General features: G+C 36.4%; 11 protein-coding genes across 20 annotated transcripts; 5 read left to right on the forward strand and 6 right to left on the reverse strand.

Moving 5' to 3' along the window:
* Nucleotides 1-18,669: 18,669 nt before the first annotated feature.
* Nucleotides 18,670-26,556, reverse strand: LOC6561692 (lethal(2) giant larvae protein). Of its 2 annotated transcripts, XM_001989402.3 has the most exons (9): nucleotides 26,306-26,555; nucleotides 25,128-25,259; nucleotides 22,187-22,965; nucleotides 20,945-22,133; nucleotides 20,783-20,888; nucleotides 20,082-20,724; nucleotides 19,565-20,010; nucleotides 19,095-19,203; nucleotides 18,670-19,030 (listed from the first exon to the last, which is right to left on the reverse strand). In XM_001989402.3, the coding sequence occupies exons 2-9, from the start codon at nucleotides 25,209-25,211 to the stop codon at nucleotides 18,898-18,900; spliced, it is 3,489 nt and encodes a 1,162-aa protein (XP_001989438.1). In that variant the 5' UTR covers nucleotides 25,212-25,259; nucleotides 26,306-26,555; the 3' UTR covers nucleotides 18,670-18,897. The 2 variants fall into 2 exon arrangements, with proteins under 2 accessions (XP_001989438.1, XP_043070376.1); XM_043214441.1 differs by lacking the exons at nucleotides 18,670-19,030; nucleotides 19,095-19,203 and adding an exon at nucleotides 19,237-19,377 and having other exon boundaries at nucleotides 26,306-26,556.
* Nucleotides 26,557-26,903: 347 nt separating this feature from the next.
* Nucleotides 26,904-33,639, forward strand: LOC116805339 (ATR-interacting protein mus304-like). Of its 6 annotated transcripts, none has more exons than XR_006246588.1 (5): nucleotides 26,908-27,491; nucleotides 27,542-28,073; nucleotides 28,152-29,065; nucleotides 29,120-29,299; nucleotides 29,367-29,730. XR_006246588.1 is itself a non-coding variant. In XM_043214468.1 (4 exons), exons 1-3 carry the CDS (start codon nucleotides 26,979-26,981, stop codon nucleotides 31,524-31,526), a joined length of 591 nt encoding a protein of 196 aa, XP_043070403.1. In that variant the 5' UTR covers nucleotides 26,904-26,978; the 3' UTR covers nucleotides 31,527-31,563; nucleotides 31,625-31,661. The 6 variants fall into 6 exon arrangements, 1 of the variants encoding a protein (XP_043070403.1); XR_006246590.1 differs by having other exon boundaries at nucleotides 26,910-27,491; nucleotides 27,542-27,658; nucleotides 27,720-29,065; nucleotides 29,367-29,775; XR_006246589.1 differs by lacking the exons at nucleotides 26,908-27,491; nucleotides 27,542-28,073; nucleotides 28,152-29,065; nucleotides 29,120-29,299; nucleotides 29,367-29,730 and adding exons at nucleotides 31,333-31,398; nucleotides 31,449-32,170; nucleotides 32,233-32,971; nucleotides 33,026-33,206; nucleotides 33,274-33,639.
* LOC122322428 (dedicator of cytokinesis protein 7-like) lies at nucleotides 30,045-31,321 on the reverse strand. Its single transcript, XM_043214471.1, has 5 exons — nucleotides 31,201-31,321; nucleotides 30,933-31,109; nucleotides 30,280-30,652; nucleotides 30,183-30,221; nucleotides 30,045-30,103 (listed from the first exon to the last, which is right to left on the reverse strand). Exons 1-5 carry the CDS (start codon nucleotides 31,241-31,243, stop codon nucleotides 30,082-30,084), a joined length of 654 nt encoding a protein of 217 aa, XP_043070406.1. The 5' UTR covers nucleotides 31,244-31,321; the 3' UTR covers nucleotides 30,045-30,081.
* Nucleotides 33,640-33,951: 312 nt separating the features above from the next.
* LOC122322427 (dedicator of cytokinesis protein 7-like) lies at nucleotides 33,952-35,219 on the reverse strand. Its single transcript, XM_043214470.1, has 5 exons — nucleotides 35,111-35,219; nucleotides 34,843-35,019; nucleotides 34,189-34,561; nucleotides 34,092-34,130; nucleotides 33,952-34,010 (listed from the first exon to the last, which is right to left on the reverse strand). Exons 1-5 carry the CDS (start codon nucleotides 35,151-35,153, stop codon nucleotides 33,989-33,991), a joined length of 654 nt encoding a protein of 217 aa, XP_043070405.1. The 5' UTR covers nucleotides 35,154-35,219; the 3' UTR covers nucleotides 33,952-33,988.
* A 23-nt stretch (nucleotides 35,220-35,242) lies between these two features.
* LOC122322426 (ATR-interacting protein mus304-like) lies at nucleotides 35,243-36,517 on the forward strand. 3 transcript variants are annotated; one of them, XR_006246592.1, is made up of 3 exons: nucleotides 35,243-35,308; nucleotides 35,359-35,475; nucleotides 35,537-35,573. XR_006246592.1 is itself a non-coding variant. In XM_043214469.1 (3 exons), the coding sequence occupies exons 1-3, from the start codon at nucleotides 35,298-35,300 to the stop codon at nucleotides 36,246-36,248; spliced, it is 834 nt and encodes a 277-aa protein (XP_043070404.1). In that variant the 5' UTR covers nucleotides 35,250-35,297; the 3' UTR covers nucleotides 36,249-36,489. The 3 variants fall into 3 exon arrangements, 1 of the variants encoding a protein (XP_043070404.1); XM_043214469.1 differs by adding an exon at nucleotides 36,145-36,489 and having other exon boundaries at nucleotides 35,250-35,303; nucleotides 35,359-36,082; XR_006246591.1 differs by having other exon boundaries at nucleotides 35,359-36,517.
* Nucleotides 36,518-37,861: 1,344 nt separating this feature from the next.
* Nucleotides 37,862-39,127, reverse strand: LOC122322452 (dedicator of cytokinesis protein 7-like). Its single transcript, XM_043214683.1, has 5 exons — nucleotides 39,019-39,127; nucleotides 38,751-38,927; nucleotides 38,097-38,469; nucleotides 38,000-38,038; nucleotides 37,862-37,920 (listed from the first exon to the last, which is right to left on the reverse strand). Exons 1-5 carry the CDS (start codon nucleotides 39,059-39,061, stop codon nucleotides 37,899-37,901), a joined length of 654 nt encoding a protein of 217 aa, XP_043070618.1. The 5' UTR covers nucleotides 39,062-39,127; the 3' UTR covers nucleotides 37,862-37,898.
* On the forward strand, nucleotides 39,116-41,369 carry LOC122322366 (ATR-interacting protein mus304-like). 2 transcript variants are annotated; one of them, XM_043214680.1, is made up of 4 exons: nucleotides 39,116-39,216; nucleotides 39,267-40,791; nucleotides 40,846-41,025; nucleotides 41,093-41,369. In XM_043214680.1, exons 1-3 carry the CDS (start codon nucleotides 39,124-39,126, stop codon nucleotides 40,980-40,982), a joined length of 1,755 nt encoding a protein of 584 aa, XP_043070615.1. In that variant the 5' UTR covers nucleotides 39,116-39,123; the 3' UTR covers nucleotides 40,983-41,025; nucleotides 41,093-41,369. The 2 variants fall into 2 exon arrangements, with proteins under 2 accessions (XP_043070615.1, XP_043070616.1); XM_043214681.1 differs by having other exon boundaries at nucleotides 39,158-39,211.
* A 400-nt stretch (nucleotides 41,370-41,769) lies between these two features.
* On the reverse strand, nucleotides 41,770-43,049 carry LOC122322451 (dedicator of cytokinesis protein 7-like). The gene is made up of 5 exons (XM_043214682.1): nucleotides 42,925-43,049; nucleotides 42,657-42,833; nucleotides 42,003-42,375; nucleotides 41,906-41,944; nucleotides 41,770-41,828 (listed from the first exon to the last, which is right to left on the reverse strand). The coding sequence occupies exons 1-5, from the start codon at nucleotides 42,965-42,967 to the stop codon at nucleotides 41,807-41,809; spliced, it is 654 nt and encodes a 217-aa protein (XP_043070617.1). The 5' UTR covers nucleotides 42,968-43,049; the 3' UTR covers nucleotides 41,770-41,806.
* LOC122322453 (ATR-interacting protein mus304-like) lies at nucleotides 43,022-43,441 on the forward strand. Its single transcript, XM_043214684.1, has 3 exons — nucleotides 43,022-43,122; nucleotides 43,173-43,289; nucleotides 43,351-43,441. Exons 1-3 carry the CDS (start codon nucleotides 43,030-43,032, stop codon nucleotides 43,408-43,410), a joined length of 270 nt encoding a protein of 89 aa, XP_043070619.1. The 5' UTR covers nucleotides 43,022-43,029; the 3' UTR covers nucleotides 43,411-43,441.
* Nucleotides 43,442-43,866: 425 nt separating this feature from the next.
* On the forward strand, nucleotides 43,867-45,362 carry LOC6561690 (ATR-interacting protein mus304-like). The gene is made up of 3 exons (XM_032736640.2): nucleotides 43,867-44,696; nucleotides 44,751-44,930; nucleotides 44,998-45,362. Exons 1-3 carry the CDS (start codon nucleotides 44,021-44,023, stop codon nucleotides 45,108-45,110), a joined length of 969 nt encoding a protein of 322 aa, XP_032592531.2. The 5' UTR covers nucleotides 43,867-44,020; the 3' UTR covers nucleotides 45,111-45,362.
* A 313-nt stretch (nucleotides 45,363-45,675) lies between these two features.
* On the reverse strand, nucleotides 45,676-53,048 carry LOC6561797 (dedicator of cytokinesis protein 7). The gene is made up of 14 exons (XM_001989399.3): nucleotides 53,001-53,048; nucleotides 52,795-52,879; nucleotides 52,563-52,732; nucleotides 50,943-52,510; nucleotides 50,016-50,882; nucleotides 49,369-49,961; nucleotides 48,110-49,306; nucleotides 47,313-48,044; nucleotides 47,074-47,205; nucleotides 46,833-47,013; nucleotides 46,565-46,741; nucleotides 45,911-46,283; nucleotides 45,814-45,852; nucleotides 45,676-45,734 (listed from the first exon to the last, which is right to left on the reverse strand). The coding sequence occupies exons 1-14, from the start codon at nucleotides 53,039-53,041 to the stop codon at nucleotides 45,713-45,715; spliced, it is 6,177 nt and encodes a 2,058-aa protein (XP_001989435.2). The 5' UTR covers nucleotides 53,042-53,048; the 3' UTR covers nucleotides 45,676-45,712.
* Between the last annotated feature and the right edge of the window lie 7,900 nt (nucleotides 53,049-60,948).

Below are 60,948 nucleotides of genomic sequence, written 5' to 3' on the forward strand. Positions count from 1 at the left end.
TATGCACTTCCGTAGAAATTTAAAACCTCGATCGCAACATATGAAAAATTAACCGCCAGGAACTGATCTGCCTCACTTTTAGTTCTTTATAATGTGGCAACTTCTCCCTAGCCCACAAAACGCCACCTTGTGGAAAATGTGGTCACATTAAATGTGGTCACCTTAAATTGTGGTCTCGCTAACCCTGCCAACCTGTTTCTTTTGGACAGCAATGTGGCCCTTTAATTTTACTATCGATATGTACCCAAATACAACAATGAACGCAACTGACAGAGAGTTTCGTGTGGCACATACCATATCGGAAATTGCAGAGGTGGAACGTTCAGCCATATTCCAAATTTGCTGTGATTAAAGTAATGGATAAATAAAGTAGGATAATAGGCGACTATTTTACGTTGTCATCAGTTTCAATGCTCACCTTAATCTCAATTCAACTGCGGGGTGACACCCTGTGTTATGAGAATGATATTAAAGTTTACTTGTAGAATGTGAATTGCTGATTTTTATTCAACATTTATTGCTTGAACAGTACAAAACCACTACGGAAGCGTGGAAAATAAATGTTGATATGAGAACCGGCAAATTACCCATATAGTGTTCGAAAGCCTACGTATATTAGTTATACTTTTAATTCTTTAATACTTTTATAAAATGCGTAACAAAATGTTTTATAACACAAAGCAAAGTTATTTTGTATTGTAATTTTTTGTCGATATGTGTAATTCTTGTAATTCTTGTCTGCTTGCTAGCGTCTGGCTTAAAGTTATAGTTTTATTAACAAATTTAATAGAAAAGTGATATGGAAATTCTTGTAACCTTTGACAAAACTTTCTAAAATCTCTGAATTCTTCAGCGTGTCTCGAAATGTCTTATTTATAACAAAAGTTTAGTATAAAATGTAAGTAGTATAATTAAATCCACTTTTGTATATAATGTGTGCAAATGTGTTAATATTGAATTGAACGTTCCTTTAAAGTTAGTTAGGGGCGATTTTATAGCATTCATTCAAATGTAAGTGCTTAAAATTGACTTTCTTCATGGGGTGTTGTTTAAGCCTTCCTAGTTTCTTGTTTTTGCCGCAGTGGTGGGACCTGGTCAATTAGAATTTAGGTGTAGGTCATTTTACTGGTGACGCTGCTGATTATTTTTGTGTTGGCGTGGCTATTCTTGTCGTTGTTTTTGTCATTTTGATGCATTCTCTTCTTGTTTTTGTCTATGAAAACGGAAATTTTGGTTTGGTTGTACTTGGCGCTGTTGAGCTTCCCATTGGCGGCTTTTATATTTGAGTATCTGGTTTGTTGTATTTGCTGCTGCTCATGATTCTGTTGTTGATGGTTTATGATTGAAGCTGTTACTGCTGCTGCTGCCGCTGTTCTTGCTGCTGCTGATGTTGTTTCTGCTGTTGCTGCTGCTGTGTGTTTCTTTTTGACTGGCGTACTGTGGTATTGATATTTACTATTTGATTCAAGCTGCTGCAACCTTTGTAATTTGAAACATGATGAATTGATATATTTTGCGCATGCATGGGGTACATGGGGTGTGCTTGCCCACATTTGAGACAGAGGAACGGGCGACGGCAATAGTAGACTATGGTCAAACGCCTTGCAGCGATGACAGTGTACCGGTTCCAATATGACCTCGATATTATGCTGTTAACCCGGGGATTTAACTAGCAATATCCTCTTATTGGTTAATGGATCCTGTGTGAGCTCGAACTTACCAGAAGTCACGCCTCAGCCCCAGATGTTCAAGTAAATACGCAAAGTCAAGTCCGTACACGAAGTCCAGTGAGTCCGAGTTATATAGTCAAGTTTGTTTAAGAAGTCCAGGAAGTCCAGTCAGTCCATTCAGTCCAGTCGCCCCATGATGTCAAAGAAGTTCGTGCATGTTATTTAAATACAAAAAAAAAAACACCAGACACACAATTCTGTACTTGTGTCAGAATTGTTTTTACATATTGTTAAACTGTCAACACTTTTCGCAATGGTTGCCGAGATTGTAGTAATGGATGGATAAATGAAGGCTAGCTGGCAACTGTTTTTTATAGTCGTCAGTTGCTGCCAGTGTTCCATTGGGAACAGTGCAGAAAAAAATGGCATGACCTGCCGTCGGCCACCTAAACACTTAACACAAAATTATCACAATTTAAACATTATTTATACGAACACACGTCAAATTCTATTCCACAAAGTAAAAAAAATATGATGGGGGGCTTATGCACTTCCATAGAAATTTAAAACCTCGATCGCAACATATGAAAAATTAACCGCCAGGAACTGATCTGCCTCACTTTTAGTTCTTTATAATGTGGCAACTTCTCCCTAGCCCACAAAACGCCACCTTGTGGAAAATGTGCTCACATTAAATGTGGTCACCTTAAATTGTGGTCTCGCTAACCCTGCCAACCTGTTTCTTTTGTACGGCAATGTGGCCCTTTAATTTTACTATCGATATGTACCCAAATACAACAATGAACGCAACTGACAGAGAGTTTCGTGTGGCACATACCATATCGGAAATTGCAGAGGTGGAACGTTCAGCCATATTCGAAAGCCTACGTATATTAGTTATACTTTTAATTCTTTAATAGTTTTATAAAATGCGTAACAAAATGTTTTATAGCACAAAGCAAAGTTATTTTGTATTGTAATTTTTTGTCGATATGTGTAATTCTTGTAATTCTTGTCTGCTTGCTAGCGTCTGGCTTAAAGTTATAGTTTTATTAAAAAATTTAATAGAAAAGTGATATGGAAATTCTTGTAACCTTTGACAAAACTTTCTAAAATCTCTGAATTCTTCAGCGTGTCTCGAAATGTCTTATTTATAACAAAAGTTTATTATAAAATGTAAGTAGTATAATTAAATACACTTTTGTATATAATGTGTGCAAATGTGTTAATATTGAATTGAACGTTCCTTTAAATTTAGTTAGGGGCGATTTTACAACATTCATTCAAATGTAAGTGCTTAAAATTGACTTTCTTCATGGGGTGTTGTTTAAGCCTTCCTAGTTTCTTGTTTTTGCCGCAGTGGTGGGACCTGGTCAATTAGAATTTAGGTGTAGGTCATTTTACTGGTGACGCTGCTGATTATTTTTGTGTTGGCGTGGCTATTCTTGTCGTTGTTTTTGTCATTTTGATGCGTTCTCCTCTTGTTTTTGTCTATGAAAACGGAAATTTTGGTTTGGTTGTACTTGGCGCTGTTGAGCTTCCCATTGGCGGCTTTTATATTTGAGTATCTGGTTTGTTGTATTTGCTGCTGCTCATGATTCTGTTGTTGATGGTTTATGATTGAAGCTGTTACTGCTGCTGCTGCCGCTGTTCTTGCTGCTGCTGATGTTGTTTCTGCTGTTGCTGCTGCTGTGTGTTTCTTTTTGACTGGCGTACTGTGGTATTGATATTTACTATTTGATTCAAGCTGCTGCAACCTTTGTAATTTGAAACATGATGAATTGATATATTATATGACCTCGATATTGTGCTGGTTACCCGGGGATTTAAGTAGCAATATCCTCTTATTGGTTAATGGATCCTGTGTGAGCTCGAACTTACCAGAAGTCACGCCTCAGTCCCAGATGTCCAAGTAAATACGCAAAGTCAAGTCCGTGTACGAAGTCCAGTCAGTCCGAGTTATATAGTCAAGTTTGTTTAAGAAGTCCAGGAAGTCCAGTTAGTCCATTCAGTCCAGTAGCCTCATGATGTCAAAGAAGTTCGGGCATGTTATTTAAATACAAAAAAAAAAAAAAACACCAGACACACAATTCTGTACTTTTGTCAGAATTGTTTTTACATATTGTTAAACTGTCAACACTTTTCGCAATGGTTGCCGAGATTGTAGTAATGAATGGATAAATGAGGGCTAGCTGGCAACTGTTTTTTATAGTCGTCAGTTGCTGCCAGTGTTCCATTGGGAACAGTGCAGAAAAAAAATGGCATGACCTGCCGTCGGCCACCTAAACACTTAACACAAAATCAGCACAATTTAAACATTATTTATACGAACACACGTCAAGTTCTATTCCACAAAGTAAAAAAAATATGATGGGGGGCTTATGCACTTCCATAGAAATTTAAAACCTCGATCGCAACATATGAAAAATTAACCGCCAGCCCACAAAACGCCACCTTGTGGAAAATGTGGTCACATTAAATGTGGTCACCTTAAATTGTGGTCTCGCTAACCCTGCCAACCAGTTTCTTTTGTACGGCAATGTGGCCCTTTAATTTTACTATCGATATGTACCCAAATACAACAATGAACGCAACTGACAGAGAGTTTCGTGTGGCACATACCATATCGGAAATTGCAGAGGTGGAACGTTCAGCCATATTCCAAATTTGCTGTGATTAAAGTAATGGATAAATAAAGTAGGATAATAGGCGATTATTTTACGTTGTCATCAGTTTCAATGCTCACCTCAATCTCAATTCAACTGCGGGGTGACACCCTGTTTTAAGAGAATGATATTAAAGTTTACTTGGAGAATGTGAATTGCTGATTTTTATTCAACATTTATTGCTTGAACAGTACAAAACCAATACGGAAGCGTGGAAAATAAATGTTGATATGAGTACCGGCAAATTACCCATATAGTGTTCGAAAGCTTACGTATATTAGTTATACTTTTAATTCTTTAATAGTTTTATAAAATGCGTAACAAAATGTTTTATAACATAAAGCAAAGTTATTTTGTATTGTAATTTTGTTGTAGTTGCTGCCAGTGTTCCATTGGGAACAGTGCAGAAAAAAAATAGCATGACCTGCCGTCGGCCACCTAAACACTTAACACAAAATTATCACAATTTAAACATTATTTATACGAACACACGTCAAATTCTATTCCACAAAGTAAAAAAAATATGATGGGGGGCTTATGCACTTCCATAGAAATTTAAAACCTCGATCGCAACATATGAAAAATTAACCGCCAGGAACTGATCTGCCTCACTTTTAGTTCTTTATAATGTGGCAACTTCTCCCTAGCCCACAAAACGCCACCTTGTGGAAAATGTGCTCACATTAAATGTGGTCACCTTAAATTGTGGTCTCGCTAACCCTGCCAACCTGTTTCTTTTGGACAGCAATGTGGCCCTTTAATTTTACTATCGATATGTACCCAAATACAACAATGAACGCAACTGACAGAGAGTTTCATGTGGCACATACCATATCGGAAATTGCAGAGGTGGAACGTTCAGCCATATTCCAAATTTGCTGTGATTAAAGTAATGGATAAATAAAGTAGGATAATAGGCGATTATTTTACGTTGTCATCAGTCTCAATGCTCATCTCAATCTCAATTCAACTGCGGGGTGACACCCTGTTTTAAGAGAATGATATTAAAGTTTACTTGTAGAATGTGAATTGCTGATTTTTATTCAACATTTATTGCTTGAACAGTACAAAACCACTACGGAAGCGTGGAAAATAAATGTTGATATGAGAACCGGCAAATTACCCATATAATGTTCGAAAGCCTACGTATATTAGTTATACTTTTAATTCTTTAATACTTTTATAAAATGCGTAACAAAATGTTTTATAACACAAAGCAAAGTTATTTTGTATTGTAATTTTTTGTCGATATGTGTAATTCTTGTAATTCTTGTCTGCTTGCTAGCGTCTGGCTTAAAGTTATAGTTTTATTAACAAATTTAATAGAAAAGTGATATGGAAATTCTTGTAACCTTTGACAAAACTTTCTAAAATCTCTGAATTCTTCAGCGTGTCTCGAAATGTCTTATTTATAACAAAAGTTTATTATAAAATGTAAGTAGTATAATTAAATACACTTTTGTATATAATGTGTGCAAATGTGTTAATATTGAATTGAACGTTCCTTTAAAGTTAGTTAGGGGCGATTTTATAGCATTCATTCAAATGTAAGTGCTTAAAATTGACTTTCTTCATGGGATGTTGTTTAAGCCTTCCTAGTTTCTTGTTTTTGCCGCAGTGGTGGGACCTGGTCAATTAGAATTTAGGTGCAGGTCATTTTACTGGTGACGCTGCTGATTATTTTTGTGTTGGCGTGGCTATTCTTGTCGTTGTTTTTGTCATTTTGATGCATTCTCCTCTTGTTTTTGTCTATGAAATCGGAAATTTTGGTTTGGTTGTACTTGGCGCTGTTGAGCTTCCCATTGGCGGCTTTTATATTTGAGTATCTGGTTTGTTGTATTTGCTGCTGCTCATGATTCTGTTGTTGATGGTTTATGATTTAAGCTGTTACTGCTGCTGCTGCCGCTGTTCTTGCTGCTGCTGATGTTGTTTCTGCTGTTGCTGCTGCTGTTTGTTTCTTTTTGACTGGCGTACTGTGGTATTGATATTTACTATTTGATTCAAGCTGCTGCAACCTTTGTAATTTGAAACATGATGAATTGATATATTATATGACCTCGATATTGTGCTGGTTACCCGGGGATTTAAGTAGCAATATCCTCTTATTGGTTAATGGATCCTGTGTGAGCTCGAACTTACCAGAAGTCACGCCTCAGTCCCAGATGTCCAAGTAAATACGCAAAGTCAAGTCCGTGTACGAAGTCCAGTCAGTCTGAGTTATATAGTCAAGTTTGTTTAAGAAGTCCAGGAAGTCCAGTTAGTCCATTCAGTCCAGTAGCCCCATGATGTCAAAGAAGTTCGGGCATGTTATTTAAATACAAAAAAAAAAAAAACACCAGACACACAATTCTGTACTTTTGTCAGAATTGTTTTTACATGTTGTTAAACTGTCAACACTTTTCGCAATGGTTGCCGAGATTGTAGTAATGAATGGATAAATGAGGGCTAGCTGGCAACTGTTTTTTATAGTCGTCAGTTGCTGCCAGTGTTCCATTGGGAACAGTGCAGAAAAAAAATAGCATGACCTGCCGTCGGCCACCTAAACACTTAACACAAAATTATCACAATTTAAACATTATTTATACGAACACACGTCAAATTCTATTCCACAAAGTAAAAAAAAAATATGGTGGAGGGTTTATGCACTTCCATAGAAATTTAAAACCTCGATCGCACCATATGAAAAATTAACCGTCAAGAACTGATCTGCCTCACTTTTAGTTCTTTATCATGTGCAACTTCTCCCTAGCCCAGAAAACGCCACCTTGTGGAAAATGTGGTCAGATTAAATGTGGTCACCTTAAATTGTGGTCTCGCTAACCCTGCCAACCTGTTTCTTTTGTACGGCAATGTGGCCCTTTAATTTTACTATCGATATGTACCCAAATACAACAATGAACGCAACTGACAGAGAGTTTCATGTGGCACATACCATATCGGAAATTGCAGAGGTGGAACGTTCAGCCATATTCCAAATTTGCTGTGATTAAAGTAATGGATAAATAAAGTAGGATAATAGGCGATTATTTTACGTTGTCATCAGTTTCAATGCTCACCTCAATCTCAATTCAACTGCGGGGTGACACCCTGTTTTAAGAGAATGATATTAAAGTTTACTTGTAGAATGTGAATTGCTGATTTTTATTCAACACTTATTGCTTGAACAGTACAAAACCAATACGGAAGCGTGGAAAATAAATGTTGATATGAGAACCGGCAAATTACCTATATAGTGTTCGAAAGCTTACGTATATTAGTTATACTTTTAATTCTTTAATACTTTTATAAAATGCGTAACAAAAGTTTTTATAACACAAAGCAAAGTTATTTTGTATTGTAATTTTGTTGTAGTTGCTGCCAGTGTTCCATTGGGAACAGTGCAGAAAAAAAAATAGCATGACCTGCCGTCGGCCACCTAAACACTTAACACAAAATTATCACAATTTAAACATTATTTATACGAACACACGTCAAATTCTATTCCACAAAGAGAAAAAAAAATATGGTGGAGGGTTTATGCACTTCCATAGAAATTTAAAACCTCGATCGCACCATATGAAAAATTAACCGTCAAGAACTGATCTGCCTCACTTTTAGTTCTTTATCATGTGCAACTTCTCCCTAGCCCAGAAAACGCCACCTTGTGGAAAATGTGGTCAGATTAAATGTGGTCACCTTAAATTGTGGTCTCGCTAACCCTGCCAACCTGTTTCTTTTGTACGGCAATGTGGCCCTTTAATTTTACTATCGATATGTACCCAAATACAACAATGAACGCAACTGACAGAGAGTTTCATGTGGCACATACCATATCGGAAATTGCAGAGGTGGAACGTTCAGCCATATTCCAAATTTGCTGTGATTAAAGTAATGGATAAATAAAGTAGGATAATAGGCGATTATTTTACGTTGTCATCAGTCTCAATGCTCATCTCAATCTCAATTCAACTGCGGGGTGACACCCTGTTTTAAGAGAATGATATTAAAGTTTACTTGTAGAATGTGAATTGCTGATTTTTATTCAACACTTATTGCTTGAACAGTACAAAACCAATACGGAAGCGTGGAAAATAAATGTTGATATGAGAACCGGCAAATTACCTATATAGTGTTCGAAAGCTTACGTATATTAGTTATACTTTTAATTCATTAATACTTTTATAAAATGCGTAACAAAAGTTTTTATAACACAAAGCAAAGTTATTTTGTATTGTAATTTTGTTGTAGTTGCTGCCAGTGTTCCATTGGGAACAGTGCAGAAAAAAAATAGCATGACCTGCCGTCGGCCACCTAAACACTTAACACAAAATTATCACAATTTAAACATTATTTATACGAACACACGTCAAATTCTATTCCACAAAGTAAAAAAAAAATATGGTGGAGGGTTTATGCACTTCCATAGAAATTTAAAACCTCGATCGCACCATATGAAAAATTAACCGTCAAGAACTGATCTGCCTCACTTTTAGTTCTTTATCATGTGCAACTTCTCCCTAGCCCAGAAAACGCCACCTTGTGGAAAATGTGGTCAGATTAAATGTGGTCACCTTAAATTGTGGTCTCGCTAACCCTGCCAACCTGTTTCTTTTGTACGGCAATGTGGCCCTTTAATTTTACTATCGATATGTACCCAAATACAACAATGAACGCAACTGACAGAGAGTTTCATGTGGCACATACCATATCGGAAATTGCAGAGGTGGAACGTTCAGCCATATTCCAAATTTGCTGTGATTAAAGTAATGGATAAATAAAGTAGGATAATAGGCGATTATTTTACGTTGTCATCAGTCTCAATGCTCATCTCAATCTCAATTCAACTGCGGGGTGACACCCTGTTTTAAGAGAATGATATTAAAGTTTACTTGTAGAATGTGAATTGCTGATTTTTATTCAACACTTATTGCTTGAACAGTACAAAACCAATACGGAAGCGTGGAAAATAAATGTTGATATGAGAACCGGCAAATTACCTATATAGTGTTCGAAAGCTTACGTATATTAGTTATACTTTTAATTCATTAATACTTTTATAAAATGCGTAACAAAAGTTTTTATAACACAAAGCAAAGTTATTTTGTATTGTAATTTTGTTGTAGTTGCTGCCAGTGTTTCATTGGGAACAGTGCAGAAAAAAAATAGCATGACCTGCCGTCGGCCACCTAAACACTTAACACAAAATTATCACAATTTAAACATTATTTATACGAACACACGTCAAATTCTATTCCACAAAGTAAAAAAAAAATATGGTGGAGGGTTTATGCACTTCCATAGAAATTTAAAACCTCGATCGCACCATATGAAAAATTAACCGTCAAGAACTGATCTGCCTCACTTTTAGTTCTTTATCATGTGCAACTTCTCCCTAGCCCAGAAAACGCCACCTTGTGGAAAATGTGGTCAGATTAAATGTGGTCACATTAAATTGTGGTCTCGCTAACCCTGCCAACCTGTTTCTTTTGTACGGCAATGTGGCCCTTTAATTTTACTATCGATATGTACCCAAATACAACAATGAACGCAACTGACAGAGAGTTTCATGTGGCACATACCATATCGGAAATTGCAGAGGTGGAACGTTCAGCCATATTCCAAATTTGCTGTGATTAAAGTAATGGATAAATAAAGTAGGATAATAGGCGATTATTTTACGTTGTCATCAGTCTCAATGCTCATCTCAATCTCAATTCAACTGCGGGGTGACACCCTGTTTTAAGAGAATGATATTAAAGTTTACTTGTAGAATGTGAATTGCTGATTTTTATTCAACATTTATTGCTTGAACAGTACAAAACCAATACGGAAGCGTGGAAAATAAATGTTGATATGAGAACCGGCAAAATTACCCATATAGTGTTCGAAAGCTTACGTATATTAGTTATACTTTTAATTCTTTAATACTTTTATAAAATGCGTAACAAAAGTTTTTATAACACAAAGCAAAGTTATTTTGTATTGTAATTTTGTTGTAGTTGCTGCCAGTGTTCCATTGGGAACAGTGCAGAAAAAAAATAGCATGACCTGCCGTCGGCCACCTAAACACTTAACACAAAATTATCACAATTTAAACATTATTTATACGAACACACGTCAAATTCTATTCCACAAAGTAAAAAAAAAATATGGTGGAGGGTTTATGCACTTCCATAGAAATTTAAAACCTCGATCGCACCATATGAAAAATTAACCGTCAAGAACTGATCTGCCTCACTTTTAGTTCTTTATCATGTGCAACTTCTCCCTAGCCCAGAAAACGCCACCTTGTGGAAAATGTGGTCAGATTAAATGTGGTCACCTTAAATTGTGGTCTCGCTAACCCTGCCAACCTGTTTCTTTTGTACGGCAATGTGGCCCTTTAATTTTACTATCGATATGTACCCAAATACAACAATGAACGCAACTGACAGAGAGTTTCGTGTGGCACATACCATATCGGAAATTGCAGAGGTGGAACGTTCAGCCATATTCCAAATTTGCTGTGATTAAAGTAATGGATAAATAAAGTAGGATAATAGGCGATTATTTTACGTTGTCATCAGTCTCAATGCTCATCTCAATCTCAATTCAACTGCGGGGTGACACCCTGTTTTAAGAGAATGATATTAAAGTTTACTTGTAGAATGTGAATTGCTGATTTTTATTCAACACTTATTGCTTGAACAGTACAAAACCAATACGGAAGCGTGGAAAATAAATGTTGATATGAGAACCGGCAAATTACCTATATAGTGTTCGAAAGCTTACGTATATTAGTTATACTTTTAATTCATTAATACTTTTATAAAATGCGTAACAAAAGTTTTTATAACACAAAGCAAAGTTATTTTGTATTGTAATTTTGTTGTAGTTGCTGCCAGTGTTCCATTGGGAACAGTGCAGAAAAAAAATAGCATGACCTGCCGTCGGCCACCTAAACACTTAACACAAAATTATCACAATTTAAACATTATTTATACGAACACACGTCAAATTCTATTCCACAAAGTAAAAAAAAAATATGGTGGAGGGTTTATGCACTTCCATAGAAATTTAAAACCTCGATCGCACCATATGAAAAATTAACCGTCAAGAACTGATCTGCCTCACTTTTAGTTCTTTATCATGTGCAACTTCTCCCTAGCCCAGAAAACGCCACCTTGTGGAAAATGTGGTCAGATTAAATGTGGTCACCTTAAATTGTGGTCTCGCTAACCCTGCCAACCTGTTTCTTTTGTACGGCAATGTGGCCCTTTAATTTTACTATCGATATGTACCCAAATACAACAATGAACGCAACTGACAGAGAGTTTCATGTGGCACATACCATATCGGAAATTGCAGAGGTGGAACGTTCAGCCATATTCCAAATTTGCTGTGATTAAAGTAATGGATAAATAAAGTAGGATAATAGGCGATTATTTTACGTTGTCATCAGTCTCAATGCTCATCTCAATCTCAATTCAACTGCGGGGTGACACCCTGTTTTAAGAGAATGATATTAAAGTTTACTTGTAGAATGTGAATTGCTGATTTTTATTCAACACTTATTGCTTGAACAGTACAAAACCAATACGGAAGCGTGGAAAATAAATGTTGATATGAGAACCGGCAAATTACCTATATAGTGTTCGAAAGCTTACGTATATTAGTTATACTTTTAATTCATTAATACTTTTATAAAATGCGTAACAAAAGTTTTTATAACACAAAGCAAAGTTATTTTGTATTGTAATTTTGTTGTAGTTGCTGCCAGTGTTCCATTGGGAACAGTGCAGAAAAAAAATAGCATGACCTGCCGTCGGCCACCTAAACACTTAACACAAAATTATCACAATTTAAACATTATTTATACGAACACACGTCAAATTCTATTCCACAAAGTAAAAAAAAAATATGGTGGAGGGTTTATGCACTTCCATAGAAATTTAAAACCTCGATCGCACCATATGAAAAATTAACCGTCAAGAACTGATCTGCCTCACTTTTAGTTCTTTATCATGTGCAACTTCTCCCTAGCCCAGAAAACGCCACCTTGTGGAAAATGTGGTCAGATTAAATGTGGTCACATTAAATTGTGGTCTCGCTAACCCTGCCAACCTGTTTCTTTTGTACGGCAATGTGGCCCTTTAATTTTACTATCGATATGTACCCAAATACAACAATGAACGCAACTGACAGAGAGTTTCGTGTGGCACATACCATATCGGAAATTGCAGAGGTGGAACGTTCAGCCATATTCCAAATTTGCTGTGATTAAAGTAATGGATAAATAAAGTAGGATAATAGGCGATTATTTTACGTTGTCATCAGTTTCAATGCTCACCTCAATCTCAATTCAACTGCGGGGTGACACCCTGTTTTAAGAGAATGATATTAAAGTTTACTTGTAGAATGTGAATTGCTGATTTTTATTCAACACTTATTGCTTGAACAGTACAAAACCAATACGGAAGCGTGGAAAATAAATGTTGATATGAGAACCGGCAAATTACCTATATAGTGTTCGAAAGCTTACGTATATTAGTTATACTTTTAATTCATTAATACTTTTATAAAATGCGTAACAAAAGTTTTTATAACACAAAGCAAAGTTATTTTGTATTGTAATTTTGTTGTAGTTGCTGCCAGTGTTCCATTGGGAACAGTGCAGAAAAAAAATAGCATGACCTGCCGTCGGCCACCTAAACACTTAACACAAAATTATCACAATTTAAACATTATTTATACGAACACACGTCAAATTCTATTCCACAAAGTAAAAAAAAAATATGGTGGAGGGTTTATGCACTTCCATAGAAATTTAAAACCTCGATCGCACCATATGAAAAATTAACCGTCAAGAACTGATCTGCCTCACTTTTAGTTCTTTATCATGTGCAACTTCTCCCTAGCCCAGAAAACGCCACCTTGTGGAAAATGTGGTCAGATTAAATGTGGTCACCTTAAATTGTGGTCTCGCTAACCCTGCCAACCTGTTTCTTTTGTACGGCAATGTGGCCCTTTAATTTTACTATCGATATGTACCCAAATACAACAATGAACGCAACTGACAGAGAGTTTCATGTGGCACATACCATATCGGAAATTGCAGAGGTGGAACGTTCAGCCATATTCCAAATTTGCTGTGATTAAAGTAATGGATAAATAAAGTAGGATAATAGGCGATTATTTTACGTTGTCATCAGTCTCAATGCTCATCTCAATCTCAATTCAACTGCGGGGTGACACCCTGTTTTAAGAGAATGATATTAAAGTTTACTTGTAGAATGTGAATTGCTGATTTTTATTCAACACTTATTGCTTGAACAGTACAAAACCAATACGGAAGCGTGGAAAATAAATGTTGATATGAGAACCGGCAAATTACCTATATAGTGTTCGAAAGCTTACGTATATTAGTTATACTTTTAATTCATTAATACTTTTATAAAATGCGTAACAAAAGTTTTTATAACACAAAGCAAAGTTATTTTGTATTGTAATTTTGTTGTAGTTGCTGCCAGTGTTCCATTGGGAACAGTGCAGAAAAAAAATAGCATGACCTGCCGTCGGCCACCTAAACACTTAACACAAAATTATCACAATTTAAACATTATTTATACGAACACACGTCAAATTCTATTCCACAAAGTAAAAAAAAAATATGGTGGAGGGTTTATGCACTTCCATAGAAATTTAAAACCTCGATCGCACCATATGAAAAATTAACCGTCAAGAACTGATCTGCCTCACTTTTAGTTCTTTATCATGTGCAACTTCTCCCTAGCCCAGAAAACGCCACCTTGTGGAAAATGTGGTCAGATTAAATGTGGTCACATTAAATTGTGGTCTCGCTAACCCTGCCAACCTGTTTCTTTTGTACGGCAATGTGGCCCTTTAATTTTACTATCGATATGTACCCAAATACAACAATGAACGCAACTGACAGAGAGTTTCATGTGGCACATACCATATCGGAAATTGCAGAGGTGGAACGTTCAGCCATATTCCAAATTTGCTGTGATTAAAGTAATGGATAAATAAAGTAGGATAATAGGCGATTATTTTACGTTGTCATCAGTCTCAATGCTCATCTCAATCTCAATTCAACTGCGGGGTGACACCCTGTTTTAAGAGAATGATATTAAAGTTTACTTGTAGAATGTGAATTGCTGATTTTTATTCAACATTTATTGCTTGAACAGTACAAAACCAATACGGAAGCGTGGAAAATAAATGTTGATATGAGAACCGGCAAATTACCCATATAGTGTTCGAAAGCTTACGTATATTAGTTATACTTTTAATTCTTTAATACTTTTATAAAATGCGTAACAAAAGTTTTTATAACACAAAGCAAAGTTATTTTGTATTGTAATTTTGTTGTAGTTGCTGCCAGTGTTCCATTGGGAACAGTGCAGAAAAAAAAATAGCATGACCTGCCGTCGGCCACCTAAACACTTAACACAAAATTATCACAATTTAAACATTATTTATACGAACACACGTCAAATTCTATTCCACAAAGTAAAAAAAAAATATGGTGGAGGGTTTATGCACTTCCATAGAAATTTAAAACCTCGATCGCACCATATGAAAAATTAACCGTCAAGAACTGATCTGCCTCACTTTTAGTTCTTTATCATGTGCAACTTCTCCCTAGCCCAGAAAACGCCACCTTGTGGAAAATGTGGTCAGATTAAATGTGGTCACCTTAAATTGTGGTCTCGCTAACCCTGCCAACCTGTTTCTTTTGTACGGCAATGTGGCCCTTTAATTTTACTATCGATATGTACCCAAATACAACAATGAACGCAACTGACAGAGAGTTTCATGTGGCACATACCATATCGGAAATTGCAGAGGTGGAACGTTCAGCCATATTCCAAATTTGCTGTGATTAAAGTAATGGATAAATAAAGTAGGATAATAGGCGATTATTTTACGTTGTCATCAGTCTCAATGCTCATCTCAATCTCAATTCAACTGCGGGGTGACACCCTGTTTTAAGAGAATGATATTAAAGTTTACTTGTAGAATGTGAATTGCTGATTTTTATTCAACACTTATTGCTTGAACAGTACAAAACCAATACGGAAGCGTGGAAAATAAATGTTGATATGAGAACCGGCAAATTACCTATATAGTGTTCGAAAGCTTACGTATATTAGTTATACTTTTAATTCATTAATACTTTTATAAAATGCGTAACAAAAGTTTTTATAACACAAAGCAAAGTTATTTTGTATTGTAATTTTGTTGTAGTTGCTGCCAGTGTTCCATTGGGAACAGTGCAGAAAAAAAATAGCATGACCTGCCGTCGGCCACCTAAACACTTAACACAAAATTATCACAATTTAAACATTATTTATACGAACACACGTCAAATTCTATTCCACAAAGTAAAAAAAAAATATGGTGGAGGGTTTATGCACTTCCATAGAAATTTAAAACCTCGATCGCACCATATGAAAAATTAACCGTCAAGAACTGATCTGCCTCACTTTTAGTTCTTTATCATGTGCAACTTCTCCCTAGCCCAGAAAACGCCACCTTGTGGAAAATGTGGTCAGATTAAATGTGGTCACATTAAATTGTGGTCTCGCTAACCCTGCCAACCTGTTTCTTTTGTACGGCAATGTGGCCCTTTAATTTTACTATCGATATGTACCCAAATACAACAATGAACGCAACTGACAGAGAGTTTCATGTGGCACATACCATATCGGAAATTGCAGAGGTGGAACGTTCAGCCATATTCCAAATTTGCTGTGATTAAAGTAATGGATAAATAAAGTAGGATAATAGGCGATTATTTTACGTTGTCATCAGTCTCAATGCTCATCTCAATCTCAATTCAACTGCGGGGTGACACCCTGTTTTAAGAGAATGATATTAAAGTTTACTTGTAGAATGTGAATTGCTGATTTTTATTCAACATTTATTGCTTGAACAGTACAAAACCAATACGGAAGCGTGGAAAATAAATGTTGATATGAGAACCGGCAAAATTACCCATATAGTGTTCGAAAGCTTACGTATATTAGTTATACTTTTAATTCTTTAATACTTTTATAAAATGCGTAACAAAATGTTTTATAACACAAAGCAAAGTTATTTTGTATTGTAATTTTTTGTCGATATGTGTAATTCTTGTAATTCTTGTCTGCTTGCTAGCGTCTGGCTTAAAGTTATAGTTTTATAAAAAAAATTTAATAGAAAAGTGATATGGAAATTCTTGTAACCTTTGACAAAACTTTCTAAAATCTCTGAATTCTTCAGCGTGTCTCGAAATGTCTTATTTATAACAAAAGTTTAGTATAAAATGTAAGTAGTATAATTAAATACACTTTTGTATATAATGTGTGCATATGTGTTAATATTGAATTGAACGTTCCTTTAAAGTTAGTTAGGGGCGATTTTATAGCATTCATTCAAACGTAAGTGCTTAAAATTGACTTTCTTCATGGGGTGTTGTTTAAGCCTTCCTAGTTTCTTGTTTTTGCCGCAGTGGTGGGACCTGGTCAATTAGAATTTAGGTGTAGGTCATTTTACTGGTGACGCTGCTGATTATTTTTGTGTTGGCGTGGCTATTCTTGTCGTTGTTTTTGTCATTTTGATGCATTCTCCTCTTGTTTTTGTCTATGAAAACGGAAATTTTGGTTGTACTTGGCGCTGTTGAGCTTCCCATTGGCGGCTTTTATATTTGAGTATCTGGTTTGTTGTATTTGCTGCTGCTCATGATTCTGTTGTTGATGGTTTATGATTGAAGCTGTTACTGCTGCTGCTGCCGCTGTTCTTGCTGCTGCTGATGTTGTTTCTGCTGTTGCTGCTGCTGTTTGTTTCTTTTTGACTGGCGTACTGTGGTATTGATATTTACTATTTGATTCAAGCTGCTGCAACCTTTGTAATTTGAAACATGATGAATTGATATATTATATGACCTCGATATTGTGCTGGTTACCCGGGGATTTAAGTAGCAATATCCTCTTATTGGTTAATGGATCCTGTGTGAGCTCGAACTTACCAGAAGTCACGCCTCAGTCCCAGATGTCCAAGTAAATACGCAAAGTCAAGTCCGTGTACGAAGTCCAGTCAGTCCGAGTTATATAGTCAAGTTTGTTTAATTAGTCCATTCAGTCCAGTAGCCCCATGATGTCAAAGAAGTTCGGGCATGTTATTTAAATACAAAAAAAAAAAAAAAACACCAGACACACAATTCTGTACTTGTGTCAGAATTGTTTTTACATATTGTTAAACTGTCAACACTTTTCGCAATGGTTTCCGAGATTGTAGTAATGAATGGATAAATGAGGGCTAGCTGGCAACTGTTTTTTATAGTCGTCAGTTGCTGCCAGTCTTCCATTGGGAACAGTGCAGAAAAAAAATGGCATGACCTGCCGTCGGCCACCTAAACACTTAACACAAAATTAGCACAATTTAAACATTATTTATACGAACACACGTCAAGTTCTATTCCACAAAGTAAAAAAAATATGATGGAGGGCTTATGCACTTCCATAGAAAATTAAAACCTCGATCGCAACATATGAAATATTAAGCGCCAGGAACTGATCTGCCTCACTTTTAGTTCTTTATAATGTGGCAACTTCTCCCTAGACCACAAAACGCCACCTTGTGGAAAATGTGGTCACATTAAATGTGGTCACCTTAAATTGTGGTCTCGCTAACCCTGCAAACCTGTTTCTTTTGTACGGCAATGTGGCCCTTTAATTTTACTATCGATATGTACCCAAATACAACAATGAACGCAACTGACAGAGAGTTTCATGTGGCACATACCATATCGGAAATTGCAGAGGTGGAACGTTCAGCCATATTCCAAATTTGCTGTGATTAAAGTAATGGATAAATAAAGTAGGATAATAGGCGATTATTTTACGTTGTCATCAGTCTCAATGCTCATCTCAATCTCAATTTAACTCCGGGGTGACACCCTGTTTTAAGAGCATGATATTAAAGTTTACTTGTAGAATGTGAATTGCTGATTTTTATTCAACACTTATTGCTTGAACAGTACAAAACCAATACGGAAGCGTGGAAAATAAATGTCGATATGAGAACCGGCAAATTACCTATATAGTGTTCGAAAGCTTACTTATATTAGTTATACTTTTAATTCATTAATACTTTTATAAAATGCGTAACAAAAGTTTTTATAACACAAAGCAAAGTTATTTTGTATTGTAACTTTTTGTCGAAATGTTTACATGGAAATGTAATAATCTTACTCACTAAACTTTTCAGCTATTGTCAATACTATCAAACTAAAATGTAAAAATATTTTAAAATTCTTGTCTGCTTGCTAGCGTCTGGCTTAAAGTTATAGTTTTATTAAAAAAATGTAATAGAAAAGTGATATGGAAATTCTTGTAATCTTTGACAAAACTTTCAAAAATCGCTGAATTCTTCAGCGTGTCTAGAAATGTCTTATTTATAACAAAAGTTTAGTATACAATATAATAAGTATAATTAAATATACTTTTGTATATAATGTGTGCAAATGTGTTAATATTGAATTGAACGTTCCTTTAAAGTTAGGGGCGATTTTATAGCATTCATTCAAATGTAAGTGCCTAAAATTGACTTTCTTCATGGGTTGTTGTTTTAGTCTTCCTAGTTTCGTTTTCACCGTTGACGTTTTCGTGTGAAATGCTCGTTATTACCGATTTGATGACGACCGAGCTTGTGCTCGTTTCTGTGGTGTTACTAAAAATGAGAATTTAATTAATTAAATTAGGAACTTTTGTAGCAACCTTATAAATATACACACCTTTTTGACGCCAAATCCAATAAATTCGGTATATCAATATTAGGTATGTCTTTCATGTTGACGCTGGTAGTGGTTTGATTTTTTTGCGTGCTGAGCACTGATAAGCGACCTATCAAGGATTATAGGCAGAATGTTATTAGAATGTGTAAAATTAAAATGTAAAAAAAATTAAATTTCAATCAAATTCCATTATGCATGCAAGAGGTGGTCAAGTGTGGTGTGCCCCTAAAACTATGTTTATTAAATTTATGTTATAATGGTTTTGAATTTTACTGCCGTAAACCTAAAAACAAAGGTAAATAAAAAGATCAATTTTTTTGTGCAAAAATTAAGTACAAAAATAGCGTATTTAAGTGACTTTTACAGTGACAAATACATTGTATGAATCACCCATATTGTGGTGTAATATGGAGGTTTATCCGATGACTTGATGTACACAAAAAAATTAGACCAAAGCCATTTTTGCTTACCGACAGTTTCCTCTGTAGTGGTTGAACAAAGTGTTGTAGCAGTGGTGTTTAAGTGATCGCGCACAGAGTCGACAGTGATGTCGCCTATAGAACTTGTGATGGTCTCGTTGGCGCGATTAGGTGAACTACCGATATTTATGCCATTTGTGAGCGGGAGGCTATGTTCTGTCGGCATTGCGCGCTGCTTAGCAATTGACTGCTCAAGTATGCTTGAACTAGTATTATTTTCGACACTATCATGAATTGCATCGACTTCCTTATGGCTAATATCGTCATCATTGGCTGGCATGGTACACTCATTGTCTTCATTCCCGAGAGGTTCGACCTTAACAATGCCCATTGGTTGTACAACTGTCGAGGTGGCCAAAGCTATTCGTTGCAATTCTGAAGACGACATCATATATAATGCCTCTCCACTATTAGTAAAGCAAAGCGATGAAATCCCACTTAAAGAAGAAAAAAATTATAAGTCATATATGAGCACAAAAACCTAGTTTAAAACATATTTGACACTAACTTGATGTCTTCGCGCCTGACGGCAGCTGCATTTAATTGTCGCTTTAACTCTGGCACTGATAAAACCATGATGTCTCCCATATTGGTCAAACAAATTAATGCCATCTCATGGTACATTTCAACACCGGTCGCTGCCGTCCCTACGCCAGTATTAGCCACTCCATCAAGAGCTTCGTGTGTGCGTGTTAATTTTGTCGGGCTGTTAGCATTAAGACTTTGCAAAAGCTCGTGTGAGACGCGACAGCTAAATGATCCAAAATGTATGCGACGTATGCGGGCTCCTTCGTTAGCCGTAAGCTTGTATTTGTTGATTGGCTTTAATTGTGGAAGCGAAAAAACCTTAAATTGTTCCTCGGATGCAATAAGAACACGATGGGGCGGTGTACCGTTCTCGCCATAGCTGAACTGGTCAACAGGGCAGCCGTTTTGGTCAAAAATAGAAATGCCTACGACAGGAGCGCGATGCTTTAGCTGTATTTCCTTGGCCAGTTGCGCAGATATGCGACGCGGTGACTTAGGTGTTGCGTTACCACTGGCAGGTGGTCCTGTTGTAGCTGCAGTTTGTGCTGGTGGTAAATGTAAAAGGAACACCGAAACGGTGCTCGCGTTTGTAGCCGACCATAAAGTGGGTGAAGTAATATTAACTGCAATGCAAATAAATAGGACTAAATCAAAGACTTAAGAGAGTGTCATTATACACACCATTGGTTACATAGGTTTTAGCAAAGACTAAGCAACGCACCATAGACCCCATGCCATCGTCAGTGCAGCGCGCCTCTATTTGTCTCTCAACAGGACGAGCTTCCAACTATATAATTACACTTTGAATAAGATTTTTATAAAAATGTTCATCTTGGGACTTACAGTAGTTGACACCTGATTACTTGGATTGTTACGAGTGGACCTTCCTTTGCGCAGCTTACGGAAGGATTCCCGAAGCGATTTCTTAAACGATTTGCGCCGCGATAGCTGTTCGCCCGCGCCGGTTAAGTCGTTTGGATTTAAAGTGCAACGGTGGAAAACTGGCACAAAGTTTTTAAAATCAAATAACACTAAACCGTGCGCTGTACCACCGGAGACTAGGCCCCAGTTAGCTTCTAGTGCCAGACATGTGATGCTAGCTGGTGGAAGAACTTGTAGCACGCCACTAATTTTGACACCATTCTCACAAATTGACTCGGCGTCTTCTTCTAATAAATTGGGACGCACGTTAAGCTGGTCATGTCCTTTCCATACAAAGCCATCACGATCGCTAACCAAGTTCATAGAACTAAACTTCAGCATGCCACGCTCTATATCATCTCCTTCAAAATCGGCTATGACAATTTGACCAGCGGTGCCACCCACAATTAACTGGCCCGTTTTTGGACACAGTGCAATTTTTTTTACTGCTAATCTAGGGTCGTCTGAATAGGGATCAAATAATCCTGATTTACGAAATGGCGGTTCACTCTCGTCAAGTTGTTCATTGCTATCATTGGCTCCTGTATCATCCTGGTTCTCATGACCAAATATGTTTGCTGTTGTAAAATTATATATCGGCTTCAAGATCACCCCAGAACATTCCCAGAACTTAACGGAACCGTCTTCGTGGCCAGTTAAGAGTATCTCATACTCCTTCGTAGTTTCGTTTTCATCAGACTGTTTGATGTCCTCAGGTAACTCACCACCTGTTATTGGCCAGTCAATATTACTGTAGTCAATGTCCTGTTCATCGCCAGCACGTAAAATACGCCTATATACCGTCTGGGTGACTTGCGAAGCAAGGTAATTACACGTCACTGCAGATGCATGCACCGAGTGCAGATAAGGTGCCTTAACTGCTGAAACTATTGAATCAGTAAGATCGTAAGCGCACAGCTCTTCCTCAAGTAATACAACAAGCATCTGTAGAGCCTCGTTATCTTCCTTGTATGTGATAAAGAAATCAATGACTTTTGACGTAAAATCTAGGCAAACTTTTTGCCCATCGCTGCCATGCACCGAAACGCAGTTGTGATCACCATAGGCTGAACGCGGCATACCTCCAGAGAAAACGATTACATCATGGACTCTGAAATGAAAAAAGGTTACCAGCTGTTGGCTTCAAATAAACAAATACATTACCCTCGTTTCCCCTTATAAAGCCGGTTAATGCTCTTGCATGGATCTGGCCCATAAGGAACATAGTTGACATTTTTGGGAGGCTCCCCGCTCGCAATAATCCAACTAGCATAAGAGCCGTCTGCGTGATACCAATTAAATTCCGTGCCTGTAGCGTTAACATATAGCCCCACACTTTGACCATGACCGGGTGCAATATAGGCACGTTCAACAGCTGACGTATCTAAATCCCATAATACGCAGAGTCCGCGATTGTAAGCAATAAGTAGCTTGTTAAGTGCGTTTGGCAGCTGACGTATTGACTCAATAGCTCCTGGATTGAGTTTGTAGGTTGGTGGCACTTGTTCCAAAACAACATCGTGGTAAATAACAGGTTCACGTATAGTGAATGATTTCAAATCGAACTGATATATATTGCCACCTTCGGTGCCTATCCATACAAGATCTTTGTTTAGTGAACAGCAAAGCGACGAAACTTTTTTCAGTTTCCCATCAAACGGAAGTGTTTTGATTGGCACAAGCGTTGTACCCACAGGTTCCCATAAAATGAGTTGATTGGCTGCGGTCAACGAGAGGATACGTCCGGTACCATATACCCATTCAAGCAGTTGAACATTAAGTTCAGATGCTAAGTTATTTACTAAAGTATGCTGGGCATATAGTTCTACGCCTGGCTGCCCAAAAACTTTTATTGCTCCAGTTAGTGTACCAATGGCCATAAGATTAGAGACTGGATCATACGCCAGAGCTGAAGGTTTATGTGGGAAACCATGCTGTGCGGTCTGAAAGTGGACAACCATATTAACTGTTATAAAATATGTTAACATTTTCATGTAAATAAATCGATTTCTTATATTTTTGATTTTGTTTTGAGTAAACCACTTAAGAGACCTTCACAAGTTTAAATTTCGTTGTGTTATTTGTTTATAAAATTTAGGCCATATCATAGTGGTTGGTGACTAATGTTGATAAGATTGTAAGTTACTATACGATTAGATAAACTTTACAACATAATCAAAAATAGCGACTCTTTTGTTTTAAGACAGTTTCGCAGAGGTGAAGACTATCAAATCAATTGACATGACGTAGATGCCGATTTTTGACTTTATATTAAAAACCAACACTAATTGCAGCGTGGACCTTTTGGTTAATTAAATTAAGAATATAAAGATGAAAAATGAAAATATCTTACGCTAAGAGCAATATATGTACATAGTTTTATAAAAGATAAAACTATGTGTGGTTTCGACCCCATTACAAGTGCACCATTTTACACAATTACGATGACTGTATTCTGAAATCTTATCAATTCGATATACTACGCCTATCAGTAACTAAGCCCGACGCATTTTCCCGGTTATGTACAAAACATTCATATTTGTTTCGCCCAACCCGTTTGCTCATTTTGTACATAAAACAAACCCAACTTATCTTATCTACCTTGTAGCGGTTGTGTCGACTTGCGTCTATTTTTTGCCCAGGCTGCGCTATGTATACAAAATTATTATTTTAGGTTGATGACTATTTTTCATGCATTGTAGTAAAATATTTATGAAAAGTTATGAATATTGTTGCTAAATGTTATTACTGGTCAGAGCGCGATGATACGATTACGATTTTCCATTCTTAAAGAACTTAATTATTTTAAAACAATATGCGTAAGCAGCTATAACTAGGCGAATTTTAGGGGGACGTAAACATTTTTTCAAGATGATTCACACATTTACATATAAATATGAATTTAGCATTTTATGTTTATCTTTGATAAATATACACAATAATTATGTTGACGTGCTCAATGATTGAGACTTTCTTCAGTGCTTAAGCGAGACTCATATTGTTATAAATATATATCTAGTATACTGTCGTGAGGTAAAACTGCGACTTTTTTAAGCCACGCTCATGATGGAGCTTAGCAAAATATTTTTCTTATCGGTATTTAAAAAACCGTTAGTCTGTAACTTATAAATATGTATTGATATAAATTTTACATATTTATTTACACATAATACATAACACGTATGTTTGTACTGCTTAAATAGTGTTACAAAACAGAAACGACGCAAGGTGACGCACTATAGGTGATGTCATTGAATTAATTGTCGTAGTCGACTACAAGTGAATGATGGCGTTGGCATTGTACGGCACGTGCAATTGTCAGAATTTTCTTAAATTGCATGTTTGTACCATTTTCCTTAAACATAGCAAAAGTCTCAGGTTACCAACTGTTAAATAATTAAGGAAAAATATAGTAAATAAAAATTTCTGTAAGGTTGAACCATTTAAAAAGAAATAATCATGCTTTAGAAAATTGAATGTTTCTATACTTTTTATAAGCATATACAAAATGTCTTACAAAACTAGAGTACAGTCTGCTAAATATGAAGTACCAAGTGTATATAACAAACAAATAAAGAACAGAAGCATAATTAACAGAAAAATGCAGTAACAATTAAAGCACAACATTAATCTTATTTATATTTTGAAAATTACTCCTGAAAATTTTACATTGGTAATATACAATTTTTCAACATGATGATTTAACAAATGCATATGCACTTCATATTACATTTCTTAATTTTGTTTTCAATGTGTGAAAAAAGTGCACGGAATTATTAGGCTGTGAAGCGAATATGAAAAACAGACAACATAGGCACTCAAGCGTGACACGTGCACATAAAATTTGTGGGCGTTGTTACATGAGATTAAAAAGGAATTGAGAATATGCACCAATAAATGCAACGGCCGATGTAATAATATATACTAGTTACCTGCAAAAGAAATCAATAATGTTCGGAAACTAATAATTTACAAATTAGAACGTATAGTTTAACCAAAATATAAAGAACACATGGGCGAAATATTGAATTTTTTATATACCATTAAAAAGGGTATTATAATTTTGTCGTGATATTTTAATTCCCAAAAAGTATATATTACAAACCTTACGATACGCAAAGAGCTCCTTTTGTAGTCGCTGTCGTTCAGCTGTTGGCTGTTGACCCTTTCCACGTATAAACTTTAACATTGTTGTAATCGCTATAAACTTCAAAATATAGGAGTCTGAAAATAAATACTATTGAAACAATAAATAAATAATTAAAAATCAAGAATGCATTTAAAATTAACCAAAGCTTTGCATATTACATTAAATTGTGTAGCTAGCCAATCTATGTACATACATAATTATAAACTTACACGCCAAATAGCAAAAGAAAATGGTACTAGCGATCGTAACATGACCTCGACTTACCAAACTTGTTAAACAAGTTGTGTTCAGATTTAAAACGTACGCCGGGTGCTTTTTGTAGGCGTACAAGAGTTACTTTTAACTATTTCTCTGCATACCATTGAATGTACATGTATTTGGTTTTATTACTAAGATTCAAATCTACAATTTTGTAACTAAGTCATTTTAATTTCGTCGAAAATCTAAATAAGAAAATGATATTGAATTTGAGGACTACAAGAAACGAAATGAGATTTGTTTAATTATAAATACATTATGAATGCAAAAATATGTAGGCGGTTGATGAGTATATTTATGAGGCTTTACTTTTTAAAATCATTCAATAAAAAATGTTAATGAACTCGCTATGCAGCTCAGCGGATGAATGAACGAAAACTTCTTAATATTAAATATGCATAGAGATTATTTAGTCTGCGTGAAATGGAGGCATCACGCATATGAACACACACTACCTAGAAGCTTTGTTGTTATGATGCCATTTGTTAGGCGACGCCCGAATATTATTTTCATTTAACCGCTCTCTGAATTTTTAATTGATCATGAATACATAACTTCAAACACTTGAAAATTTAAGCACACAAACATTTAGAAAATTATATTACACAATATTTGCTGTTAAAGTCGTTTTATTAAAAAACAGAGGACGTATACAATATTCAAGAAAATTTTCAGAATGTCAGTGCGTGAGAGAACGCACACACACACTCACATTTGTGTGTATGTACATAAAAGTATCTATATGAGTAACTGTAGTATATGGTACGCTGCCTCTGCTGAGTCATAGATATGCAGGTACAAAATGTATGTCAACAATCTTTTTCAAAATCACATGTATTAACGTAAATAAAAATATGTATAAATACATTTCGTACTTTTCTTAATATTGCGCCTGTGTTATGGTCGTTAGCACTAATACATTTGCAGTTGCGCGGTGAGGGCCAAAGCAATGCGCTTTCATGTATTTTTTTCACACTTGGAGCCTGTGCGCTTGCGAACTGACTGAAAAAGTTTATGATTGCACTTTTACGCCAAGTAATCTGGAAGCGGGACGATCTGCTTAGCAATTATTTAAATAACTAGGGACGGGTCTGTCTTTTATTCCTGCGCTTAGAAAAACACTACGCGACGCGCTCATGCCGAATATTTTTTTCAACTGTATCGGCATCGACAAGAAATACATAATATCGATGGCTTCCGCAAAGTAAAATATATGTCGATACTTGCGCAAGGAGATATCGATGAATTTATACAAAATATCGATGCCGGTAAGCCGTAATTGAATGGAATATTAGGTGACAACAATACTTTACATATCGCTCTTACTGTAAAATAATCATAGTCAAGTTAAACGAAATGATCATAATCATATTAACAGTGTTAAAATCGTCAAATAAAATGTATATTTGTGTACTTGTTCATTTTTGTGTACTTGTTCATTTATTAGTTCAATTTGCTTAGTATTGGTTCTATTTTGTTCACAGAGTGAACTTCTCTCATTCAAGAATAACATACAATACGCTTGTTTAAAAGAAAAGAAACATCAAAATGGCAAAGCGGTTGGGGCCAATGGATAAGTTGGGATCTGCGAAAAAGCCCAAATTAGACGTTAGTGTAAGCCGCGGGCAATTCAGCTCGACCACTTCTAATATTGTGGATTTCTGGGCAAATGACGACGACGATGCTGTGTTGTTAGCTACTCAAATAGCAGAGGAAAAGCAGCGGCAAACTAATGGCATGGAATTTACATTCAGTTCATTTGCGCCTCACACTCGTGGAATTACGAGCACACAACATATATTTCAAAATGATATGCTAAATATGAGAGTGGAAGAAATATTTGGTACTGATGAAACCTTTGTTTTTTTACCCGATGCTGGCCGAGAGCAACAAAAACCAACTTATGATGAATTTGATGCAACGAGAACTAGGCGACAAGTGGAACAGGAACGACAACTCAAATTTCTAATGGAACGTATCGATGTGCTTAAGAAGGAGAATGAAAAATTGCACAGACGCCTTATAGAAAGCAATAATCGAGCGGGCGGCAATGAAGGCGAGGTGAGTGGCATTGTACACGATTCAATTATTACTTATAAATATGTCTACAGGTCAGCCTACTCCGCAATGAACTCCGACAAGCACGTAAACTGCTTCAAGCTAGCAAGATCGAAAAGTTTGCAATAGCTGAAGAAGGGGAAAAGGACTGCAATAAGAAAGTAGCTGAAGTATTTAAACTAGTAACAGCCAAAGACGCAGAATTGAATTTCACAAATGTTGCGTTTTCAGATCTTAAAATTCGAAACGCAAACAGCAATGAAAGGAGTATATTTAAAAATAACGATGTAATCGTCACCGATACTGACGAATGTCGTAATTTGCTTCGCATAGAAGATTTATGTATTGTAAGCCCTTCCACGAATCAGTTTTTCACCAAACCACACTACGAGTACGCCAAAGATGCACATGCAAAGAAACAGCGCACTTTTTTTGAAATGGAGCTTGAGCAACTTCTATATTACGCAAAAGGGTTTTCCGAGCGCAGCACGGTTGAAACGACCACAGGTCGCATAATAGAATCAGTCTGCAGAGTCTTTACCGAGTTTTGGACCTATACCCAAAGCTTGGAGTTACCACAAAACTGTATGATGTATCCCTATCATCGTTTCGACCTACAATCAGATCACCGTACTTATATGCGATATTGATTAATTCAACCAGGCGCTTTATACAACCCAGAGCAAGCCATCCCATTACGTCGCTATGTTGGCACATTGGCACAGATTTGTCGAGAACAGAGCAGCATATCACATACATTGCTTCAAAAAAGTATGGTAAATACTGGGTATTGCAAATAGTAATCGAGGCGATAACTAAAATAAGTTACTCTTCCGAGGTATTCGAGCATTTTGGTGTCCTAGAGGCAACTGCAGCGCTCCTGCACAGCTTTCTGGTTCACATGAATCCTGTGGTGATGTCTACATCCGGACCTCAACTTGAATTGCTGTTTGATTTATTAAAACATTTGGTCTTTACTCGTCCAAGTCCCTGGGTTTTTCGCGAACTCAGTGCATGCATGTTATTATGCTCACGTTACGGTTGGCTTATGACAGGAATGTGTGTTAATAGTCCAAGTAATTACTTTATATCTGATCGCGTTCGTTCGGTTTACCGGTTTGGGTCAAAATCGTGTTTAATACAGGTCTACGCGGGACTCATCGAGCTATGTTTATGTAGCGAACTGCCTCTACAACCGAATCATTTTAAACTTTTGCTAGCGATATGCTCAAATCATGTGCGATTCGTATACAGCTGTTTCGCAGCCACTCCTCAATTCATACTGAGAATGCTTTCATTTCCATCCCTTACTGATGAGGAGAAAGAGGAAAATAAGAATATGCCCTCAAAAGTTGGCAGTTTACACTCTGGTGTAACGCTTACCAATTACAATTCCGCAAGTAGTGTTAATGCTTCCGCCATTAACTCAGCGAACATATCAAAGTTCTCCTTAATACCAGTGCAGGACCCGGTACCGCACGAAGTTGGTTGCGAATGCTATGTTAAGCTTTGTCTAAGCGTTGTGACGATCGTTTTTCAAATGATGTTCCAATGGGTGATCCAAGATAAAAAATCAGGTATGTGAATTGACAAGCCAATAAAGGCACTAAACAATAAAAAAAATTTCTTAGACATTTCACAAGTTGGGGAAATCTCACATATTGCCGTACATTTACTTACACTTATTTTTCGTGAATATTACGTCTCGTGCCTTTTTCGGGATTCGGAAGAAACAACAAAACATTATCTATTTCTACTATGCAATTGGTGGAAGGATCACGCGCGGATCTTGAGTTTCGAAGATTCACATTGTAAGTACCGCCGATGCTCACATAAAAATTCAGATAAAACAAAGCATTTAAATTTGTATATTTTTAGTACGATTTTTAAGACAACTGCAAGACATGCAGTTTATGTTAAGGCCTTTGCACAAAGAAGGAAATCCCAGCAATCCAAACAATGACTTGGCTGAATGGACAAGTATTGTGTGATGGGAATATACCATAATGTGTTTGATCAGCTGTCTTAATTAGTCCTGAATCTCTATTAGCTTGTGATTCAAATGACTTTTTTAATGACTTGAAAAGGATTGCTTATAATTTGGAATAAACATAATAATAATTTTGTCCATAAAAATGTAAATACTTATCTAGTAATTTTCTTATTGTTGTTTGTTAATATGTATAATTTACTTATAGTTTTTGGGGGGAAATACAATTGGGAAATATTTAAAGATGTATTTGTTTGTAGATAATTTATAAAAAATCAATAAATATGTATATAAAAGATAAATTTGTGTATATATGGTGTAAATAATCAGAGATGAAGCCACAAACTGTGATAAGATGGTAGTGAAAATTAGTGTTTATATATTTTATGACTTTCTATTGTATTGTGATTAAATTGCCTTTTGGAACATTGAACTTAATAATTGAACTTTTAAATTAATACATATTTAAAAGCAAAATTATGTGAATTTCAGCAGTATACACTATTACGATTCGAGAAATATATTCTTCATATTGTAAGCAAAGGATTTATGGAAATAAATACAAGTGTTCAAAACCGGTTTGTTTATTCTTCATATTTAAACTTACTTAAAATAATCCGACACGCTAGACATGTAAAAATGTGTAAACATATGTATGTATAAAAATGTTTTTTTTTTTTGTAAATCCGTGCTGTAAAAGTTACCATTTAAGCGGCGTTGTTTTATTTTGATAGGCATTGGCTCTGTAAAGAGGAATTTTTAATTAAATACATTTTAGTTTCTAATTTGGCAGAAACTTACCGTACAACACCTTGTGTTTGTACTGATGTAAGTGTGATAAGCGGTGTAAGACGTTCCACAAAACGCTCGTAGTTACGTTCCAGTTCACGTTGATAATCTTTTTGATCCGACATTATTAGATTCCTATTCTTCTTTAAAGCATCCGCACAACGTTTTGAAAATTCGCGGAAACACAACCGCAATTTATTTTGATGTTTCGTAGGTATGGTCGTGCCGTCCGATAAGTTTGAAAGAAATACGCTAGCCATTTCCATTGGACCTTGGTTAACGGTGGTACCAATGCAACCCTGTAATACCATTTGTAATATTTTTGGGTCAGCTGGCTCTTGATTTGTAGCCGCTGCCAATTCCAATGTTTTCTTCTGAATGTCTTCTGTTATTAACAAAATATGTAAAGATATTATTTTATATTATACTATTTAATGGTTAGTGTTTTATGGCCTTTTCGATATTTATCTCCCTCTCATAATTCTTGGTTTTCTTATCCTTTCTTGATAAATATATTGTATTAATTGTTTTGAGTTTATAGTAGTAGCAATTATTAACACATTTGATATGATTATTATTTGAGGTATACTCCTCTAGGAAAATACAATTTCGAAAAGGCGCATTTCTTGCTGAAACATGTAAATATAGACAAATAAATTACGAACCAATTGCTACTTCAATCGGCTCCAATTGAAATTGCGCTCTGCTGATTACTTGGATACGAGTTTTAACGTAAGGAAAGTAGTTGGCCGTTGTTAATATTGTTTTTCGTTTACATTGCTCATGTAATTCTCCATGAGCTTTTCCGCTTTTTGTAAAAGGTGTTGCAAAAATAAACCGCTCTAATGGAAAAAGATTAACGGGAAATTATTGACATTTTTTTTGGTTGTTTTATAGTTGGGCTTGTGGAGAAAAATATTTGGAATTACTTACTAATATTAAAATTTCGTTCAAAGTAAGTCTCTCTATGACGCATTTCATAGGTTTCAAAGAAAGGTTCGACATAGGTGATTTGTATATAAGCTTTTTCTGGCTCTAATGGAACGTATCGATGTGCTTAAGAAGGAGAATGAAAAATTGCACAGACGCCTTATAGAAAGCAATAATCGAGCGGGCGGCAATGAAGGCGAGGTGAGTGGCATTGTACACGATTCAATTATTACTTATAAATATGTCTACAGGTCAGCCTACTCCGCAATGAACTCCGACAAGCACGTAAACTGCTTCAAGCTAGCAAGATCGAAGTTTGCAATAGCTGAAGAAGGGGAAAAGGACTGCAATAAGAAAGTAGCTGAAGTATTTAAACTAGTAACAGCCAAAGACGCAGAATTGAATTTCACAAATGTTGCGTTTTCAGATCTTAAAATTCGAAACGCAAACAGCAATGAAAGGAGTATATTTAAAAATAACGATGTAATCGTCACCGATGCTGACGAATGTCGTAATTTGCTTCGCATAGAAGATTTATGTATTGTAAGCCCTTCCACGAATCAGTTTTTCACCAAACCACACTACGAGTACGCCAAAGATGCACATGCAAAGAAACAGCGCACTTTTTTTGAAATGGAGCTTGAGCAACTTCTATATTACGCAAAAGGGTTTTCCGAGCGCAGCACGGTTGAAACGACCACAGGTCGCATAATAGAATCAGTTTGCAGAGTCTTTACCGAGTTTTGGACCTATACCCAAAGCTTGGAGTTACCACAAAACTGTATGATGTATCCCTATCATCGTTTCGACCTACAATCAGATCACCGTACTTATATGCGATATTCATTAATTCAACCAGGCGCTTTATACAACCCAGAGCAAGCCATCCCATTACGTCGCTATGTTGGCACATTGGCACAGATTTGTCGAGAACAGAGCAGCATATCACATACATTGCTTCAAAAAAAGTATGGTAAATACTGGGTATTGCAAATAGTAATCGAGGCGATAACTAAAATAAGTTACTCTTCCGAGGTATTCGAGCATTTTGGTGTCCTAGAGGCAACTGCAGCGCTCCTGCACAGCTTTCTGGGTCACATGAATCCTGTGGTGATGTCTACATCCGGACCTCAACTTGAATTGCTGTTTGATTTATTAAAACATTTGGTCTTTACTCGTCCAAGTCCCTGGGTTTTTCGCGAACTCAGTGCATGCATGTTATTATGCTCACGTTACGGTTGGCTTATGACAGGAATGTGTGTTAATAGTCCAAGTAATTACTTTATATCTGATCGCGTTCGTTCGGTTTACCGGTTTGGGTCGAAATCGTGTTTAATACAGGTCTACGCGGGACTCATCGAGCTATGTTTATGTAGCGAACTGCCTCTACAACCGAATCATTTTAAACTTTTGCTAGCGATATGCTCAAATCATGTGCGATTCGTATACAGCTGTTTCGCAGCCACTCCTCAATTCATACTGAGAATGCTTTCATTTCCATCCCTTACTGATGAGGAGAAAGAGGAAAATAAGAATATGCCCTCAAAAGTTGGCAGTTTACACTCTGGTGTAACGCTTACCAATTACAATTCCGCAAGTAGTGTTAATGCTTCCGCCATTAACTCAGCGAACATATCAAAGTTCTCCTTAATACCAGTGCAGGACCCGGTACCGCACGAAGTTGGTTGCGAATGCTATGTTAAGCTTTGTCTAAGCGTTGTGACGATCGTTTTTCAAATGATGTTCCAATGGGTGATCCAAGATAAAAAATCAGGTATGTGAATTGACAAGCCAATAAAGGCACTAAACAATAAAAAAATTTTCTTAGACATTTCACAAGTTGGGGAAATCTCACATATTGCCGTACATTTACATTACACTTATTTTTCGTGAATATTACGTCTCGTGCCTTTTTCGGGATTCGGAACAAACAACAAAACATTATCTATTTCTACTATGCAATTGATGGAAGGATCACACGCGGATCTTGAGTTTCGAAGATTCACATTGTAAGTACTGCCGATGCTCACATAAAAATTCAGATAAAACAAAGCATTTAAATTTGTATATTTTTAGTACGATTTTTAAGACAACTGCAAGACATGCAGTTTATGTTAAGGCCTTTGCACAAAGAAGGAAATCCCAGCAATCCAAACAATGACTTGGCTGAATGGACAAGTATTGTGTGATGGGAATATACCATAATGTGTTTGATCAGCTGTCTTAATTAGTCCTGAATTTCTATTAGCTTGTGATTCAAATGACTTTTTTAATGACTTGAAAAGGATTGCTTATAATTTGGAATAAACATAATAATAATTTTGTCCATAAAAATGTAAATACTTATCTAGTAATTTTCTTATTGTTGTTTGTTAATATGTATAATTTACTTATAGTTTTTGGGGGGAAATACAATTGGGAAATATTTAAAGATGTATTTGTTTGTAGATAATTTATAAAAAATCAATAAATATGTATATAAAAGATAAATTTGTGTATATATGGTGTAAATAATCAGAGATGAAGCCACAAACTGTGATAAGATGGTAGTGAAAATTAGTGTTTATATATTTTATGACTTTCTATTGTATTGTGATTAAATTGCCTTTTGGAACATTGAACTTAATAATTGAACTTTTAAATTAATACATATTTAAAAGCAAAATTATGTGAATTTCAGCAGTATACACTATTACGATTCGAGAAATATATTCTTCATATTGTAAGCAAAGGATTTATGGAAATAAATACAAGTGTTCAAAACCGGTTTGTTTATTCTTCATATTTAAACTTACTTAAAATAATCCGACACGCTAGACATGTAAAAATGTGTAAACATATGTATGTATAAAAATGTTTTTTTTTTTTTTGTAAATCCGTGCTGTAAAAGTTACCATTTAAGCGGCGTTGTTTTATTTTGATAGGCATTGGCTCTGTAAAGAGGAATTTTTAATTAAATACATTTTAGTTTCTAATTTGGCAGAAACTTACCGTACAACACCTTGTGTTTGTACTGATGTAAGTGTGATAAGCGGTGTAAGACGTTCCACAAAACGCTCGTAGTTACGTTCCAGTTCACGTTGATAATCTTTTTGATCCGACATTATTAGATTCCTATTCTTCTTTAAAGCATCCGCACAACGTTTTGAAAATTCGCGGAAACACAACCGCAATTTATTTTGATGTTTCGTAGGTATGGTCGTGCCGTCCGATAAGTTTGAAAGAAATACGCTAGCCATTTCCATTGGACCTTGGTTAACGGTGGTACCAATGCAACCCTGTAATACCATTTGTAATATTTTTGGGTCAGCTGGCTCTTGATTTGTAGCCGCTGCCAATTCCAATGTTTTCTTCTGAATGTCTTCTGTTATTAACAAAATATGTAAAGATATTATTTTATATTATACTATTTAATGGTTAGTGTTTCTATGGCCTTTTCGATATTTATCTCCCTCTCATAATTCTTGGTTTTCTTATCCTTTCTAGATAAATATATTGTATTAATTGTTTTGAGTTTATAGTAGTAGCAATTATTAACACATTTGATATGATTATTATTTGAGGTATACTCCTCTAGGAAAATACAATTTCGAAAAGGCGCATTTCTTGCTGAAACATGTAAATATAGACAAATAAATTACGAACCAATTGCTACTTCAATCGGCTCCAATTGAAATTGCGCTCTGCTGATTACTTGGATACGAGTTTTAACGTAAGGAAAGTAGTTGGCCGTTGTTAATATTGTTTTTCGTTTACATTGCTCATGTAATTCTCCATGAGCTTTTCCGCTTTTTGTAAAAGGTGTTGCAAAAATAAACCGCTCTAATGGAAAAAGATTAACGGGAAATTATTGACATTTTTTTTGGTTGTTTTATAGTTGGGCTTGTCGAGAAAAATATTTGGAATTACTTACTAATATTAAAATTTCGTTCAAAGTAAGTCTCTCTATGACGCATTTCATAGGTTTCAAAGAAAGGTTCGACATAGGTGATTTGTATATAAGCTTTTTCTGGTTCTAATGGAACGTATCGATGTGCTTAAGAAGGAGAATGAAAAATTGCACAGACGCCTTATAGAAAGCAATAATCGAGCGGGCGGCAATGAAGGCGAGGTGAGTGGCATTGTACACGATTCAATTATTACTTATAAATATGTCTACAGGTCAGCCTACTCCGCAATGAACTCCGACAAGCACGTAAACTGCTTCAAGCTAGCAAGATCGAAAAGTTTGCAATAGCTGAAGAAGGGGAAAAGGACTGCAATAAGAAAGTAGCTGAAGTATTTAAACTAGTAACAGCCAAAGACGCAGAATTGAATTTCACAAATGTTGCGTTTTCAGATCTTAAAATTCGAAACGCAAACAGCAATGAAAGGAGTATATTTAAAAATAACGATGTAATCGTCACCGATGCTGACGAATGTCGTAATTTGCTTCGCATAGAAGATTTATGTATTGTAAGCCCTTCCACGAATCAGTTTTTCACCAAACCACACTACGAGTACGCCAAAGATGCACATGCAAAGAAACAGCGCACTTTTTTTGAAATGGAGCTTGAGCAACTTCTATATTACGCAAAAGGGTTTTCCGAGCGCAGCACGGTTGAAACGACCACAGGTCGCATAATAGAATCAGTCTGCAGAGTCTTTACCGAGTTTTGGACCTATACCCAAAGCTTGGAGTTACCACAAAACTGTATGATGTATCCCTATCATCGTTTCGACCTACAATCAGATCACCGTACTTATATGCGATATTCATTAATTCAACCAGGCGCTTTATACAACCCAGAGCAAGCCATCCCATTACGTCGCTATGTTGGCACATTGGCACAGATTTGTCGAGAACAGAGCAGCATATCACATACATTGCTTCAAAAAAAGTATGGTAAATACTGGGTATTGCAAATAGTAATCGAGGCGATAACTAAAATAAGTTACTCTTCCGAGGTATTCGAGCATTTTGGTGTCCTAGAGGCAACTGCAGCGCTCCTGCACAGCTTTCTGGGTCACATGAATCCTGTGGTGATGTCTACATCCGGACCTCAACTTGAATTGCTGTTTGATTTATTAAAACATTTGGTCTTTACTCGTCCAAGTCCCTGGGTTTTTCGCGAACTCAGTGCATGCATGTTATTATGCTCACGTTACGGTTGGCTTATGACAGGAATGTGTGTTAATAGTCCAAGTAATTACTTTATATCTGATCGCGTTCGTTCGGTTTACCGGTTTGGGTCGAAATCGTGTTTAATACAGGTCTACGCGGGACTCATCGAGCTATGTTTATGTAGCGAACTGCCTCTACAACCAAATCATTTTAAACTTTTGCTAGCGATATGCTCAAATCATGTGCGATTCGTATACAGCTGTTTCGCAGCCACTCCTCAATTCATACTGAGAATGCTTTCATTTCCATCCCTTACTGATGAGGAGAAAGAGGAAAATAAGAATATGCCCTCAAAAGTTGGCAGTTTACACTCTGGTGTAACGCTTACCAATTACAATTCCGCAAGTAGTGTTAATGCTTCCGCCATTAACTCAGCGAACATATCAAAGTTCTCCTTAATACCAGTGCAGGACCCGGTACCGCACGAAGTTGGTTGCGAATGCTATGTTAAGCTTTGTCTAAGCGTTGTGACGATCGTTTTTCAAATGATGTTCCAATGGGTGATCCAAGATAAAAAATCAGGTATGTGAATTGACAAGCCAATAAAGGCACTAAACAATAAAAAAAATTTCTTAGACATTTCACAAGTTGGGGAAATCTCACATATTGCCGTACATTTACTTACACTTATTTTTCGTGAATATTACGTCTCGTGCCTTTTTCGGGATTCGGAACAAACAACAAAACATTATCTATTTCTACTATGCAATTGATGGAAGGATCACACGCGGATCTTGAGTTTCGAAGATTCACATTGTAAGTACTGCCGATGCTCACATAAAAATTCAGATAAAACAAAGCATTTAAATTTGTATATTTTTAGTACGATTTTTAAGACAACTGCAAGACATGCAGTTTATGTTAAGGCCTTTGCACAAAGAAGGAAATCCCAGCAATCCAAACAATGACTTGGCTGAATGGACAAGTATTGTGTGATGGGAATATACCATAATGTGTTTGATCAGCTGTCTTAATTAGTCCTGAATCTCTATTAGCTTGTGATTCAAATGACTTTTTTAATGACTTGAAAAGGATTGCTTATAATTTGGAATAAACATAATAATAATTTTGTCCATAAAAATGTAAATACTTATCTAGTAATTTTCTTATTGTTGTTTGTTAATATGTATAATTTACTTATAGTTTTTGGGGGAAATACAATTGGGAAATATTTAAAGATGTATTTGTTTGTAGATAATTTATAAAAAATCAATAAATATGTATATAAAAGATAAATTTGTGTATATATGGTGTAAATAATCAGAGATGAAGCCACAAACTGTGATAAGATGGTAGTGAAAATTAGTGTTTATATATTTTATGACTTTCTATTGTATTGTGATTAAATTGCCTTTTGGAACATTGAACTTAATAATTTAACTTTTAAATTAATACATATTTAAAAGCAAAATTATGTGAATTTCAGCAGTATACACTATTACGATTCGAGAAATATATTCTTCATATTGTAAGCAAAGGATTTATGGAAATAAATACAAGTGTTCAAAACCGGTTTGTTTATTCTTCATATTTAAACTTACTTAAAATAATCCGACACGCTAGACATGTAAAAATGTGTAAACATATGTATGTATAAAAATGTTTTTTTTTTTTGTAAATCCGTGCTGTAAAAGTTACCATTTAAGCGGCGTTGTTTTATTTTGATAGGCATTGGCTCTGTAAAGAGGAATTTTTAATTAAATACATTTTAGTTTCTAATTTGGCAGAAACTTACCGTACAACACCTTGTGTTTGTACTGATGTAAGTGTGATAAGCGGTGTAAGACGTTCCACAAAACGCTCGTAGTTACGTTCCAGTTCACGTTGATAATCTTTTTGATCCGACATTATTAGATTCCTATTCTTCTTTAAAGCATCCGCACAACGTTTTGAAAATTCGCGGAAACACAACCGCAATTTATTTTGATGTTTCGTAGGTATGGTCGTGCCGTCCGATAAGTTTGAAAGAAATACGCTAGCCATTTCCATTGGAGCTTGGTTAACGGTGGTACCAATGCAACCCTGTAATACCATTTGTAATATTTTTGGGTCAGCTGGCTCTTGATTTGTAGCCGCTGCCAATTCCAATGTTTTCTTCTGAATGTCTTCTGTTATTAACAAAATATGTAAAGATATTATTTTATATTATACTATTTAATGGTTAGTGTTTCTATGGCCTTTTCGATATTTATCTCCCTCTCATAATTCTTGGTTTTCTTATCCTTTCTAGATAAATATATTGTATTAATTGTTTTGAGTTTATAGTAGTAGCAATTATTAACACATTTGATATGATTATTATTTGAGGTATACTCCTCTAGGAAAATACAATTTCGAAAAGGCGCATTTCTTGCTGAAACATGTAAATATAGACAAATAAATTACGAACCAATTGCTACTTCAATCGGCTCCAATTGAAATTGCGCTCTGCTGATTACTTGGATACGAGTTTTAACGTAAGGAAAGTAGTTGGCCGTTGTTAATATTGTTTTTCGTTTACATTGCTCATGTAATTCTCCATGAGCTCTTCCGCTTTTTGTAAAAGGTGTTGCAAAAATAAACCGCTCTAATGGAAAAAGATTAACGGGAAATTATTGACATTTTTTTTGGTTGTTTTATAGTTGGGCTTGTCGAGAAAAATATTTGGAATTACTTACTAATATTAAAATTTCGTTCAAAGTAAGTCTCTCTATGACGCATTTCATAGGTTTCAAAGAAAGGTTCGACATAGGTGATTTGTATATAAGCTTTTTCTGGCTCTAATGGAACGTATCGATGTGCTTAAGAAGGAGAATGAAAAATTGCACAGACGCCTTATAGAAAGCAATAATCGAGCGGGCGGCAATGAAGGCGAGGTGAGTGGCATTGTACACGATTCAATTATTACTTATAAATATGTCTACAGGTCAGCCTACTCCGCAATGAACTCCGACAAGCACGTAAACTGCTTCAAGCTAGCAAGATCGAAAAGTTTGCAATAGCTGAAGAAGGGGAAAAGGACTGCAATAAGAAAGTAGCTGAAGTATTTAAACTAGTAACAGCCAAAGACGCAGAATTGAATTTCACAAATGTTGCGTTTTCAGATCTTAAAATTCGAAACGCAAACAGCAATGAAAGGAGTATATTTAAAAATAACGATGTAATCGTCACCGATGCTGACGAATGTCGTAATTTGCTTCGCATAGAAGATTTATGTATTGTAAGCCCTTCCACGAATCAGTTTTTCACCAAACCACACTACGAGTACGCCAAAGATGCACATGCAAAGAAACAGCGCACTTTTTTTGAAATGGAGCTTGAGCAACTTCTATATTACGCAAAAGGGTTTTCCGAGCGCAGCACGGTTGAAACGACCACAGGTCGCATAATAGAATCAGTCTGCAGAGTCTTTACCGAGTTTTGGACCTATACCCAAAGCTTGGAGTTACCACAAAACTGTATGATGTATCCCTATCATCGTTTCGACCTACAATCAGATCACCGTACTTATATGCGATATTCATTAATTCAACCAGGCGCTTTATACAACCCAGAGCAAGCCATCCCATTACGTCGCTATTTTGGCACATTGGCACAGATTTATCGAGAACAGAGCAGCATATCACATACATTGCTTCAAAAAAAGTATGGTAAATACTGGGTATTGCAAATAGTAATCGAGGCGATAACTAAAATAAGTTACTCTTCCGAGGTATTCGAGCATTTTGGTGTCCTAGAGGCAACTGCAGCGCTCCTGCACAGCTTTCTGGGTCACATGAATCCTGTGGTGATGTCTACATCCGGACCTCAACTTGAATTGCTGTTTGATTTATTAAAACATTTGGTCTTTACTCGTCCAAGTCCCTGGGTTTTTCGCGAACTCAGTGCATGCATGTTATTATGCTCACGTTACGGTTGGCTTATGACAGGAATGTGTGTTAATAGTCCAAGTAATTACTTTATATCTGATCGCGTTCGTTCGGTTTACCGGTTTGGGTCGAAATCGTGTTTAATACAGGTCTACGCGGGACTCATCGAGCTATGTTTATGTAGCGAACTGCCTCTACAACCGAATCATTTTAAACTCTTGCTAGCGATATGCTCAAATCATGTGCGATTCGTATACAGCTGTTTCGCAGCCACTCCTCAATTCGTACTGAGAATGCTTTCATTTCCATCCCTTACTGATGAGGATAAAGAGGAAAATAAGAATATGCCCTCAAACGTTGGCAGTTTACACTCTGGTGTAACGCTTACCAATTACAATTCCGCAAGTAGTGTTAATGCTTCCGCCATTAACTCAGCGAACATATCAAAGTTCTCCTTAATACCAGTGCAGGACCCGGTACCGCACGAAGTTGGTTGCGAATGCTATGTTAAGCTTTGTCTAAGCGTTGTGACGATCGTTTTTCAAATGATGTTCCAATGGGTGATCCAAGATAAAAAATCAGGTATGTGAATTGACAAGCCAATAAAGGCACTAAACAATAAAAAAATTTTCTTAGACATTTCACAAGTTGGGGAAATCTCACATATTGCCGTACATTTACTTACACTTATTTTTCGTGAATATTACGTCTCGTGCCTTTTTCGGGATTCGGAACAAACAACAAAACATTATCTATTTCTACTATGCAATTGATGGAAGGATCACACGCGGATCTTGAGTTTCGAAGATTCACATTGTAAGTACCGCCGATGCTCACATAAAAATTCAGATAAAACAAAGCATTTAAATTTGTATATTTTTAGTACGATTTTTAAGACAACTGCAAGACATGCAGTTTATGTTAAGGCCTTTGCACAAAGAAGGAAATCCCAGCAATCCAAACAATGACTTGGCTGAATGGACAAGTATTGTGTGATGGGAATATACCATAATGTGTTTGATCAGCTGTCTTAATTAGTCCTGAATCTCTATTAGCTTGTGATTCAAATGACTTTTTTAATGACTTGAAAAGGATTGCTTATAATTTGGAATAAACATAATAATAATTTTGTCCATAAAAATGTAAATACTTATCTAGTAATTTTCTTATTGTTGTTTGTTAATATGTATAATTTACTTATAGTTTTTGGGGGAAATACAATTGGGAAATATTTAAAGATGTATTTGTTTGTAGATAATTTATAAAAAATCAATAAATATGTATATAAAAGATAAATTTGTGTATATATGGTGTAAATAATCAGAGATGAAGCCACAAACTGTGATAAGATGGTAGTGAAAATTAGTGTTTATATATTTTATGACTTTCTATTGTATTGTGATTAAATTGCCTTTTGGAACATTGAACTTAATAATTGAACTTTTAAATTAATACATATTTAAAAGCAAAATTATGTGAATTTCAGCAGTATACACTATTACGATTCGAGAAATATATTCTTCATATTGTAAGCAAAGGATTTATGGAAATAAATACAAGTGTTCAAAACCGGTTTGTTTATTCTTCATATTTAAACTTACTTAAAATAATCCGACACGCTAGACATGTAAAAATGTGTAAACATATGTATGTATAAAAATGTTTTTTTTTTGTAAATCCGTGCTGTAAAAGTTACCATTTAAGCGGCGTTGTTTTATTTTGATAGGCATTGGCTCTGTAAAGAGGAATTTTTAATTAAATACATTTTAGTTTCTAATTTGGCAGAAACTTACCGTACAACACCTTGTGTTTGTACTGATGTAAGTGTGATAAGCGGTGTAAGACGTTCCACAAAACGCTCGTAGTTACGTTCCAGTTCACGTTGATAATCTTTTTGATCCGACATTATTAGATTCCTATTCTTCTTTAAAGCAGCCGCACAACGTTTTGAAAATTCGCGGAAACACAACCGCAATTTATTTTGATGTTTCGTAGGTATGGTCGTGCCGTCCGATAAGTTTGAAAGAAATACGCTAGCCATTTCCATTGGACCTTGGTTAACGGTGGTACCAATGCAACCCTGTAATACCATTTGTAATATTTTTGGGTCAGCTGGCTCTTGATTTGTAGCCGCTGCCAATTCCAATGTTTTCTTCTGAATGTCTTCTGTTATTAACAAAATATGTAAAGATATTATTTTATATTATACTATTTAATGGTTAGTGTTTCTATGGCCTTTTCGATATTTATCTCCCTCTCATAATTCTTGGTTTTCTTATCCTTTCTAGATAAATATATTGTATTAATTGTTTTGAGTTTATAGTAGTAGCAATTATTAACACATTTGATATGATTATTATTTGAGGTATACTCCTCTAGGAAAATACAATTTCGAAAAGGCGCATTTCTTGCTGAAACATGTAAATATAGACAAATAAATTACGAACCAATTGCTACTTCAATCGGCTCCAATTGAAATTGCGCTCTGCTGATTACTTGGATACGAGTTTTAACGTAAGGAAAGTAGTTGGCCGTTGTTAATATTGTTTTTCGTTTACATTGCTCATGTAATTCTCCATGAGCTCTTCCGCTTTTTGTAAAAGGTGTTGCAAAAATAAACCGCTCTAATGGAAAAAGATTAACGGGAAATTATTGACATTTTTTTTGGTTGTTTTATAGTTGGGCTTGTCGAGAAAAATATTTGGAATTACTTACTAATATTAAAATTTCGTTCAAAGTAAGTCTCTCTATGACGCATTTCATAGGTTTCAAAGAAAGGTTCGACATAGGTGATTTGTATATAAGCTTTTTCTGGCTCTAATGGAACGTATCGATGTGCTTAAGAAGGAGAATGAAAAATTGCACAGACGCCTTATAGAAAGCAATAATCGAGCGGGCGGCAATGAAGGCGAGGTGAGTGGCATTGTACACGATTCAATTATTACTTATAAATATGTCTACAGGTCAGCCTACTCCGCAATGAACTCCGACAAGCACGTAAACTGCTTCAAGCTAGCAAGATCGAAAAGTTTGCAATAGCTGAAGAAGGGGAAAAGGACTGCAATAAGAAAGTAGCTGAAGTATTTAAACTAGTAACAGCCAAAGACGCAGAATTGAATTTCACAAATGTTGCGTTTTCAGATCTTAAAATTCGAAACGCAAACAGCAATGAAAGGAGTATATTTAAAAATAACGATGTAATCGTCACCGATGCTGACGAATGTCGTAATTTGCTTCGCATAGAAGATTTATGTATTGTAAGCCCTTCCACGAATCAGTTTTTCACCAAACCACACTACGAGTACGCCAAAGATGCACATGCAAAGAAACAGCGCACTTTTTTTGAAATGGAGCTTGAGCAACTTCTATATTACGCAAAAGGGTTTTCCGAGCGCAGCACGGTTGAAACGACCACAGGTCGCATAATAGAATCAGTCTGCAGAGTCTTTACCGAGTTTTGGACCTATACCCAAAGCTTGGGGTTACCACAAAACTGTATGATGTATCCCTATCATCGTTTCGACCTACAATCAGATCACCGTACTTATATGCGATATTCATTAATTCAACCAGGCGCTTTATACAACCCAGAGCAAGCCATCCCATTACGTCGCTATGTTGGCACATTGGCACAGATTTGTCGAGAACAGAGCAGCATATCACATACATTGCTTCAAAAAAGTATGGTAAATACTGGGTATTGCAAATAGTAATCGAGGCGATAACTAAAATAAGTTACTCTTCCGAGGTATTCGAGCATTTTGGTGTCCTAGAGGCAACTGCAGCGCTCCTGCACAGCTTTCTGGGTCACATGAATCCTGTGGTGATGTCTACATCCGGACCTCAACTTGAATTGCTGTTTGATTTATTAAAACATTTGGTCTTTACTCGTCCAAGTCCCTGGGTTTTTCGCGAACTCAGTGCATGCATGTTATTATGCTCACGTTACGGTTGGCTTATGACAGGAATGTGTGTTAATAGTCCAAGTAATTACTTTATATCTGATCGCGTTCGTTCGGTTTACCGGTTTGGGTCGAAATCGTGTTTAATACAGGTCTACGCGGGACTCATCGAGCTATGTTTATGTAGCGAACTGCCTCTACAACCGAATCATTTTAAACTCTTGCTAGCGATATGCTCAAATCATGTGCGATTCGTATACAGCTGTTTCGCAGCCACTCCTCAATTCGTACTGAGAATGCTTTCATTTCCATCCCTTACTGATGAGGATAAAGAGGAAAATAAGAATATGCCCTCAAACGTTGGCAGTTTACACTCTGGTGTAACGCTTACCAATTACAATTCCGCAAGTAGTGTTAATGCTTCCGCCATTAACTCAGCGAACATATCAAAGTTCTCCTTAATACCAGTGCAGGACCCGGTACCGCACGAAGTTGGTTGCGAATGCTATGTTAAGCTTTGTCTAAGCGTTGTGACGATCGTTTTTCAAATGATGTTCCAATGGGTGATCCAAGATAAAAAATCAGGTATGTGAATTGACAAGCCAATAAAGGCACTAAACAATAAAAAAATTTTCTTTGACATTTCACAAGTTGGGGAAATCTCACATATTGCCGTACATTTACTTACACTTATTTTTCGTGAATATTACGTCTCGTGCCTTTTTCGGGATTCGGAAGAAACAACAAAACATTATCTATTTCTACTATGCAATTGGTGGAAGGATCACGCGCGGATCTTGAGTTTCGAAGATTCACATTGTAAGTACCGCCGATGCTCACATAAAAATTCAGATAAAACAAAGCATTTAAATTTGTATATTTTTAGTACGATTTTTAAGACAACTGCAAGACATGCAGTTTATGTTAAGGCCTTTGCACAAAGAAGGAAATCCCAGCAATCCAAACAATGACTTGGCTGAATGGACAAGTATTGTGTGATGGGAATATACCATAATGTGTTTGATCAGCTGTCTTAATTAGTCCTGAATCTCTATTAGCTTGTGATTCAAATGACTTTTTTAATGACTTGAAAAGGATTGCTTATAATTTGGAATAAACATAATAATAATTTTGTCCATAAAAATGTAAATACTTATCTAGTAATTTTCTTATTGTTGTTTGTTAATATGTATAATTTACTTATAGTTTTTGGGGGGAAATACAATTGGGAAATATTTAAAGATGTATTTGTTTGTAGATAATTTATAAAAAATCAATAAATATGTATATAAAAGATAAATTTGTGTATATATGGTGTAAATAATCAGAGATGAAGCCACAAACTGTGATAAGATGGTAGTGAAAATTAGTGTTTATATATTTTATGACTTTCTATTGTATTGTGATTAAATTGCCTTTTGGAACATTGAACTTAATAATTTAACTTTTAAATTAATACATATTTAAAAGCAAAATTATGTGAATTTCAGCAGTATACACTATTACGATTCGAGAAATATATTCTTCATATTGTAAGCAAAGGATTTATGGAAATAAATACAAGTGTTCAAAACCGGTTTGTTTATTCTTCATATTTAAACTTACTTAAAATAATCCGACACGCTAGACATGTAAAAATGTGTAAACATATGTATGTATAAAAATGTTTTTTTTTTTTGTAAATCCGTGCTGTAAAAGTTACCATTTAAGCGGCGTTGTTTTATTTTGATAGGCATTGGCTCTGTAAAGAGGAATTTTTAATTAAATACATTTTAGTTTCTAATTTGGCAGAAACTTACCGTACAACACCTTGTGTTTGTACTGATGTAAGTGTGATAAGCGGTGTAAGACGTTCCACAAAACGCTCGTAGTTACGTTCCAGTTCACGTTGATAATCTTTTTGATCCGACATTATTAGATTCCTATTCTTCTTTAAAGCATCCGCACAACGTTTTGAAAATTCGCGGAAACACAACCGCAATTTATTTTGATGTTTCGTAGGTATGGTCGTGCCGTCCGATAAGTTTGAAAGAAATACGCTAGCCATTTCCATTGGACCTTGGTTAACGGTGGTACCAATGCAACCCTGTAATACCATTTGTAATATTTTTGGGTCAGCTGGCTCTTGATTTGTAGCCGCTGCCAATTCCAATGTTTTCTTCTGAATGTCTTCTGTTATTAACAAAATATGTAAAGATATTATTTTATATTATACTATTTAATGGTTAGTGTTTCTATGGCCTTTTCGATATTTATCTCCCTCTCATAATTCTTGGTTTTCTTATCCTTTCTAGATAAATATATTGTATTAATTGTTTTGAGTTTATAGTAGTAGCAATTATTAACACATTTGATATGATTATTATTTGAGGTATACTCCTCTAGGAAAATACAATTTCGAAAAGGCGCATTTCTTGCTGAAACATGTAAATATAGACAAATAAATTACGAACCAATTGCTACTTCAATCGGCTCCAATTGAAATTGCGCTCTGCTGATTACTTGGATACGAGTTTTAACGTAAGGAAAGTAGTTGGCCGTTGTTAATATTGTTTTTCGTTTACATTGCTCATGTAATTCTCCATGAGCTTTTCCGCTTTTTGTAAAAGGTGTTGCAAAAATAAACCGCTCTAATGGAAAAAGATTAACGGGAAATTATTGACATTTTTTTTGGTTGTTTTATAGTTGGGCTTGTCGAGAAAAATATTTGGAATTACTTACTAATATTAAAATTTCGTTCAAAGTAAGTCTCTCTATGACGCATTTCATAGGTTTCAAAGAAAGGTTCGACATAGGTGATTTGTATATAAGCTTTTTCTGGCTCTAATGTGTTTATGTCGAAATTATTAGAATCCTTAATTATGTGCACAGAATCAGGACCAAACCTATCCGCATAAAAGTTCTAAATGCAAATATACTATAAAATGAATATACAATTTTTGTTGTGACACTATGTAACTACCTGAAGTCGACTAAATATCTCTGGCAACTTTGTTAATGTGGGCTCTTTGTAAATGAATTCTTGTTGATCCAGGTCTCCAAACTTAGCGCCATAGAAACCAACTCGAAAATACGTTCCAAATACCCGCTTACCCTATAAAAAATATAATAACAAATGTTATGAGGCAAATTGTTTGAAATATCTTTACTGTATCTTCACAGTCTTGACATACCGGCGACATTTTTATAATTTTATATTACCTGTAGTTGCGCAATTCGATTGAATGCTTCCTGCAGTTTACCATGAACTTTGCCGAGCTTATGAAACTCGCGGTTTGCCTCGCAAATAGGAGTTAGTATTTTGTAGACTTCATTCATAGCTTCATACATGCCAGCAACTTGGAAGGAGTTAGAAGCTTCTTCGAGCAATGCCTTTAATCCCGTCTCAGTGAAGTGATTTCCTAAGCAAATGCCATCTTCCCCTGGACTAAGAACATCATCCGATACTGCAGACTCCATGAATGTGTTTGGTGAAATGCGCTGAAAACTAACCGCACCGACAGGCAAATGTGTTTGTGATTCGAGCATACTTAAATATTCTGAAACTAATGCAGCAGCATGTACATAGCACATGGCCGCTTCGGTGTGATTGGATCGTTCACGGTGCTTTTTAGCCATGTTTTCCAACCATGTTAACCTTAAATCTGGGTTGTTTTGGTATCCCTTGGCTATACGATTCATTAGGTCAAGCAACATTTCTGGGTCCTCCTGATATTCTTTCATTTTCACTGTGTCTGAGAGGATCATGTGTAGATTGAAAAGTAAATCTTGGACTTGTTCTGGGAAGGAAGTTTCCTGTAAATCTGCATCAGACTCGGCGTACACTAAAATGGTTTTTAACGCACGACGAAGTGACTGTTCGCTAAAAGACGCACTAGTGCCAACCAGAGAGCTTAATGACATGGTCACCTGCATTTTAACGCGTGCAAAATTCTAAAATGAGAGAGACCGCAAATAAAATTATCTATATATGTGTGAATAAGTAAGGTTATACTTACATTTCCAATTTCAAAATTTTGTCTCATTAGTAAGTACAGCGATGCAGCCGCTTGTGAACGAATGCCTGGTAATTGTGATGCGCAATGCTTTAATAGCAAGAGGCACAAATCTGCACAGATGTCTGTTTCTTCATCAAACAAAAGATTGGGAAATTTAAAGATCAGCGCACGTTGAGAAGCAAACAAATTTTGTAGTGCCAGTGTCGACTGATTATGGGATAAACTGTGCAATAAAACTTTTAGTACAGTCCCTAGTAGATTATGGTGTAGATTGGTGGCCACATGCACTATTATTTCCAATGAATCAAGTGTGATAAGCGCAATTTCTGTTGAAAGTGAGCCCTCAATGAAATGGCATAATTCAAGTTCTGGCTCATTTCTCGTAACTGTATCACTGTACTGTGATCGGTATGGCATCTGATCCTTACGCCAGCGAAGTTTCTCCGTTGAGTTTCGATCTTTGCGACGGTTTATGAGATCATAACGTGCCGAATTTGTTCCTCTAATGCATTCTTCTAATTTTTCTTTGACATCAGTTGGTCCTGTCTTACGGAAACTATGAGTCTTAGCCCGCTTTATTGTGGGCAACCGCTTTTGACCCGAATACTCAAACGCCTTTAGGCATGTATTCAATACCTGCAGCATTTGGTGCACGCGATGAGGACTCAAGCCGAGTAGCCAACGGTAAAGGATAGTGCGCTCCAAATTTTTCAGCACCCATAGGAAGCAAGCCAGCAAATGACGCGTATTCTCTGCGCTTAATGGTATCTTGTTTTTCGATTGTTCCGTCATATAGGAATATACACGACTACCCGAGATGGCAAATGCTACCTCTGGACTTATAGTCGCCGTGGTTATGGTCTGGTTAGGGCCCTGATAATCTTCAAGTTGACCCATCTGATGCAAACGGTCATGATCCTGAGCGTCTGATAAAAATTGATGTAACTGTGAAAAGGTATCCATGACTATTGAGAGCAGCGGTATATATAGTGAAGCTACTCGCGAACGTGCTTCCGTATCGTAGCGTGAGTCATGGGAAGCTAAAAGGTTGCGTATGCAGTTTATTGCTTTTCCATGCAGTTGCGGATTGGGCACTTCCATGCCAGTGGCTAAATCGCCTAGCACAAGACCAACCAGGAAGTGTTGTTGACGAAATTCTGTGCTAAGGTCAGCGTGCAAGGCGCGTTCAATGGAGCCCTGAGTAAATAAATTAATATTCGTTACTTCAATAATTAAAGTAAAACAGCTGTAATACGTACATATGAAGCTTGACTTGTGTTTGATGTGGTGCTAGGAGTTGGGCTGCAAGGTGCTGAGATAGTTGTGTAAGAAGTACCAAAGGGCAAATTTAACGCAACAAAATGTTCATGACTACATACGATTCGATTGAAATCTATTTTATAGTTCATTAAATCAGGTGAGGAAGCACTTTTTGATGTTATAACCTTTGAATACATTTTAATTAGGCCAAAGACAAATCCGCGATCCATAATGCTCAGTAGATCAAAAATAAAAAAACTTAAGCTTGCGTTGAGTGACTGAGCTAACCTGCAGTCTGTTGTATGGTACTCTATAATTTTGTTGGTTACAACAGTGACAAGCGTGACTATGTCTTCAATGAATTTTTGTGGAAACCGAATCTTCCGTGGTGCATTTAGGGTACCCGAATAGTCCAAGTGCTCTATCATCGATTTAATAATTAGCTCAAATAAAAACCAGGAGTTGCTCATGGCAAAATCTGCTACTTTGCCACTAGCCAGTGTATATTGCAAGGCGAGTTCTTCGTGTAAGTAGCGTAAGTGACTGAAGTTAACATTCAGACCGCCAGTTAGATGTTGTCCATTATCAAGTTCTAAAGGTAGATTTACTTAGTAGGTGAATATACTTTTTGTTTTTTTCATCTTACCAGTGGTTCCAGCGCTTGTAATATAACCTGACTGAATTTCATTGGTACTGCTACGACTTAGACAGCACTTAACTGCCAATGGATGTGGTATTTTGCATTGAAATTGCACGTAAGTGGAAAATAAACTTTGTCGTCCATAATGATATATATCGCTTAAAATGGATAAATGTGCTGACACCAAGCAAAGCACCTCAAACACAGTCGAACCCAACGACATTGTCTGGCTTCCTACTATATTTGTAGTTACCAATAACTCGATTAGCTTGTCCAACACAAGAGGTAGATGCCTAACCAATGATTCACGATTGGCATTCTCTATATCCAGCAGACATCTTTTTAACTCTGCTTCCATATTACACTCGCCTATGTGGGAGGGTATGTTGTGGGTATCTAAGTACTCACAAGTTAGAAAAAAACGATCAAGGTGTGCATCCAAAGTGTGAACTGAAGTCACAGCATCTACATTGATAGAAAATACGGCACGGTGATTGTCCAACCACTTAATCCCAGGAAGATGAACGTTCGGTGGTATGAACGAGTAGTTCTCCGGTGGCGATTCCAACATAACAGGCAGATTGAATTCACCAACTTTAAGTTTGCCATCCTCTAGAAGTGGTAACCAGGTGTAGCCGATGGGAGTTTCAACCGAAACCTGCATTTCGTGCGGCTTTTTTTGGCACGATACGTGATAGATGGTAAATAATAAATGATGGTGCTGTTTGATGGAAGCAGGCAGAGCAATCTTAATCTCATCATAGAATGATGGACACTTGTTATGGTAATTGACGGATGTAAATGCTTCCGATGCATATTCTGGACACGAAGATTTACCAAAAATGGCATTAACTGCATCCTTAGGGGTCTCTCCTGCAATATTTATTCAAAAATTTATATTAAATTCTATATCGCTTTCAATGATTGGCTTACCTGCCATCAACTGCACACGAATGGCAATGTTACGTGCCGAACCAGCGCGTGACGAAAAATTCAACTCTTTGGGAGACACATAAAGTAAATTGCGATAGCTGTAGTGGGAGCTATAAATGGGCTGCGATGGAAACTCCAATATTTCTTTGACAGGACGTGTTTTCTCTCCATTATACGGCGCGATTCTGGTCAACTCTGGTGTTAACGAGTTCATAACATCTTCAGCACACGGCGATATCTCCAATTTTATAGATCCCGGAATGCATTTATATTTTTTCATAACTGTACTTGGACGCTTAAGTTCAGGCAAAAATTTATATAAATCTTCGTCTTTCATTTTGTCCGCCTCTTGTTTAAAGAAACTTGGCACAGTTAAAGTTATAGGACGAAAACTTTCAACAACGTTGGCAAAGTCATCCGGTGACCAAGAGCGTCGTTTTTCCCTGCGCTCCAGAGAGCCCCGTCTTGTCAGTGTTCCGCTCATATCATTTGCTTTTTTGCGTAGTTGATCAAAGCTGCTGGTCGAAGACTTGCGATCTAAGCTATTTGAACTTGCGGCAGACCCCAAGGTGGCACTACCAATACTGCCCGATGAATCTCTCTCGCCAGCGCTGCCGTCTTTATTATCAAAATTATCGCCATTGAAAACATTTGTTAAATGTATAGCTGTCCAAGCGAAAGGCATGCGATATTTTCCCAAACGTTCACAATAATCCATTGCATTTGACTTAACTTTCTCTCTATACTTGTCTTTGTCGTCTTTCAGGTATGGTTCGACAGAGTTATTGATGTCGCCTTGAAGTACTTTTTCCAGTCGTATAACTAGGAACAAATCATTACTTGGATAGGAAATTTCAAATATAGCCGAACGACTTTGCGTGCTAATATCGGCACAGCGAACATGGTTTGAAAGCATTTGCTTCAGACCATCCGAATTCATATCGAAGTAAAAATTCTCAGAGATTTTTTGACGCTCTTTTGCATCATATATGGCCATCGATGCAAATATAGGTTCTACTTCTAACTCCAGCTTCAGCTGCAGACATTTTATCTGTATACGATGACCCATATGTTCCACTGGCAGCTCGGCAGGTAATCTGCGCTCAATAACTTCTTCAGTTTCATTTTCTGGATAAAGTGAAAAAAATGCAGATTGACGCTCGTCCTGACGCCGTGCGTCATTTAATTGATCAATTTGATCTGACGGTACGTTATCCAATAAATTGGGTATAAGAGGGTCATTAATTGAACGCCTTAAATCAAAACTGGCCCAAGAACTACGAGGAGTAAGTGTATCTGTACAAGAACTAACTGATGCTAAGCTGGCTATTGATTGTCTTGAACTAGGTGTGCAGCTTTCGCTCTTATCGATGAACGTTTCGTCAAACGAGGAGAAATCTTTGTCAATCTCAAATTCTTGCTGGTATGCCGATGTGCTGATAGTTTCGCGATCAATACGCTCTCGGGCACAACAAGAGCTCGAGTAATGGCGTTCTGCATATTCCACAACTTTCCAAGGACGAGTGTAGCAACGAATGCACTCTTGTAAATGTTTTGGTAAATCAGAGCTGAAATATTATACTTGAATGAAATAATACCATTCAAATGTATATTACTTACATATTCTCTTTGGGTATAATGTGATCGATAGTGCGAATTTTCCGCGGTATTATCTTCACTGAAACATCTCCTTGGGGAAAATCCAAGATGTGCTTTAGCGGATCTCGGTTAATAATGTTCATGTGTTGAGTCAGAAATTCTTCATAATCAAGTGGTTCGGTGAGGGAAAGCTTGATAACAATAAAGTGTTAGTGACTTGGATACAATTGCTTGGTGAGCCACACAAACTTACCGTAGATGAGCATATTGCTGCGGAACTTGTGGTCTTTGACTGCATATGGACATTAATGTTTTTCCTCACATCAGAAGCCGGTTGCCTGATACATATACATACATTTTTACAAAGGAAACGGACAAGCGCATTCATTTGTACAGACCACTGCGTTAAAAGGGCGCGGTTGCTGTAATGCCGGCTTTGCCTTATAACTCTATACTTACTTTGATACTTTTTGCACAAATGACCTCTGGGCGAAAGACATTATGAACCTTTGTTAAAGAAATCAAAGAAAATCAGTAGATATTTCTTTAATAATTGCAAATCAAACTAAGAGCAGAGGCCCATAAAAATATCGAGCTACGAGTAAACTACCCGATAGTTGACCGATAAATTGTGGCGGTTAGCTGATTTTTCTTTTACTGTCATGTTGTAGTTTGAATGAATTTCAAAGTACATCGACAGTTAACAAATTTATGTATGCATGCTTCTATGTGCAGATGCGTCTTAACTCGGCATCTAAAATCGCGAATAGTCCCAGCTGATATTTCTTTTAAAGAGAGAATTGGACATTTATGTGGCAGTATAATATATAATAAATTATAATTTAACATACAATTTTCCTATGCGAATCTTTCACAAAAATCAAAGCATAGATTGCCTTACCTCAAGATGTGACAATTTATGGATTGAACGTAAACGGCCAAAGCCGTAACCCTGGGGTAAAACGCACATAAACAATTGTGGGGTGACATCGATGCCTGTATGAGTGTATACAATGTATTCGAATATGTGAGTGGAATTATTGCACACAGTTTGTCATAATTTGTCGTCGTGCAGCCGGCCGTGGCCGACGCGCGACATTTTAACACCACATTAAAACAGATTAAGACACTATTAATTTGTAATTTTAATTGTTTACGAAGACATTAAAGCTGAAAAATATTTTTCTCCTGAGAATATAATATAATGATAAAAAAAATGTACAAGCCAACAATTAAAAATTATTCATAAATAAATATATGTATATACGTACACAAATGTATTTCAGTGCAGATATTTATATGTACATATGTACATGGAAACCTTAAATATACAATGAATGTATGCTATGAGCTTTATATTTTAAAACACTTTGCGGTGACAAACGAAGTCAACGGTAAATTTGGGCACTTCTCAGTTTAAATATATTTTACACGATAATCGGCTTACGGCTAACTAGCGGTCTATATTTATATTGTACATATATATTTGTGTATATGAATCTACCTATAAACTAACTTCAGACAAAACGGGAACGCTGTTTTGGGATACACACAAGCCGTCTAGCATATATATGTATTTGTATCCACCACTTACCCCATAATTTCCTCAACACCCACAAAGAAAACAAAACTGTCGCCCTGATACTGAAGCTGCTAATGTGGTGATCACAGCATGTTAAAGCTTGTAAGAAGCAGGAATGCGTGCAGTGTGTTCTATATCTATAAAAATCTCTGCAGCAGCTGCCAGCTGTGTTTGAAAGTGAAAACTTATGGCCCATGCACAACAGTTTTACCGGAAACGAATGCAAATTGAAATAAACTGCCATGTGGCTCACTTTTTGATGAGTTCATATCACTTCGGTCACTCGGTAAGCAAATGATCCCATTGCTGCCAAAATGAAATTAAATTAAATGATGAAAGCATACAGACTACGCAATGCTCTTGAACACTTATTAATCAAAGCGCTCTTAGATCAGCTATTTGATATACAGATATGTAGATATGTATGTGTGAAGTACGCAGCTATTCGTTAAGCTATAGAGTTGCAACTTAAGTTATTTATAGAAAATCATAATTATCGATTTGAATAGAATTTGATGATACAGTAACGACCGACTGCAGATTTCGTATGTTCTGTCAACTAACTTAAATTGTAAAAGTGTACTTTACTGTTATATATGTAGGAATTATGTACATGCACACAGATGCTTATCATAAAATGTGTATTATAGCTGTATGTTTTTCTTTTGCGTTGGCGCCAACGCTTTTTGGTGGTCTGTGCCTGTGGTGGCTCCTTTGGTTGCGCGATTCAACTTTTGTGCCAGAAATCATAGTCGCTATTGGCCATTGGTTTCATTTTCATCTGACGTCAACAGTTGAATGACAGATGCGACTGCATTTGGCGACAACTAAGCTGCCCAGTTAGTTGCCAGCATCACAGTGCCAAGAATATTCGAAAAAGTCCACTTAGTGACATTCTGACAATCTGTTGCTCGGTTTCGCATATGTAGAATATACGAGGTGTGTTCAAAAAGTATCGCGAATTTTGAATTTTCGCGGGTTACGTATATTCGAATTTCGATTTTTTTGTAGCGTTATGTTGGTACTCATGTCTCTCACTTATGCCGACAAGCTCGGCCATTTTGAATGTTCACTTAATTGTTGACAGCTGCTTTGCTTGCACGTGTTTTGGATCGTCTTCGATTTTTACCTATTCAAAAAAATGGATCAAAGAACCTGTATCAAATTTTGTGTGAAAAACGAAATTAAGTGCGCGGATGCATTCCGAATGTTGATTGTGGCATACGGAGAAGCTACCTTGGACCGAAGCAACGTTTATCGGTGGTACAAAATGTTCTCAGAAGGCCGAGAAGACGTGAACGACGAAGAGCGTGCCGGACGCCCGAGCACTTCAACAACAGACGAAAAAATTAATGGAGTGGAGAAAATGGTATTGGCCAATCGTCGAATCACCGTTAGAGAAGTTGCTGAGGAGCTAGACATATCGATTGGCTCATGCCATTCGATTTTTATCAATGATTTGGGCATGAGACGGGTCGCCGCGAAATTCGTACCAAAATTGCTCAATTGCGACCAAAAACAGCATCGCATGAACATTGCTAATGAGATGTTGGACTCTGTCCGCGACGACCCAAATTTGCTCCAGAGGGTCATAACTGGTGACGAATCGTGGGTTTATGGTTACGACGTGGAAACCAAAGCTCAATCATCTCAATGGAAGCTGCCGCACGAACCAAGACCGAAAAAAGCGCGCCAAGTTCGGTCGAATGTGAAAGTTTTGCTGACAGTTTTCTTCGATTGCAGGGGCGTAGTGCATCATGAGTTCTTGCCACAGGGTAGAACGGTCGATAAGGAATATTACCTGCAAGTTATGCGCAATTTGCGCGAAGCAATCCGCCAGAAACGCCCGGATTTGTGGAAGAACAAAAATTGGCTTTTGCACCACGATAACGCCCCTGCTCACACATCGTTGCTTGTGCGCGACTTTTTGGCCAAAAACAACACACTAATGATGCCGCAGCCACCGTATTCCCCAGATCTGGCCCCTGTGACTTTTTCTTGTTCCCTAAACTGAAGAGGCCCATGAAAGGACGACGTTACGCTACGCTTGACGAGATAAAGACGGGATCGAAGGAGGAGCTGAACAAGATAAAAAAAAATGATTTTTTGAAGTGCTTCGAAGATTGGAAAAACCGTTGGCACAAGTGTATAATATCTCATGGGGATTACTTTGAAGGGGACAAAATAGATATTCATGAATAAATAAATAATATTTGAAAAAACACAAAATTCGCGATACTTTTTGAACACACCTCGTACATATATATGCACATACATATGAACGATCGTACATATGTAGGTATGCGTATAAATTGTACAAGTGAGACAATTTTCTTTTTGTATGTTTCGTCTGACGCCCATTATCTTTTGAAGCAACTAAGCACATAATATCATCAACTGAATATTTACAAGATTCTTTGTAAAAACGGCTATTAAGTAAGTAAATTGTAAATCAAAAAATGCATAATATCGGAAGTAGATATTGCAATATTCTACATAAGAGTTTGATCGACAGTATGAAACGTTTATATTTGTACAGCAGCCAACATCAGTCATCGTGTTTTGTTGTCATTGAACATTTTTGTATTGACAGATGTAGATGTAGGCTTTATTACATTGAAATCTAAGTCAACAGATTGCTGCTAAGAATAAATAACAGCTGTGCTGATACATGAAGTTAGACTCAACGGCAAATTCAAAACACAACGCAAAGAACGATCAGAGAAGTGAGGTACTGACCACAACAGTAGTATGTACATTATTACTATCAAACACGCATGTGCATACTCAAGGACATACCCAACTTGATAAATTACATACATTCATACGTTACCATAAAATAATTAATGGTGTCCTAAAAGATTTATCTGAAGTTAAGCGGTATTTTTCTTATTGTTAGGAAACTTTTAAATATTTGATTCCGATGTAAAAAACGTGGTTTCATTCACAAATATACATGTATTTAATCCAACATCCCATCCCATTCATTTTCCGAAAAGCTGGGAACACACTTGATAATATATTTAGAATTGAATTTTTGGCAATATTAAGAAGCGTACTTGCATTACACATTTACTGTTTAATCTGTTTGTGTATCATCACAGGTCGATTTACCTGCTGTTGGCTTAATTTCAAAAGAACCTATGCAAAAGCACCTGACAAGCACAACCGCATATGCGGCAATTAGTTTAGGCAAGACGGCGATGAATGCCCGACAGCATATCAACAGTGGAAGTTGTTGTGCACCTTTCGATTGACACGATCCGAAAGGACACAGGACAGCTGAGCACATCTTTCGACTTTAAGACAATAAAAGACGTCCCAAGCAAGTATACATACATAAAACCCTAAGGTACATGTGTATGAGTATCATATCGTCCAGCACGCAAATTAAGAATTCAAACCAGTTGTAGCCACGACGACAAGTGGCTAAAGACTGGTCAATGGATCGCCATACACGTTCTGTGGCATGTGTCAACATCAAGACGCGGCCACTGTGACGCATCTGTCTCAGGCTACCAAGGTTTTTGATATAACTTCTGCCTGGTGCTTAAATTGCCAATCTGCCGTCTGCTACACAAGGCAAATACGCATTTGGCGCCAAACAGTGGATTAAATATGATGAATTGTTGCACTGGACTTCGTAACCGTTATATGTAGTAAGTAATTTCTTCAATTGTTGTTATGGAATCTGTGACACAGCAGTACTGCATTTTATCTGTGAGTTTCCCTACTGTGCGTCTGGCGCCAGCTAAAACGTACGGTATATAGCCCTTTGTGACTAATCTCTGCGAAAAATAAAGGCAACAATATAATAAGTAGAAATTGAACAAATGCCATTTTATGGCAAGGACAAGAGACAATGGCCAAAGCGCCAAGAGCAAGGAAGAAAGACAATAGGTCAATTCTATGACAGGTACCAAAAATTCCTTAACAGCAGGTATTTTCTTGAATTCATGTCAGTAACATATTTGCTGATGATTTATTTCAGTATGCATGCAGTCAGTGAAACGATATTCAACGAAAAAAAAAATGTAAATCTTTATAAACAAAACAGTTTGTCTTGACTGAATTACTGACTGAATGGTCCTGCAATGACGTAAATGGTGACAAAAACAGGTCTTGGAAATATTAAATTAGAGCAAAATGGTGGAACACCACAGAAAAACTAATTGTTACAGAATAATTCACAATTATCAGAAATGCATAGACATGAATGTTTCAGAAATTAATTTATCTTAATCACATCTGCAAATATAATGTAACAAATTGATTATACTTCCGAAACTATTATCTCATCAAAGAAATTCCAAAGTACAAGCAACAACTAACAAAGGCATGAGTAACCATAAGATTCACCCTTACTATTTTCAGCAGTCTGGAGCTAATATTGATTAGTGGCAATATTAGCCCAAAGCCATCTCGATTTTTGCATTATCAATTTGCTGCTATGTTGTTCTTGTTCCATTTAATGGTGACTTGAAGGCATACAGTAGCCGGTAAAGAAGGATGAAGATTTCTCGGTAAGCCTTTTATGAAAAGTGTAAACCATTTGCTTCATATATTCTTTATTTTTTTGTTAATAACCTTGAGGGTGATTTCCGTACTAAGACCGTGGGAAATAACTTACTTTTGTCTTCTCTATTTCTCCTTTACCATATTGCGTGCCAAAACTTCTACGAAAACAACTTCTGCAATACCTAAATTTCAACAATCGTATTGGTTATACATTTTTGGACATTAAAAGCGTACATTTTGGTAACTAATTGTGTATCGATGCGTTCGCATGCATTTGATTGCCGCTGTTGGTCTTGAGCTTCGCTTGAGGCTGTCACGTTATTCAAGGGAGCTTCTGATTGTTCCTAATTTGCTCTTGCGCACTTGAGTTACAAATGAGCGCTTGATATATTTAAATATTTGATTGAGGCTTGCTTTATTTGCCTGTCAGACAACGGTTATTTTGATGCATGTTGCAACTGTTCGCCTGAGGACATGCGCTTGATGTAAACCAATGTCTTTGACTATATTTGACTTGAATTCAGGAAAGATTTTAGTCAGTACATCAACACATGGTGGGAAATGGCCAACCACATAAAATAAGACCCAAATTTTACAAAAATATTCTCACGACATAAACTATGAAAAGTTGTAAGGCGCTGCCCTTCGGTAGAATGTGCCGTCCGCAAAATGTACACATTTTGCTTGTGTTCCATAAGCCGTAGGTATGGGTATACTTTCTTTTCTGGTTCTGGTCACCATATGTGCCATTAGTCGCCGACTGTGCAATTTCCATGAAAAATCGCAAGAGTCAAGCTGACGCCGCCCGAAGGTCTTTCACGCACATGTGTTGTTTGTCGTCCCTGACTTCGCGCTCATACATATATATATATATATATATATATATATATATATATATATGTATATTTAAATATATATTAAATTTTTATTTTTCTATCTTATAAAGGAGAGAATTCATAAATAATATTAAACTTTTTGATCTGTCAGTCGTGTTTGTATATTGAACAGACCGTTGTTAAATGGCTGTCCTAGCAATCCAAGACCAAGACCAAAATAGTGCATTGAATGCAGTAATTTTTTAACAATATATTTACATACATTACATACATTTACCGACAATGCCAATAAAATCAAAGCATTCAACTCATCTAATTTAAATCAACACATCGCTAGCGTGTTGAAGCTCATACACATGGCACTTGTCCAAAATTGGGGATGGTTCTGAATCCTGATATGACACGTGACCCGGTCGGTTGCCAGGCCGTGGCTGAGTTTTTTGTTTCACATAACACATATTACTCCCAGTGACGTCACATGCGTATGCATGTGATTATTACGAGAACGAATGAAAGTATGTGCATATTTAGTTGGCGCTTGAATATACACCCACGTTCAGGAATAACCTTGCCGACAAACATGTGATTATAGCACACCTCCTTCTTTTGCATTTCGCATCATCAACAACTCGCTTCCTTACTTTGCTATTTTAGAGTGGCAATTTGGTTATATTATCAAGCAGTTCTTAAAAGTTATGTCTACCTCTTAAGCTCATTAACATAAAAAGAAGTACTTATTGCAAGAGCTTGAGAAATGAATTTTCAAAATTAGACTTGAGAATATTGTAAACGGAAGGAAAACTTGCATCTAAAAAAAAAAATGGGAGAGACTTAGGAATATTTAAGAGCTATGTGAATATAGTACATTTGATATGCGGGCTTTCGTGTACTATACTCACATCGATATAAATTTATCTTTTACTTACTGCTCCGTGAGAGCCCTCTTAGATATAAAAAAAATTGCAGGACCTAATTTTGTGTTCACACGCACTCTGAATTTAATTTTTGTATATGAGCTTTATAACTCATTTGAATTTGGCACAATCAAATTTTTGAAAACAAATAAACGTTCGTTCCGTAATGCAGCATCATTAATAAGCATTATTGAGGTCCCAAACTAAAAGCTATAATCATTTCGCAATATGGTGTGCAAAAGTCATTAGGTGCACAATAAAGAATAGCAAAAGGAAAAAACAAGTGCAAATTAATTATGGAAATTCTAAGAAGTCACTGCTACCTGGATTCTAAGTTTCATGACCGGGTAAAACCCGGAAAATATCAATCGCCCCGTTTGACTTTCAAACAGTCTAGCAATTGTCGGCAATTATGTCGAGCAGACTAAAAACAATTAGCGTTTGAGACCGGGCCAAAACAATATAAGTGACGACCGTGGCTGGCGCATGTCTGGCGCGAACCAGGTAGTCAGCTGTTTGTATACTGATTTGTTTATATATACAACAGTGACATACCA

Source organism: Drosophila grimshawi, unplaced genomic scaffold (assembly GCF_018153295.1).
Source record: "Drosophila grimshawi isolate 15287-2541.00 unplaced genomic scaffold, ASM1815329v1 contig_1377, whole genome shotgun sequence".
In the NCBI taxonomy this organism is placed as follows: domain Eukaryota; kingdom Metazoa; phylum Arthropoda; class Insecta; order Diptera; family Drosophilidae; genus Drosophila; species Drosophila grimshawi.

Excerpts from the sequence above, each read along its gene's own strand:
- LOC116805339 (XM_043214468.1), top strand. The coding sequence starts at position 26,979 with ATGGCAAAGCGGTTGGGGCCAATGGATAAGTTGGGATCTGCGAAAAAG. Across the intron at positions 27,426-31,332 it reads GTATCGATGTGCTTAAGAAG|GAGAATGAAAAATTGCACAG; the intron begins GAGAATGAAAAA and ends GTGCTTAAGAAG. Across the intron at positions 31,399-31,448 it reads CGGGCGGCAATGAAGGCGAG|GTCAGCCTACTCCGCAATGA; the intron begins GTGAGTGGCATT and ends ATATGTCTACAG.
- LOC122322427 (XM_043214470.1), bottom strand. The coding sequence starts at position 35,153 with ATGCGTCATAGAGAGACTTACTTTGAACGAAATTTTAATATTA. Across the intron at positions 34,562-34,842 it reads GCCGATTGAAGTAGCAATTG|AAGACATTCAGAAGAAAACA; the intron begins GTTCGTAATTTA and ends TGTTAATAACAG. Across the intron at positions 34,011-34,091 it reads AAAACAACGCCGCTTAAATG|CGTGTCGGATTATTTTAAGT; the intron begins GTAACTTTTACA and ends TTACATGTCTAG.
- LOC122322366 (XM_043214680.1), top strand. The coding sequence starts at position 39,124 with ATGGAACGTATCGATGTGCTTAAGAAGGAGAATGAAAAATTGCACAGA. Across the intron at positions 39,217-39,266 it reads CGGGCGGCAATGAAGGCGAG|GTCAGCCTACTCCGCAATGA; the intron begins GTGAGTGGCATT and ends ATATGTCTACAG. Across the intron at positions 40,792-40,845 it reads GATCCAAGATAAAAAATCAG|ACATTTCACAAGTTGGGGAA; the intron begins GTATGTGAATTG and ends AAATTTTCTTAG.
- LOC122322453 (XM_043214684.1), top strand. The coding sequence starts at position 43,030 with ATGGAACGTATCGATGTGCTTAAGAAGGAGAATGAAAAATTGCACAGA. Across the intron at positions 43,123-43,172 it reads CGGGCGGCAATGAAGGCGAG|GTCAGCCTACTCCGCAATGA; the intron begins GTGAGTGGCATT and ends ATATGTCTACAG. Across the intron at positions 43,290-43,350 it reads GCAATAAGAAAGTAGCTGAA|ATCTTAAAATTCGAAACGCA; the intron begins GTATTTAAACTA and ends TTGCGTTTTCAG.
- LOC122322451 (XM_043214682.1), bottom strand. The coding sequence starts at position 42,967 with ATGCGTCATAGAGAGACTTACTTTGAACGAAATTTTAATATTA. Across the intron at positions 41,945-42,002 it reads CAAACACAAGGTGTTGTACG|AGCCAATGCCTATCAAAATA; the intron begins GTAAGTTTCTGC and ends TCCTCTTTACAG. Across the intron at positions 41,829-41,905 it reads AAAACAACGCCGCTTAAATG|CGTGTCGGATTATTTTAAGT; the intron begins GTAACTTTTACA and ends TTACATGTCTAG.
- LOC6561690 (XM_032736640.2), top strand. The coding sequence starts at position 44,021 with ATGAATCCTGTGGTGATGTCTACATCCGGACCTCAACTTGAATTGCTG. Across the intron at positions 44,697-44,750 it reads GATCCAAGATAAAAAATCAG|ACATTTCACAAGTTGGGGAA; the intron begins GTATGTGAATTG and ends AAATTTTCTTTG. Across the intron at positions 44,931-44,997 it reads GAGTTTCGAAGATTCACATT|TACGATTTTTAAGACAACTG; the intron begins GTAAGTACCGCC and ends GTATATTTTTAG.
- LOC122322426 (XM_043214469.1), top strand. Across the intron at positions 36,083-36,144 it reads ATTGCTTCAAAAAAAGTATG|GTATTCGAGCATTTTGGTGT; the intron begins GTAAATACTGGG and ends TACTCTTCCGAG.
- LOC122322428 (XM_043214471.1), bottom strand. The coding sequence starts at position 31,243 with ATGCGTCATAGAGAGACTTACTTTGAACGAAATTTTAATATTA. Across the intron at positions 30,653-30,932 it reads GCCGATTGAAGTAGCAATTG|AAGACATTCAGAAGAAAACA; the intron begins GTTCGTAATTTA and ends TGTTAATAACAG. Across the intron at positions 30,104-30,182 it reads AAAACAACGCCGCTTAAATG|CGTGTCGGATTATTTTAAGT; the intron begins GTAACTTTTACA and ends TTACATGTCTAG.
- LOC6561797 (XM_001989399.3), bottom strand. The coding sequence starts at position 53,041 with ATGTCTTTCGCCCAGAGGTCATTTGTGCAAAAAGTATCAAA. Across the intron at positions 52,511-52,562 it reads ATTATACCCAAAGAGAATAT|CTCTGATTTACCAAAACATT; the intron begins GTAAGTAATATA and ends ATAATATTTCAG. Across the intron at positions 47,206-47,312 it reads ATCGAATTGCGCAACTACAG|GGTAAGCGGGTATTTGGAAC; the intron begins GTAATATAAAAT and ends TATTTTTTATAG.
- LOC122322452 (XM_043214683.1), bottom strand. The coding sequence starts at position 39,061 with ATGCGTCATAGAGAGACTTACTTTGAACGAAATTTTAATATTA. Across the intron at positions 38,039-38,096 it reads CAAACACAAGGTGTTGTACG|AGCCAATGCCTATCAAAATA; the intron begins GTAAGTTTCTGC and ends TCCTCTTTACAG. Across the intron at positions 37,921-37,999 it reads AAAACAACGCCGCTTAAATG|CGTGTCGGATTATTTTAAGT; the intron begins GTAACTTTTACA and ends TTACATGTCTAG.
- LOC6561692 (XM_001989402.3), bottom strand. The coding sequence starts at position 25,211 with ATGTTAAAGTTTATACGTGGAAAGGGTCAACAGCCAACAGCTGAACGA. Across the intron at positions 22,966-25,127 it reads AGCTCTTTGCGTATCGTAAG|ACCGCACAGCATGGTTTCCC; the intron begins GTTTGTAATATA and ends GTCCACTTTCAG. Across the intron at positions 20,725-20,782 it reads TAAAACCTATGTAACCAATG|TTAATATTACTTCACCCACT; the intron begins GTGTGTATAATG and ends TTTGCATTGCAG.